The sequence below is a fragment of the Mixophyes fleayi genome, chromosome 8 (genome assembly GCF_038048845.1).
Source record: "Mixophyes fleayi isolate aMixFle1 chromosome 8, aMixFle1.hap1, whole genome shotgun sequence".
NCBI lineage: Eukaryota > Metazoa > Chordata > Amphibia > Anura > Limnodynastidae > Mixophyes > Mixophyes fleayi.
Window position 1 is genome coordinate 88,579,156 of NC_134409.1, and position 72,089 is coordinate 88,651,244.

Genomic DNA, 72,089 nt, shown 5'->3' on the forward strand with positions numbered 1-72,089 from the left:
GTAAAATTAAATATTTACTAAATATTGTACTAACCTCTGTAAATGCTAATATATTTGAAATAACTTTCTGAAAGGAAATCTATTCCTACTACATTATATTTTGATGTGACACTAATATTCACACAGTTTAGGGACTTGAGAAATAAATCATGTACATTAAGATAATCCACTATCCTCCCCACCACCACATCCCTGTTCTCAACAGACTCACACACCTCCAATTCTCTGTTCTCCACATATTCCCCTCTTCCCCACTCTTCACATTCTCCCAATTTACTTGATCTCCACCGACTCTCCAGACTCCCCACTTCCCTGCTCTTCATATACTCACCACTTCCTCGCTCTCCACATGCACCCCACATCCCCGCTCCCCACATACTCTCCGCTCCCCTGCTCTTCATATACTCCCCACTCCTCCGCTTTCTACATATTCTTCACTTTCCCACTATTCACATACTCCCAATTTACCTGATCTCTGCATATTCCCCACTCCCCCACTCTTCACATACTCCCCACTTCCCCATTCTTCACATACTCCTCACTTCTCTGTTCTTTATATACTCCCCACATCCCCGCTATTCACATACTCACTACTTACCCACTCTTCGAAGACGCTTCACTTCCCTGCCCTCCCCATATTCCCATTACCACTAGAGATGCTCATGCTCGGTTCCTCGGAAACCGAACACACCCGAACTTTTGGGATCCGAGTACCGAGCCGAGTCGGCTGCGTACTTTCACGCTTTTTCAGAATCAAAAATGAGGCAAAATGTCATCGTTACGTCGTAGGATCTCGGGAGTTTTGGAATCTATAAATACCGCCCTCCACGGTGATCTAGCACCATTTTAGAGAGGGACACAGAGGGTAGTACAGAGTGTAGAGCAATTGGGCAGGCAAAGTTATAGAATTGAAAGAGGAGGATGGTAGCAGTGTGCAACAAAGTAATCATTGACATTCAGGAGAGATCCATTGCTCCATTCAGAAAAATACAAATAATAGTGCTTACAGGGTTGATGTAATTCTGCATTCAAATTCTACTGTGTTATATAGGTAACACACAAAAAGGAGAGCTGCGTTGGTAATTCTCATTGCATAAAAATACAAATACTAGTGCTGTCAGGGTTGGTGTAATTCTGCATTCAAATTCTACTGTGTTATATAGGTAACACACAAAAAGGAGAGCTGCATTGGGAATTCTCATTGCATAAAAATATAAATACTAGTGCTGTCAGGGTTGGTGTAATTCTGCATTCAAATTCTACTGTGTTATATAGGTAACAGACAAAGAGAAGTGCTCCATTGCTAAGAGTCATTGCTGAAATACAAATAGGAGGGCTAGCAGGCTTGTCTTTTGAATTTGCAGGGAAATTCTACTGTGTTGTATAGGCAGGGCCGCCATCAGGGGGGTATGGGGGGTACTGTTGTACCGGGCTCGGGCTCACCAGGGGGCCCGGTACAACAGCACAGCACAGACTTACCTGGGGACCCGCTGGTCTCCGCTACTCTGTCTTCAGCCTGGCTGTCACCGTGACAGCCAGGCACCAGGATGCGATCGCAGGGGTGGAGGATTCATTCCCCCTGCGATCATGTGATCTGGCTGTCACAGGCAGATCACATGATAGCAGGGGGAATGATTCCACCACCCCTGCGATCGCATCCTGGTGCCTGGCTGTCACGGTGACAGCCAGGCTGATGACAGAGTAGCGGAGACCAGCGGGGCCCCAGGTAAGTATGTGTTGCTGTTGCTCATGGAGGGGAGCGCTCATCGGCGGGGCCTGGTGGACATGGGGGGCCCGTTCTGGGCCCCATGATTGCTGAAGGCGGCCCTATGTATAGGTAACAGACAAAGAGGAGTGATCCATTGCTAAGAGTCATTGCTGAAATAGAAATTATATGGCTGGTTGGCTTGGACTAAATCTTCAGTTACATTTTACTGTACCATAGCTCACTCAGAAACAGGAGAGGTGGAAGGATTCAGTGCTGAAACATAAATTGTAATAATAGGGCTGTCAATGTATTTAAAAGTCTCCAGTGACATTGTACTGTGCCATAGCTCATACAGAAACAGGAGGGGTGACATTGCTGTTGTCACTCTCCAGTCTCAGTCATGATGAAACTAATCCCTCTACCTCATGTGCTAAAGCCTATGTTCAAGTGCATAGTGGTTTAAAGTCAGGGAAACAAAAATTTAAATAAAAAGCTAGTACTTATTTAAAGTAAAAAAAACTCTCTAAAAAAGTTGAAAGTTTACTGTAGAAAAACATAAAATTGCCAAGATGACATTCTGCCCAAAATGTTACCAAGCATACCAGTGTTAGGCTGCCGGGCTGATAACTAACTTGCAGAACAGATTACAGAGGTCTTCAACTATAGCAGCCGCCATTCCCGTAGAGCTTTATGCACTCACAGATACTCGGATGCCCCCAGGACTTAACTCCTAGCGTAGTGCAAGTTCGTTAAGCAACACTGCAGTGGCAGGCCAGAGGAGGCTGAGTAGATGGTAACGGATGGTCAGACATAAGCCGAGGTCAGCCATCACAAGCAGGAAGAATGGTCAAATAACACGCCAAAAGGTCAGGGTCACAGGCAAACAGGCAGGGTCCAAGGTACAGACAGTGGTCACAACAGCAGATCAGGCAAATAGATATCCAAGAGATGGTCAGCACAGCACAGGACTGAGATGCTATAACCGGCAGGGAGACTAAGCCCTCCCTGCCTTAAATACAAAAACCAGCCAATCAGGGCTTTGTCCAGAAACCATCCTCAGGCACAGGCTAATTAATTAATTTACACTATTCATCAGCCCACAGGCTGTGAGGGTCTCCTGCGAATGCGCCTGGCTACTCTGATGCCGGGGCGCAACAGTATTCCTTTCAGCGTCCGGCCGTTGCCCTGGCAACAGTCGGGCCGAATACCCGGAAGTGACGTCCCGGTCGTCATGGAGACGGCAGGGACGCCAGAGAGAGTGGCCGCGGCGGGTCTTAGCAGTAGGATTTTCCACGCCGGTTTAGCCCAGGACTTGGGGGTAACCCCTCACAGATTCCAAAACTTGAAAACTTGGCTCCCTCTGAAACATTTGCAAACCGCTTATTTATACCGGCAGTCACGGGCACTAGGAGTCTTTACCCAGGTATCACCAAATGATAGACTTACCAGAGCAGTATAGTTGGTATTATGGTACTCTGGTAGCGGGGTGATCATGGAACAGGAGACAGCAGATGGTAAGAGAATGCTCGAGGAAAGTCTATGACTAGCAGCACTGGTAATAGGTGGATAACTGTACACGAGGAACTGGATTGACAAGGAAACGTGAGGGTAGTCAGTGGTCTGCGGATAGCAAGTTGTACCACTGCTATAGTGAAGGAATGTCCAGAAGTAACAGGAGGTGATGAGAGTCAGCGGTCTGCGTATAGCAAGTTGTACCGCTGTCTGGGTGCAGGAATGGAATCCAGGTGAAGGTATCCGGGGAGTCAGTGGTCTGCGTTAGCAAGTTGTACCACTGCTATGTGAAAGGATACTGGAAACAGGTGACTCAGGGAACAGGGAACAATGGTCTGCCTCTAGCAAGTTGTACCATTGAAATATATAAGTGAGGAGGAGCACGGGGAGATAAATGCAATGCAGAGTATACACGGGCACACTGAACTTGATCCCACGATGATAGGCACAAAATAATAATAACTGAGCAGCACTGCACAAATATACAAAGTCACAAGAACTATCCACGCTAAAAGGAAACACAGTCAAATGATGGCAATAGTCTCAGAGGATAGGAAACTCCAGAGGAGAACAACTCAGTCCCGCAAGATATGCAATACACCAACACAGTCAATGAGAAGTATGCATACCGTGGTTCAGGAGAGCAGGCTGTCAGAGAGAGGTGCAGGGATACCTGAACGGCTGGAGGCCGGCAGGAATGCGAAGTCCCAGGAGGGTGGAAGCGGTAACCAAGTAGGTGCAGCGCACAGTAGGTAGACCAGCGTGGAATGAAACAATACTCAGGAAGCAGTAGTATATAGAACTGGACACCTGGAGAACACGGGAGAGTTGAGGCGGTCTAGCTGAGATGAAAGCAGCGGGCGTTGATCCAATGCAGACAGGCGAGATGACACAAGCAGGAACACTGTAGACACGGAGACAGCGGATCGGCTGGCTGCAGACACGATGAGCGCTGGAGAGTTGCGATGAGCAGGATACTGCGGAAACCCGGAGGCAGCGGATAGGAATCAGCTGAGCAGTCCCTGGAACAATTTTTACATTTATACACTTCTGAATTTCACAACAACTGGTCAGCTCCGTTACCATGGGCATACAACAATTCTTGCCATTCATCCAGCTGTACCTCTCCGTTCTATTGCAATCTCGGTTGCCATACTAGAACTCATTGGCTTTGCTTTACCCTTCTGGGCTCCCTGTCATACACTCTACGGCTTCTGGTCTAAGGAATATCTGGAAGAAAGTACACTCTGCCTTAAAGCGAGCCTCATTTCACTCCAAAAAATTTGCAGATCAACACCGTAGGACCTGCTCTTTCAAGGTGGGCCAGAAGGTTTGGCTCTCCACCCGTAATATCAGGCTCAAACAACCCTGTAAAAAGCTTGGTCCTAGATTCATTGGCACTTTTTCCATCATCAAACAATTAAATGCTGTGGCCTTTAGGTTGAAACTTCCGCGCTCTCTGAAAATTTCTAACACATTCCATTGTTCTTTGCTTAAACCTGTAACTTTTTCTAGCAAGTTTATAAGTGTTCAGCCTCGGAAGTCACACGCAGTTAGTGTGGAAGGACACCAGGAGTTTTTGGTACTGAGAATACTTGATTCCAAGAAGGTCCAAGGGCAAATTCACTTTTTGGTTCAATTGAAGGGCGGTGGCCTGGAGGAACGTTCTTGGGTTCCGCTGAGGTACCTACATGCAGATAGACTTATTAAAGAATTCTTTAAGCAATTCCCTAAAAAACCAGGGTGTCGGGGTTCCTTAACCCCTCCTCAAGGGGGGGTACTGTTAGGAGCCACGGCGGTCGCTGGCACTGCCGCGACTCACTGCTCCTCTCTCCTGCATCCCAGCCATCTCCATGACGACTGGGCAACGGCCGGACACCGAAAGGAATACAAAGTAGCCAGGCTCATGCACAGGAGACCCTCACAGCCTGTGGGTTGTAAATTGATTAATTAGCCTGCGCCTGAGGATGGTTTCAGGGCAAAGCCCTGATTGGCTGTTTTTTGTATTTAAGGCAGGGCTGCCGGTTATAGCTTCTCAGTCCTGTGCTGTGCTGACCTGCTCTTGGATATCTATTTGCCTGATCTGCTGTTGTGACCACTGCCTGTACCTTGGACCCTGCCTGTTTGCCTGTGACCCTAACCTTTTGGACTGTTCTCTGGACTTCGCTGTTTGCCTGTGACCCTGACCCTTTGGCGTGTTATTTGACGATTCTACCTGCTTGCGATGCCTGACCTCGGCTTATGTCTGACCATCCGTTACCATCTACTCAGCCTCCTCTGGTCTGTTGCTGTAGTGTTGCTTAACAAACTTGCATTACGCTAGGAGTTAAGTCCTGGGGGCATTCGAGTACCTGTGAGTGCATAAAGCTCTACGGGAAAGGCGGCTGCTATAGGTGAAGACTCCTGTCATCTGTTCTGCAAGTTCGTTATCAGCCCGGCAGCCTAACAACCAGCATCACGTGGCTCCTTCTCTTAGCTACATTTCAGCAGCTGCAATGTACACTGTCATCATATTCACCCTCATCAGTGTGTACATCATCCAAAACAATACTTATTCATCTCCGCTGGAATCCACCATCACAGAAGTCTGTGTACTTTGATGTAATTGCCGATAATGGTCTTCCTCATGGAATTTGTAGTTCATATTATGGCAGAGCTGTCACGATTTTTTTGCAATTCTTTTAGAGCAGAGCAAATGAAAAAATGTTGTACTGACTCATTTGCATCACCACTGGGTTTCTTGGAAAAGTTAAGTTTTTTCCTAGCAGCAGTTGCCAGAGAAACTGAAAGAGGCGATGTCATTACAAGATGTTGATAGCTCTTTGATCCTGGTGAAGCGAATTAAGTATTTAATCTACAATTACAATATAGTTAGCGGATTTGTTTAGTTTAATTTCCTCCTTCAATTTCTCTAGCTGCTTCTCAAAAAGTATAATTAAGGCAATCACTTGACTGAAGCTAACCGTGTCTGCACTCTCTTCACAGGTGACTACTTCGCTGGACTAAAGTACATTCTCCCTCAAATTCTAGTCTTCTTGTAGCTGCTGCATACTCCCAAAAATTACCCTAAATTTTTCGGGACACAGACAGCATCTCCTGCATGTCATTGTAATTTTTTAAAAAGTTCTGTACCACCAAGTTGATTGTGCGAGCAAAACAGGAAATGTAATGGAATTTCCCCCGCTGTAATGCTCTAACAATATTGGTGGCGTATTCAGAAATCACATATCCTCAGGAGAGTCCAAGCAGGATAAGCCATGTTGCAATGACATCCCTTAGTTTTTAAAACAGGTTGTCAGCAGTATTACCTCTGACCTACGCCTTGTCTCATGTCTGATAACCACCTCTCACTCCCGCCTTCAAGACTTCTCCCGTGCTGCTCCCCACTTATGGAATTCCCTACCACGTTCAATCCAACTTCCCACAGCCTTCAAATCTTTAGATGCTCTTTGCAAACCCATCTCTTCTTTAGAGGTGACCTTATCCCTGATAACACTATTGACACTATTAATAACATATATAACAATAATATGCCTCTTAGTGAAGCAGATGATACACAGAGTAGCCTGCATCAGAAAAATGTGACGTACTTGGGTACATGCTGCTGATGTTCTTGCTGGTGAAGGCGAATCATTGACCCAGTGGGCTGTCACAGTCATATAATCTTTAGTTTGCCCAGTTTTGCTTGTCCCCATATCTGTGGTTAAGTGTACAGCAGCAGCGGGACTAACACTCAATAATTCTTCAGAGAAATCATGGTTAGTGGAGGAGTCATCTAGCCTTAGCAACTTGGATGCAGGACTAACTCCCATCACTTGTGGGAATATTGATGATGAAGGTGTTGCGGGTGTAGATTGTAGGTGCTGGGATCTAGATGAGAGAAAGGAGATAGCTGATTCTGGACTGCTTGTTGTTATTTTGTTAACATAAGTTTCTGATTTTCCCAACAGCTTTCCATGAACTCACTTCAAATGACTTGTCATTCATAGTGGAGAATTGATGTCTGTGCTGTATCTTCCTCAGTACTTTAGGGAAAAAACAGTTTCTGGACTGACCTATATATGGCCTAGTCCACGTGCATGTCGAAAATATGGTTTTCCAGATGGTTAAGGTCCCTACCTCTACTGAGTGTGGCTAGAGAACTGTTGTCAGGATTTCTGTAAAAATAATTGCACACATAAGAGGTGGATTTTTGGTCTTATGCCCAGGCATGACAATGGCCTTTTTCTTATCACTGGCAAGAACTGCTGCAATCTTTGTTTGAAAGTGTACAAAAATAATATTGTGACCTGTGAGGTGGTCAAAATTGACTTCAAATGACTTGAAATTAGTGTTATTGAGGTTAATAATAATGTAGGATCAAAAAAAGAACCAAATTATGTGATTTTAGCATATTTTAGCAATTTTTCCTAAAAAAAAAAAGATCCAAAACCAAAACACACGAGGGTGGTTTTGCCAAAACATGAAGCTGATCCAGATCCAAAACCAAAACCACTTCACGGGGGTCAGTGAGCATCTCTTATTACCACAGACTGCGCACCAGTGCCCTGTTTATCTCCACAATCTCCCTTCCTTTAATTTACCTTCTTCAGCTAGCTTCTGTATGCTCCTCTGCTGACAGTGTTGTGGATGTGACCTAATGATGTGATGACACTGTCGCTATTAGGGGAAAGGAGCTTTGCTTTAGCCAGGCCCCCTTGATCAGTTGGTGGTGGAACCCTCAGATGGTGGGGCCCACCAGGGGGTTCCAATGGTATCCCTGTGGGTCTGTCCAACCCAGTCTCTCAGGCCATTCCCCAAATTGTACTGCCATAATAGTGAAGTAAAAGAGCTGGTCAGAGAGGAGAGTATTAGGTAAGATGTATAGGGACATAGACCAAGTAAACTTTTAATAAATAGATATATAGTGTGACTGGATCAATTAAAAGTAACTTATGGAATAAATTTATTTAAAGGAAATAGCGCAGGGCGCTTATTTACATATTTGCAAATGCACTTATTTTTGATATTGTGTATATTTTGGTAAAGGATATCTTTATTTCTGAGACCAGGGAAGAAACTCATTTGTTTTAACCTTGCTAGAGGAAATGCATGATTTCTGAGGTATATATCTGATACAATAAGCCTTTGTGGAGGAAGTCTTTTGTGTATCTTGATGTGGGAAAATGACTTGTTTGGGGTTTTGTGACTTTCTTTGGGAATGTGTATTCTGTGACTGTCTTAAGAAAGGACCCATATTAATCTCATGTTAGTTAGACCTTTTGATGTGTGAGAGTCCAGCACCTGAAGGCACAGGAAGGTTTAATTAGATGTGCTACTAGATTTCCGTAGTCTAATAACAAGATACAGGAAATCAAATTTTAAATTTAGTAAAGCTTCTAAAAGAAAAAAGTGGAGGTGTTGCTTAAAGCAAATAATCAGATTTTACCTAGAATTTTCCATAATGTATCAGATAAATGATAGTTAGAATATGATTGGTATATGATACACTTTTTGTTTTTGGAAGCTTTAATAAATATACCCCCTACAGATAAAAAGTCAGCCCAACCATATGGAGAGCACATTGTATTAACTAGAGATTGTTGTTTACAAACACCTATTTATGAACAAAACAGGTGCTGTAATAAAGGACAGCTTTGCTATACACCGCAAGAGTCTTTAAGAACAGCTCAAAATGCAGAGCAAATGCTGTTTTGTGACATTCTGTCCGATTCAGAGTGGAACGCATAAGTGTATGTGTATGTACATTGTATTCAGAGTTGAACATGTGTCCAGGTCTGATTGAGTAGTAGATGCGCCCACTTGACAACAGACACATCCCTCAGACACGTGCGTCCAACCTGCAAACATGTATAAAAACCTTTTAATTTTATATGTTACGAACGCAATAGCAATGAAGCATTATTCAAACTTGAATAACATAGCTAACACATATGTATTATTTTTTATTTTTTTATCACAGATATGCTCTATGAACACTATTTGCGCTTGAGTGACTGGAACTTAATGTTTATACTGCCTGCAAGGCGCAGCCATAAAGAGCAGATGAACGCTGAATTCCTGTAGCTGAGATATTCAGATTCCAGAAAGCACCAGTGTGTCACTACTCTAAGGGCTAGATTTACTAAGCTGCAGGTTTGAAAAAGTGGGGATGTTGCCTATAGCAACCAATCAGATTCTAGCTGTCATTTTGTAGAATGTACTAAATAAATGAAAGCTAGAATCTGATTGGTTGCTTTAGGCAACATCCCCACTTTTTCAAACCCGCAGCTTAGTAAATCTAGCCCTAAGTGTCTTAAAATAATTTAAATCCGGGGGCGTGGCTTGGTAGCCATCAGGAGAAGTCGCACAGTCGGTGAGCTCCTCAAAAAACCGCCGGAAAAGTGCCCTTTATCCCATCCCTTTCCCAAAGATAACTCCACAGAAGCAGCCCAGCATCTCCGTGGACCCGGGGAGACCAGGTCCCAGAACTCTTGGTGGCCCTAGGGGAAACGAGCTCGAATCCCTCTGCCCGGCTGCTGACATCGTGATCCAGACCTCGCGCCTCCCTGCTCGCCACATACCCACTCCCCTCACCTTCTACCCGAGCGGATCGGGGAACGTCCGGCCCATCTGGAGACCCCCCCGCTGAACTGATCCTGAGGAGGGAAGGGGTGTTGATCCCCTCGCCGGAAGTGGCAGCCGCCATTGTCCCCTTCTCTTCCGCCCTGCTACTACTCGCAGTGCCTGCTGGGAAGTTTGGAGATCCCGGAAGTCGCAACCTCACCAGCGACGAGGTAATCCCTGGGCTCCCAAGGAGACGCTACCCTCTGCGCTCTCCACACCTCAGACGTGGAGTGATCGAACACTTCCCCCCACACACTGTAAATTGTGGTGGGAACTCCAGGACGTATCTTGGCACTGGTGAGACAACCCACCTGTCGCATATTGCACTAGCAGTCCACACCAAACAAATAAGCATCCCCTCCTTCCATCTCTGGATTCAGGTGGACAGCGCAGGTCTGGTTGGGATCCTTCAGATTTGAAGACACAACGGCCCCCCGCGAAGATTGAGGGGAACCCACTGTTGAATTCTTCAACAGCATCTCCATAAGCTGTACTAACTCCGCCCTGGGCCCACTCAAAGCTGCGCACCACTAGAGAGAAGATCCCCTTCCCAAAACAGCAGAGGCCAGTATTATGGTCCCACACTAATTACAAAAATATCGTACCTCACTTATTGTAAGGACAGCTCCCGGAGGATATCCTGGGGTAATCCTCTCTTTCCCTCCACTCTAATAGCTTAAAAGGGCTAATGTCCACCTAAACCAAATGGACTTGTCCCCCACCTGTCTGTTACACTCTCATTATTGAGACGAAAGGTCTTCCAGAGCTAAAATCTCCAATATGAACAGATCTGCAGGTAGAGGCCGCCGGGGCACGGCCGGCGAAATCACGCAGCATTTCTCCCGTCAAGACAAACCTGGCTCATCATCTTCTTCTCCCCCTTCCCCTCAAGAACCCCACAACGATGGAGAGTCATCAGGCACGTCATCCACCAAGGCCGAGTTTGCTGAACTGAGAAACTTAATTGTTGATCGTACCAACGCCTTCTCGGTAGATTTGCAAAAAGCAATAGGGGACCTCAAAACGGAAATGGTCATAATTGCTAAAAGAACTTCAACGTTAGAAAACAAGATGGAGTCCTCACTCAAATTCCAGAACGACGCTTCTCAGGACTTGGACTTCCTACTGAAAGAAAATGATTTCTTCAGAGACAAACTGGAAGATATGGAAAATAGGGACCGTCGCAACAACCTACGACTGCGCAACGTCCCTGAAAAAATCGAACCCAAGGACCTTGAAGATTTCGTATGCAAGTTCTTCTCCTCCTTAGACCCCATGTTCTCCAACCAACCAATACAGATAGAAAGGGTCCATAGAGCTCTAAGACCACGTCCAAAGGACTCTGACCCCCCCCCCGTGACGTTATCCTACGTCTCCTCTCCTTCAAGACTAAGGACATTATCACCAAGGCAGTCAGGAACTCTCCCTTCATACTCTTTGACGGTAACCGCATCCAAGTGTTTCAAGACCTCGCCCCATCAACTATTGCTAAACATCGTGATCTTAGGGATGTGACACGCACCCTCAGGGAGAATGGCTATAAGTATCGCTGGGGATTCCCTTTCCGTCTAATAGTTGAGGTGGAAGGTCATCAAGAGACAATCCGCTCACCCAACGAAGGGAAAGACTTGATCCACAAACTCAATCTCCCACGCTCTGACAGATCCTCTGGAGAAGATCCGCAAACTTCATCTAGCCAACAACCTCCTTGATTTAACTCTCTGTCTTCCTCACTAGAGAGGATGTTAATACCTAGTCACATCTCTTAACTCATGTAACGTTATGTTCTGCATTGTATTGTACACTCTGTTTTTTCCTTTTTTCCTATTGCATTGTTTGCATCCGTTCACTCAGGTTTGTTCTTGTTAAAATAACTTTTGCTGTACTACAGTATTAATCACTTCTGGTTGGCCGTTTCACCAATAATCTATTATACTTAGATAATTTGCAAGACAGACGGGGGACACTCCTTTTGCTCCCCTGGTCACGCACCCACACATATTGGGAACTATTCACTTATAGCTCTAAATTTCCATTTTGATATACGAAACATTACTGCACTCCCGCACCAAGTGCCTTCATTTGTAACGCTTTATAGGTTCATTTTACCTATCTTTAGTTTATCCAGATACTCGGGCACTTCACCTGTGGACTCTTCCTCTGCCTTTGAGGCCTGAGTCCACTTCCCCTACCCTCTCTCAACCTAAAACCTCTTCAACTTTTTCTATCTACTGTCCCTTTCTTCCTACGCCTTTCTCTCCTGGCGCATACTCTGCCCTTTCTTCTACTTGGTGTCCCTCCTTCCCTCCCAATTACTGAACACATTGTCCTCAAAACAACCTAGCCCCCCTACAAAACAGCTATGTCTTTCACTACACTTTCTCTCAATGTAAAAGGTCTGAACACTCCGCAAAAACGTTCTATGTTGCACCACACTATGCATAAACTAAAAGGTGATATTATTTTTTTTACAGGAGACCCACTTCAAGGCTGGCGGCCATCCCTCCTTGTCCTCCAGAAATCACTCCACGGCTTACTACTCATCTCATACTGCTAAGAAAAACGGAGTGGCCATCCTACTCCGCAATTCTGTTCCCTTCGTTAAGTCAGAGATCAGGGACGACCCTGAGGGACGATTCTTGATCTTAACGGGAAGGATTGGACACTTAGACATCACCCTTGCTAATATCTACGCTCCTAACACAGGTCAGGCGGCTTTTTTTACACACTTCTTCACAGAACTACATCGCTCACGCAAGGGTTTGGTCCTCTTGGGGGGAGACTTCAACACAGTTATGTCCCCCTCAATGGACAGATCAACTTCTAGGCGCACCTCTTCCCTAGCCTCACACACCAAAAACCTGCTCAAGCAAACAACTGAAGCTGGCCTTTTTGACATTTGGCGAGCACTTTATCCCTCTTCCAGGGACTACACATTCTATTCATTCCCCCACCAATCCTATTCCAGAATAGATATGTCCATGTGTTGTTCTAACCTATTCCAACACATAAAGAAAGCTGACATAATCCCTAACACCTGGTCTGACCACTCAATACTCTCCCTCTCGGTCGACCTTTTTCAGAACCCCCGGGGCAGAACTTCATGGAGACTAAATGAGACATTACTTAAGCTATCGCACTTTAAAGAGCAAATAGCAGAAGCGTTAACAGATTATTTTGACATCAACAATAACCTAGAAGTCCCGATCCCAACAATCTGGGAAGCTCATAAAGCGGTAATCCGAGGAAACATTATACAGTTCGCTTCCCGTAGGAAGAAAGAACGCAACGAGACATACAACAAGCTTTTCTCCCAGCTCAAAATCCTAGAATTACAACATAAGCAATCCAACTCCCGTTCTCTAGGACAGCAGATTCAAAACATTAGAGGGGAAATTCAGGCTATATTGGCAGAGAAGACCGAGCGTCAACTCCGCTGGCTCAACCAATCCTTTTACGAGAAAGGAGATAAGGTCGACACTCTCTTGGCCAAAAGAATTAGAGCTAAAAGGACATCCCAAACAATCTCTTCCATTAGAAACAAGAAGGGAAACATATCTTATGATCCCAGGGTCATTAATGGCACTTTCCATGAATACTATGAAAACCTCTATAACCTGCACAAAGCTCAACACACCCCAGAAGCCTCTCCCCAGGCCATCAAATCATACCTAGACACATGTGCACTGCCCACCCTATCCCCTCATCAGATCACATCTTTAAATCAGGAAATTACTGGGGAGGAAGTTTCCTTGGCCTTGAAATCACAAAAAAACTCCAAAGCCCCCGGCCCCGACGGCTTCATGATGCTCTACTATAAAACATTTTCTAAAGTACTTGTCCCCCATCTGACCTAATTATTTAACAACATACTACACGGCGGTAAATTCCATGAAGAGTCTACCCGCTCTACCATAGTGGTCATTCCCAAACCAAACAAAGACATTTCCTGTTGCTCTAGTTATCGCCCCATCTCATTAATCAACGCAGATGTAAAACTATTCGCTAAAGTCTTGGCAAACAGACTAAATAACTACATGTCGACCCTGATTTTCCCGGACCAAGTAGGTTTCATCCCCTCTAGACAAGCCCTAGACAATACTAGGCGCACCATAGATATTATGAACTATGTCAACCAGCACAAAATTCCCACAGTGGTCCTAGCCCTTGACGCCGAAAAGGCATTTGACAGGCTTTCATGGCCCTTCATGTTCAACACCCTCAAACAATTTGGCCTGAAGGGCGAATTCATGTCGGCCATCCAAGCCTTATACCACCGCCCGTCCTCGTCAGTTTTGACTAACGGACTACAATCCCCCACCTTCTCCCTGGGCAATGGCACAAGACAAGGATGCCCTTTGTCACCCTTACTGTACGCACTATGTATCGAACCCTTAGCTGCCGCCATAAGAAGAAATCCAGACATCTCTGGGATTCAAATTGGCCCCCGACACTTCAAAATCTCACTATTCGCTGACGATGTCCTCCTGACACTTTCCAACCCCCTAATTTCGCTCCCAAATATACTCAAGGAACTAAAGACATACGGTTCTTTATCAGATTACAAAATAAACAATTCTAAATCTGAAGCTCTTGCGCTCCAAACGCCTGACACGGTGAAACGCACCTTAGAGTCGTCATTTCATTTCCAATGGCGTCCTAAAGCGGTTCGCTATCTCGGGATCCAGATAACCAAGGAATATAGCCAACTGTTTAACGCTAATTATTCCCTCCTTCTAAACTCCATTAAAGGCGACCTCATAAAATGGGACCCACTATTCATCTCCTGGTTTGGCAGAATAAATGTAATAAAAATGAACGTCTTACCCCGAATTCTGTATCTGTTCCAGACATTACCTATACCAGTCCCAGGGGCTTACTTAGCGAATCTCCAACTATTGTGTAGTAGATTTATTTGGCAGGGGAAAAAATCGAGACTCAAAAGATCCTGTCTGGCCAAGCACTCATGATCAGGTGGTTGCGGATTACCGCTTTTTGACCAATATTACCACGCGGTTAACCTAAGCCATATAGTCTCTTGGCAGACACCCCCGGGGCTCAAGAGATGGGTCGACCTCGAAAACGCACTCACAGAAGAACATAATCTCAGCTCCCTTCCCTGGCTTCCCCGTAGTCAGAGACCGGCCTCGACTTATTCTCACCCCACTCTACAGTTCACACTCAATCTATGGGATAAACTACACAGGAGATGGAAACTCACCTCATTTCCCTCCCCTCTCACTCCACTCTGGCACAATCCAGATTTCCCCCCCGGGAACTCCAAATCCTATGCTGTACCCTGGCAAAAAGCGGGGATTACTCAATTTACCCACATCTTAGGGACATATGCCCCCCAGTCCTTCCCGGACCTGAGAGAAAAGTATAAACTCCCGCCGTCCCTGTTTTTTGCTTACATTCAAATAAGAAGCTTTATACAGTCAAACTGCAGATCTTCTAAACTACGTAGCCCCACGCCCTTTGAGAGATGCTGTACCAATCGAGTTGGAGCTCAGGGATTGATTTCCCTGATATATCACGTATACCTAAAACCAGAAAATAGTCCCATCGAATTGTTCGAGACCGCTTGGGAATTGGACATTGGCAAAACTCTGGATCAGGAGAGATGGTCCCGGCTCAGAACCAGGATCTCCAAGGTATCCATTAACACGTCGATTAAAGAAAACACATTTAAGGTCTACACAAGATGGTACCTGGTACCCACGAGACTTCACAAGATTTACCCAGGTACGTCAGATTTATGCTGGAGATCATGTGGTGGGGTGGGATCTTTTTATCACATTTGGTGGACTTGCCCTTTTATATCCAATCTATGGGCGCGGGTTTCCGATTTTATCTCCAAAATCCTGAAGGTCGGGGTTTCCCCGGACCCATTGGTTATGCTACTATGTTCTCAAGACAAATCACTTAATAAGTTCAGCAATAAACTGGCACAAAATATATGTGCCGCAACACGCCTCCAAATAGCTAAGAACTGGAAGTCATCTTGCCTCCCGAACCTTCATAGCATAACCTCCCAAGTTTGGTATATAGCTTCAATGGAATACATTACAAGCCTCCTCCATGATAAAATCAACAACTTCCACAAAACCTGGGATCTATGGTACTCCTTTCACCAGTCCCCTATGCCTGCCATCCAGTAACCTGTATCTTCTCCTCATTCCGCCCTTTTAACCCCCTGTATCACCGCCCCCTCTAGATTCGATCTTTCTCTATTACTAAGTCATCCCTAGTTCACCGTGAAGGTTTGACACCAACTCTTTCCTCATTTTATTCACTAGCATCTCTTCCGAGACATACGGCCCCCTGAAGGTGGGTCGCGCAGGCCGCCCCCTCCCTGGGGACTCCACTGTACCTCTTTTCTTCTTCTCTCTCCTCCCTCTTCTTCTCTCCTTCTTCCTATCTCTCTACCCCTCTCTCCCCCTCCTATAACTCATCCAAAACAAAAAAAACAAAAAAACCAACAACAAAAAGATAGTCTAGGGAACTGAGGGAAAGTAAATGTGCAATTTAGAACGCAACTAAGGATAATTTTGCCTGTACTCTCAGATTCTGTCCTATATTGTATATTCTTAAAATCTCTTCCTTCTTTCTCCCTTCCCTGTCACACAACCATTTTGCATTATTTGTATTGTTGTCAAAAATAAAGAGTTTAAAAATAAATAAATAATAATTTAAATCCATTTTAATTTCATAAAATAGTTTTATATTTGGTCTGTCAATATTTTAATTTAAATTTGGTCTGTCAATATTTTATTTTAAGTATTGTTCCAATCCAATTAGTTGCATATCATTTCTATGTTTTTTTTCTTTTATATGCATAGACAGAACCTGAACACCAATCTAAAGTCACTTATAGGGTGTTAAGTTACCACATGTCTGGAACTGTGCAGGAGGGACGTAGCACAATTATACCACAACAAAATTACTTAACTGGTGCTTGGTTGATAGTGGTGAAAAATGTTGTTTCAGGGACTTATTCCATAGTATCCTATACATGCTTAATTAAGTTCAGGGGGTAAATGTATCAACTGCCGATTTTTTCAGCTCGCCGCTATTCAGCAAGTTTGCAGTGAAAATTTAAAGCTGCAATGGCTTTAAAGGCAAATCAGTGTCTTTAAAGCCATTGCAGCTTTAAATTTTCAATGCAAACTCACCGAATGGTTGAAAAAATGGGCAGTTGATACATTTATCCCCAGATCTGGAGACTGAGAAGGCTATGACATGTAGATAACACCATGCTTATCAAACCATTTAGCTACTACACATGATCTGCGGATGGGGGCATTTTCATCACTCCTATCTGGAAGGAAAGCAACATGGGGTGAAGATGATCACTCAATACTATAAATTAATAAATTAGCATTGACCTTGCTTTCTAAGGGAATGACTGCACAAGAACCATGCAAAGAAAATGTGCCCCACAGAACAGAACAACCACCAGACCCTTCACATTGGAAATAAACCCTCAGTGATATAGAATTCTTCAGGTTGGTGCCATGCATACTCCTCCATTTGTCGAGAACATGGTGAAGGACGATTCATCTGACCACACTACCTTTCTCAGCTGTCCCTTACTTGTGCTCTTTACATCACTGAACTTGCAAATGTGTATTGACAAGTTTGATGAGCAGTTTATGCAAAGCAAGCCAACTATGATATCTTGCTCTGTAGAGCTCTCATTGGAAACTGGCTACTTGTGCCACAGATTGAAATTTGTAGTCAATTGATCTGCAGTTGCTCGCCTGTTTTGCTTTGCATGGTAACTTGAAAACAGTTAGTCGAAGCGGCAGCAATTTAGACTTTGACTCGATCAGACACACATCCCCAGAACATGAACAGAAATGTTCCAAATCATGCCCCCACATGCTCTTATGTCATAGAGGTGTCCATCTCTCTCGCTAGAACTCAAACGGGTGTTACATAATAATCATTCTTATGAAACTATTTGTGTCTTTTAGTTTATATTACTATCAAATAAATAATACATAGTTGATATTAAGTTTATAACTCAACTGCAAAGTTACCACTTTTATTAAGGCATTTATGTTTTTGTTTGAAATAATAAAAATGTTTTATATTTTAATACCATTTAAAACTTTTACAAATAAATCACATTTTTTTCTCCAAGTAAACAAACACAACTCCATCTTTATTTTCCACACTGATATTTTACAAAATAGACACAATTAAATTCACAAATGTACCAAAAGAACAAGTGAGGTGACAGGTTGGATGTGAGAAAGTATGAGGAGAAATCTGGAAATACGGGAGAGAAAGAAGCAAAGAAAAGTCAAGTGAGCGCAGAGACAGAAGGTTGTCTCACAAACTGAGTGTTAAAGAGATTTGTCTAAAGACTAAAGCTAAAATATATAGGGAGTGGAAGGAATTTTAAAATGGGGGGACATGGCAGTGATATCTGATGTCACAGTGTGTCAAACTTGTGATTGCACAATACAGAACCACAGAGATTGCATGTTTGCAGTATATAGCCCCTTGAACTTTCTTTCTGTGTTGGGGGAAGTCACAGATCTGTCTTTAATAACCATTAATGAATGTGCCTCCATATTGAGGATTACACTGTACAGCAACAATCTTAAAAATGAATAGAACTAAATGTATTCTGCACTGATCTATGATATGGCATGGCATATAAATATTTACCTATATAATATAAATATAACAACTCTTTCACAGTACATTACTAAACTAAAAGGGGAACTTTAGCTTTCATCCTCATCTAGCAGCAGACAGCAGGAGGATATATAAATCATAAAATTAAATTATACTCAGCTTTCTGTTCTAGTACACAATCCTCACTCTTCCATGAGAAGAAATGAAGAAAAACAGGTGAGGAATAGCATGTGCTATCAGAAGCATTTAATGTGCATTGCAAATCTTTCCAGCATGCCACATCGTTATCCTCACTGGTTCTTGTATGGTGAGCCATAACCACAGTGATGTAGATGCTGTTAGCGTGTACTCTGCTGAAAACAATTCCATTAAAAACCAGGTAAAAGACAGGGGATGGGGATAGTTGCAAAAAAATGTTATTTAGTGTGAAAAATATTTAAATTTAGATGCAACTTTTTTATGACATGTGTAATTAAAATAAAAAATAAATAATAAATGATTTATATGTAATTACTTCCCCTTTAATGTATTGTTATACAAATTGATCAACTGTACTTGTTAAATTGTAATACTGCAGAGTCAGTTTTCTGCTTTATTTTTCCAGAAAGTATTAGTTAACTTGCCCCAGATATAAGTGAGGACACAGAATGTGTACAGGTCTGTCTCAAAACATCCATGTATCATTGTTAAGTAACGGATAGGCCTATTTCTTTCTATACCTGTTAATTGATCCCAAACATAGACAGAGGATATATATATATATATATATATATATATATATATATATATATCTTGTGATGAATAACATAAGCTGATGCTGTTTTCACACCCATAGTTTGGGAAGCTAAGAAATCCTGCAATGGTGACACTGAGGGGAAGGTAACGGTGAGGGAGATTTGTATGCTGGTGTATGTTTTAGTGACCCAAACGTTCTTCACAGCTTTCAAATGGATTCTTTGTTGCTCCACCGAAGACATCCACCTGACGGTCATTCCACTGGATAAGGTTGCCAGACAGAGGCATTGTGCAGTTGGCAATTCCTTCTATTTCGTTAAGGGTCAAAACTCTGTCCCACATGTTAAATTGTGCCACCTCTCCGACAAATGCCTGAGTTGCATCAAAACGCCCACCTACAGCATCCTGCAGAAAGAGACACCCTCATCAAATTTGTTGCATAGTCTTCAGTTGATATAATTGGCCTGAATCATTAAGGAAAGTAATGCAAAAAAAAGGAGTAAATCTTCTCCTGGACAAAACAAGTTACAATGCAAGGGGTGCAAATTATTTTTTTCATATAGCACACAAATACTTGATAGCTTTATTTTTGCACTGAAATTTAAATTTAATCTAGGACATGCCCTACCCTAACTATGAATCTGTCCCCACATTTTACATTTAAATCCCCTCCCCCCTTCAATGCAACATGGTTTTGCCTAGGTGCAAAGTTATTCCATTTTTCTGCGTACTATTTGGGACATCAGAACAGGGACAGTGGAACTCGGTTAGTGGGGTAAGCAAGACGGGGGGGGCCCAAGACCGAGGGGCGCTCTCCACGCCTGCTGTCCCTGCTTATCCACCGACCCATAAAAAAAAAATAGAAAAAAATCTGGCGGCGCCCTCCTTCCCCTCCCCTCTGCTCCCTTCTCACTGACAGAGTCGAGCACGACGTCATCACTACCCGACACTGGCAGTGAAGAGCGGCACAGATAGGAGCAGCACACCAAGCCAGCAAGAAGAGAAGAAGAGAATCATCATCATCATCATTTATTTATATAGCGCCACCACTTCAGCAGCGCTGTACAGAGAACTCATTCACTTCAGTCCCTGCCCCATTGGAGCTTACAGTCTAAATTTCCTAATATAGCCACACACACACAGACAGACAGAGAGGGAGACATACAGACAGGGAGAGACTAGGGTAAATTTTTTGATAGCAGCCAATTAACCTACCAGTATATTTTTGGAGTGTGGGAGGAAACCGGAGCACCCGGAGGAAACCCACGCAAACACAGGGAGAACATACAAACTCCACATAGATAAGGCCATGGTTGGAAATTGAACTCATGACCCCAGTGCTGTGACGCAGAAGTGCTAAACACTAGGCCACTATACTGCCCCAAGAGAAGAGAAGGATAGAAGGTCATAGAAAGTTAAGTAAATAATGGAGGGCGACAGTAATGGGGAAAAAGGAGAGAGACAGTAATGTGGGGAAAAAGGAGGGGAACACTAATGTGGAAAAAGGAGGGGGACAGTATGTGTGGAAAAAGGAGGGGGACAGTAATATGAAAATGGAGAGTGGCAGTATGTGGAAAAAAAGGGAGCCAGTAATGTTCAAAAAGAAAGGTGACAGTAATGTTCAAGAACGAGGGGGACAGTAATATGGAAAAAGGAGGGGGACAGTAATGTGTGAAAAAAGATGGCGGATAGTATGTGGAAAAAGGAGGGGGATAGTAATGTGGAAATAGGAGGGGGACAGTATGTGGAAAAAGGAGGGAGACAGTAATGTTCAAGAAAGAGGGACACAGTAATGTTCAAGAAAGAGGGATACAGTAATGTGGAAAAAGGAGGGGGACAGTAATGTGGAAAAAGGAGGGGGACAGTAAGTGGGGAAAAAGAAGGGGAACAGTATTGTGGAAAAAGGAGGTGGGAAGTAATGTGGAAAATTTAGGGGACAGAATGTGGAAAAAGGAGGGGGACAGTAATGTGGAAAAAGGAGGGGGACAGTAAGTGGGGAAAAAGAAGGGGAACAGTATTGTGGAAAAAGGAGGTGGAAAGTAATGTGGAAAATTTAGGGGACAGAATGTGGAAAAAGGAGGGGGACAGTAATGTGGAAAAAGGAGGGGGACAGTAAGTGGGGAAAAAGAAGGGGAACAGTATTGTGGAAAAAGGAGGTGGAAAGTAATGTGGAAAATTTAGGGGACATTATGTGGAAAAAGGAGGGGGTCAGTAATGTTGAAAATAGAGGGGGACAGTAATGTTCAAGAAGGAGGGAGACAGTAATGTGGAAAAAGAATAGGGACAGAATGTGGATAAAGGAGGGGGACAGTAATGTTCAAAAAGTGGGGGGACAGTAATGTGGAAAAAGTAGCGGGACAGTATATGGAAAAAGAAGGGGGACAGTATTTGGAAAAAGAAGGGGGACAGTAATGTTCAAGAAAGAGGGGGACAGTATGTGGAAAAAGGAGGGGGGCAGTATGTGGGAAAAGGAGGGGGACAGTATTTGGAAAAAGAAGGGGGACAGGAATGTTCAAGAAGGAGGGGGACAGTATGTGGAAAAAGGAGGGGGGCAGTATGTGCTGTGAGGCAGAAGTGCTTACCACTAGGCCACTATACTGCCCCAAGAGAAGAGAAGGAATGAAGGTCATAGAAAGGTAAGAAAATAATGGAGGGCGACAGTAATGGGGAAAAAGGAGAGAGACAGTAATGTGGGGAAAAAGGAGGGGAACACTAATGTGGAAAAAAGGAGTGGGACAGTATGTGTGGAAAAAGGAGGGGGACAGTAATATGGAAAAAGGAGAGGGGCAGTATGTGGAAAAAAAGGGAGCCAGTAATGTTCAAAAAGAAAGGTGACAGTAATGTTCAAGAATGAGGGGGACAGTAATATGGAAAAAGGAGGGGGACAGTAATGTGTGAAAAAAGAAGGCGGATAGTATGTGGAAAAAGGAGGGGGATAGTAATGTGGAAAAGGAGGGGGACAGTATGTGGAAAAAAGAGGGAGACAGTAATGTGGAAAAAGGAGGGGGACAGTAAGTGGGGAAAAAGAAGGGGAACAGTATTGTGGAAAAAGGAGGTGGAAAGTAATGTGGAAAATTTAGGGGACAGAATGTGGAAAAAGGAGGGGGTCAGTAATGTTGAAAATAGAGGGGGACAGTAATGTTCAAGAAGGAGGGAGACAGTAATGTGGAAAAAGAATAGGGACAGAATGTGGATAAAGGAGGGGGACAGTAATGTTCAAAAAGTGGGGGGACAGTAATGTGGAAAAAGGAGCGGGACAGTATATGGAAAAAGAAGGGGGACAGTATTTGGAAAAAGAAGGGGGACAGTAATGTTCAAGAAAGAGGGGGACAGTATGTGGAAAAAGGAGGGGGGCAGTATGTGGGAAAAGGAGGGGGACAGTATTTGGAAAAAGAAGGGGGACAGGAATGTTCAAGAAGGAGGGGGACAGTATGTGGAAAAAGGAGGGGGGCAGTATGTGCTGTGAGGCAGAAGTGCTTACCACTAGGCCACTATACTGCCCCAAGAGAAGAGAAGGAATGAAGGTCATAGAAAGGTAAGAAAATAATGGAGGGCGACAGTAATGGGGAAAAAGGAGAGAGACAGTAATGTGGGGAAAAAGGAGGGGAACACTAATGTGGAAAAAAGGAGTGGGACAGTATGTGTGGAAAAAGGAGGGGGACAGTAATATGGAAAAAGGAGAGGGGCAGTATGTGGAAAAAAAGGGAGCCAGTAATGTTCAAAAAGAAAGGTGACAGTAATGTTCAAGAATGAGGGGGACAGTAATATGGAAAAAGGAGGGGGACAGTAATGTGTGAAAAAAGAAGGCGGATAGTATGTGGAAAAAGGAGGGGGATAGTAATGTGGAAAAGGAGGGGGACAGTATGTGGAAAAAAGAGGGAGACAGTAATGTGGAAAAAGGAGGGGGACAGTAAGTGGGGAAAAAGAAGGGGAACAGTATTGTGGAAAAAGGAGGTGGAAAGTAATGTGGAAAATTTAGGGGACAGAATGTGGAAAAAGGAGGGGGTCAGTAATGTTGAAAATGGAGGGGGACAGTAGTGTTCAAGAAGGAGGAGGACAGTAATGTGGAAAAAAGAGGGGGACAGAATGTGGAAAAAGGAGGGGGACCGTAATGTTCAAAAAGTGGGGGGACAGTAATGTGGAAAAAGGAGCGGGACAGAATATGGAAAAAGAAGGGGGACAGTATTTGGAAAAGGAAGGGGAACAGTAATGTTCAAGAAGGAGGAGGACAGTATGTGGAAAAAGGAGGGTGACAGCAATGTTCAAGAAGGAGGGGGACAGTAATGTGGGAAAAGTAGTGGGACAGTAATGTTGAAGAAGGAGGGGGACAGTATGTGGGAAAAAGGAGGGGGACAGCAATGTTCAAGTAGGAGGGGGACAGTAATGTGGAAAAAAGAGGGGGACAGCACTGTTGATGAAAGAGGGGGACAGCAATGTGGAAAAAGGAGGGGGACAGTAATTTGGAAAAAGGAGGGGGACAGTATGTTGAAAAAGGAGGGGGACAGTAATGTTGATGAAGGAGGGGACAGTATGTGGAAAAAGGAGGGGGACAGTATGTGGAAAAAGGAGGGGGACAGTAATTTGGAAAATGGAGGGGAACAGTATGTGGGAAAAGGAGGGGGGCAGTAATGTGGGAAAAGGAAGAGGACAGTAATGATAAAGAAGGAGGGGGCAGTAATATGGAAAAAGGAGGAGGCAGTAATTTTCAAGAAGGAGGGGGACAGTAATGTTCAAGAACGAGGGGGATAGTAATGTGGAAAAAGGAGGGGACAGTAATGTTGATGAAGGAGGAAGGCAGCAGTGTGGATGAGAAGGCGGCAGCAGTGGTATTTAGGAGAGGGTACAGTGTGATGATGAAGGGGCACAGTGGGTTCAAAAAGGGGCACAGTGTAATGAAGAGGGTGCACAGTGTGATGAAGGAGGGAACACAACCAAACTAATTTGCCAGAAAGTTAAAATCGTATTACAAAGAATACATATTCTTCATTTATATTATTCATAAAGCAATTCATGTATGATGTTTAATGCATTTATTTTTATTACTCTCTTTAGTAAAGTGTAATATATGAATTGTATTGAAAGAAAAAGCATTACTGAATGAACAAATAATTTATAAAAGAGGAGGGCGCAAAATTATTTTTTGCAGGGGGGAGCCAAACATGCTGGCACCGGCCCTGCATCAGAACATAAAATAGATTAGATTACAATAACATTTCAGAGAAAATAAAATCATGTCCAAAAAAACTCTACGTTACCGGACACCTACCTGTTCCTGTCCAAAGATGATAACGCCATTGGGTTTGATTGGGTGCCAGGCAGAGAGGTTCTCATTTGACCCTTTCTTTTTACCATCCTGAAATGCTGTCCACATTCCATCTCTTGTGGTCCAGGCCACACAAATATGATGCCACATTCCATCTTTAAGGCTCACTGGCAATTGAGTAACCTGCCAAGTAATGATTAAGACAGTACTTCCAAATTCTGCCACTGTTGGGCTAACCAACAGTGCATTGTAGCAAAACAAGATGTACTTCTGATTAACAAGATTGGAAAACAAGGACTTGGAAGGATGGAAGGGAGGGATGACAGACAGTTAGTAAAGCACTACTTTAAATCTGAAATAATAATAAACCAAAAATTTTCTGCAACAAAATAATTACGATTTTTGTGTAAAATTGAAACTACTTCCATACAATCCTGCTAAGTTATCTCTCTTATAAAATGCAAAAAATTAGTTAATCCTAACATCCCTCAGTTCAATAAATACTATTGCACTAAGCTCTGAGTAGGGTTGGGAAAAAACAATACTTTACTAACTACTGCATAAAGTACTACTTTAAATTTAAAACTATAAAAAACAAAAAAACAACTGAGGAAAGATGTTACCTAACTGCATTTCTCCCCTGAGACTAAAGTACAAAAAAGGTCTGTTACAATTAAAATGGAGTCATACAGTATATTCAATGAGATATTAATTGTATTTTAAAAAGAATAAATCAAGGCCGCTTTAAAAAATTAGCCCTGGGTGATACCCATTTACACACAGGGTTACTTGCAAATTTAGCCCAGTACAGTTTATCTGCACATGAAAAAAATTTGATTTTATATCTCCAGAGATTCAAACTACTCTGTTTGAGGGTTTCAACATGCTTTTAGTATTTGGAGAGGCAAAGTTAAAACATTGTTAGAACTCAGTTATTTGTAGAGCTTGTGCTAGATGTATAGTTTGACTTTGGATTAGGGCTAGGCTCAATGTTAGGTCTACAGGTAAATTTTGCAATCTATTTAGACTTAGGATATTAGCTAAAGTTGGGCCTATCTAAGAATTACAAATAAGGAAATTAGGATAACCTTGAGGTATCAGTTGTTTTTCTCCATTTTTTTATTTGAACCTACAGAATTTAGAATCACTTTACTAAAGCAATTACCATGACAGCAGAAATCGGTTTCTTGTATTCCTAAGACACTTAAGGGCTCAGATGCTATGTCTTTTAGCACTTCTTCTATCCAGGCGCCGTTAGAAGAAGGTCTAATGGTGGGCCACCTTGTTCTGGTGTGCCCAGGTCTATTGCCCCTTTATTAAAATGGCCTTGGATTTGAGGTGCCACTCTCTCCAGTCTTACCTTATCATTGATGAGAAGTTCCATTGGGTTATGACCCCACTCCAGAAGTACAATCTCATTAGGCTGACCATGGACAGAATAAGAGAAAGGAGTCCCAGATCCTGAGGTTGTTTTGGATTTCAGCCACAAGCACATAGTGAAAGCATAAAGCTCTGGTAGCGTCTTCCTCATCCGTCCATACATGTAGTTGGTTCGAACTGGAAAGCTAAGCTTGACGTTCTCTGGATGGTAACCTGGGTAAACTGGAAAACAACACAAACTTGCTTACTTTAAAAAATAAAACCCTGTTAGCAGAAAATTGTACTAAATAGTAGTTTAATATATTACTATATATTGAATGATACAATATTTTTATTGCAGCATATTTTGTAATTCATGTAGGAAACTTCCAATTATGTTTTTTGGAAATTAAAAAAAAAAATCAGATTGTGGTTATTCTGCCGTTTTAAACAATTTGTATCTCAAAAAATTGTAAAGACTTCATATACTTTTTTGCATCATTATGTTTTGAAGTGCGCATGCATGAATGTCCTTTCCCCTTGGCTCTGTTTATTTTTATAAAGATTGCATTTTTACCAACATAGATTTGGAATATAGGATAAGATGTAATGATTTTACTTCATATTTGCATCTATGCTTTGAGCATTTTTCAAACAAATGGTCCATGCATTAAAAATGCATACACATATATATTTCTTGCTTTTTTAATGCTTTGACTTGGATTCTATTTAATTTAATAATTGAAATTCTGTTAACAGATGAAAAATATATCTGGTATTGTCCCATTTGTTTTCCAACACCTTTGAGAGTGGAAAAAATGTACAACACTGTAATCAGGAAGATGTCTGCGGAGACATATAGATAAATGGTGATGTTGTAAAAAAAAAAACTAGGTGTAACCAATAGCAACCAACCAGATTCTGTCATGTTCTAGCACCATTTGGGAAATAGAAGCACATATATAGCTGCTAAAGGTAGCAGTTACCTGTGCACCAATTCTTGTCTATGTGTTGCATTTTTAAAGCATCCAAATGCATACATAAGAACATGCCAAAAAAGCTCCTGCTTGATATTCTTATATATCCCTGTTCCCTTGTATTTAAAAATGTATTTTGAAAGTATTCCATGACTAAATGCATCATCGCTACTGAAGATATACCATTTCTAAATGTGAATATCCCATTATTCAAGCTTCTTGTCACTGTCTAGATTCAGTTCACGATATAGCTTTATAATCCTACCATGCTCCAACTCTGCTATGCGGTTCTGCAAGATACTCAGCTCCTTCTCTATATCTTGCTTGTCTCTCTCCCCAGAAGTTGTTGCCTGCTCCTTCTCCAGCTCCAATAGTTTGGCAAGAAGTTGGGCTTCTAGCTCAAGTAGTTTGGACTGCAGGGAGTCCCGTCCATAGAGAGGTGAAGGTGAGGTGGAGGTTGAAGACGTCATATTGTTCAGTCGCTGCTGAATTTCCAACTACAGAAAGACAGAAGCAAAACTGACATACAGAGTAAAGCATATTACAGATTAACTCTGGGACAGATAGTGAAAGGGATGGTAGAAATCAGCGAGAAGAAGGCCAAAGTTTAATAAAACAGGGAAAACAGGGCTAGCGAAGCAGGCCAAGAACTACAGAGGGTGAATGAACAGTAGAAGGAGCACACAAGGAAAGAGGGCCCTGCTCATGAGAGCTTACATCCTAAAGGGAAGGGGGAGACACAAACAGGGTGGTACTAACTAGGGGAGAGAGCCAGGACAAGGAAGTTAGGAGGATAACTGATAGACTTGAATAAAGAAATGAGTCTTAAGGGCACGCTTAAAGCCTTTGAGAGTAGATGCTAACCTGATGGAACGTGGAAGATCGTTCCACAGCAGGGGATCAGCCCGGGCAAAGTCCTGAAGACAAGAGTGAGAGGAGGTGATCAGTGAAGTAGTGAGGCGGCGGTCACAGGCAGAGCAGAGAGAGGGCGGGTAGGAGTATAGGTAGAGATGAGATTGCAGATTTAGGGAGGGGAAGATTGACTAAGAGCTTTAAAGGTGAGGGTGAGGAGTTTAAATTGAATTCTGTAGGGTATGGGAGTCAATGTAGTGACTGTTGGAGGGAGACTGCAGATACAGAGCGGTGGGAGAGAAAAATGAGGCAAGCAGCAGCATTGAGGATAGACTAAAGAGGGTCAAGGCGAGAATCAGGTAGTCCAGAGTGAAGGAGGTTACAGTAGTCAAGGCGAGAGATAACAAGCGAGTGAACAAGGGTTTTCGTGGCTTCCGTGGTGAGAAAGGGACGTATCTTATATCTTATAGATATATTCCGAAGGTGGAAGTAGCAGAATTTTGAGAGGGACAGAATGTGAGGCTTGATGAGAGGGAGGAATAAGGGATGACTCCAACGCATTGGACTTGGGGGACAGAAACAAGGGTAGTGTTATTAACAGAAATAGAGAGGGGGAGGCGGGAGAGTCCTGGCAGGGGGAAGACTGTAAGCTCGGTCTTGGAAATATTGAGTTTAAGGAAGCATTGGGACATCCAAGATGAGATGGCCGAGAAACAGGAGTAGACACGAGACAGCAGGGAAGGGGAGAGGTCAGGGGATGAAAGAAAAATTTGGGTATCATCAGCATAGAGGTGGTACTGGAGGCCAAAGGAGTGGATGAGGACACCAAGGGAGGAGGTGTAGAGGGAGAAAAGCAGGGGCCAAGAACGGAGCCTTGAGGAACACCATCAGGTAGGGGAAGAGGGGGTGATGTAAAATCATGAGTAGAGACTGAGAAGGAGCGGTTGGTAAGGTAAGAGGAAAACCAGGAGAGGACAGTTTTACATAGGCCTATAGATTTGAGAGTTTGCAAAAGGATTGCGTGGTCAACGGTATCAAAGGCAGCAGAGAGGTCAAGAAGGATAAGAAGGGAGTAGTGTCTATTGGATTTAGCAAGGAGAAGGTCATTAGTGACCTTAGTAAGGGCAGTTTCAGTGGACTGGAGGGGGCAAAAACCAGATTGGAGAGGGTCAAGGAGTGAGTGAGAGGAGAGAAAGGAGGTGAGACGGTTGTAGACAACCCGTTCAAGGAGTTTGGAGGCAAAAGGAAGAAGCGAAATAGGGCGATAATTAGAGAGAGAGACGGGATCAAGGCACTGTTTCTTGAGTATGGGGGAGACAAGAGCATGTTTAAAATAGGAGGGGAAGATTCCAGAGGAGAGGGAGAGGTTGAGGAGGTGTGCAAGGTGGGAGCAGGCTTCAAGATTAAGAACATGCATTCACTGTTTATGGTATATCTGACTTGGTGGCAGTCAAATTTCCGACAGAAGAAAATACTGACACTTACCCTGCCTACATGAAATTGCTGGCTTGGTAAATGTCGACATTTTCATTTGACCTACGCTGAGAAAATGCGAACAGTGTGATAGCGGACAATGACAATGTCGGCAATCACAATGCCAACATTATATGATCAATGCTTTCGTGTGCAGCGGCTGTACAGTGTTAAACCAAATAAAACAGTAATAAAACCAAAAAACACCTAAAAACTTGTGCTGGCAGCTGACACCCCGCAAGTCACCGGCACACGAAGGGTTAACAGTGTGGGACGGCCCCTGGTTTTAAATTGAACTTGCGTCTTTTATTTTTTTCATTATGCGGCCGTTTGCTTGTGCATACAGAAGAAAGTTTGCATCGTCTCTATGGTTTGTTTTTTGCCAAGCATGTTTCATAGGAGTATTTGGTTTTTTGGGGGGTTTTTTATGGTTTGGACAGCTACAGGACCTTTGGAATTTGTTTTAAGGTTTAAATACAAAAATTGGATTCATCGTTTACAGATGAAGAGTACAGATGTTGATAAGTATTACTGGGTTTTTTTTAGTTGTAAATAAATGTTATGGTTAAAAAGAGGAGTGTGGTCTATTTAAATTTGGGTTGGTGTACTACAGGTAGCAGCACCCCCTGGGTGTCAGAGGATGCTTATGTTTGCAGTACTACAAGCACCAGCATGCCCAAACTGTTAATGGCAGCCTGGGCTTGCTGGGACTTGTAATTCACCAAGTCAAAATAGTGTCTTTCTCACTTTTAACACTTTTATTACCCAACACCTACCACCCAGGGGTGTGAGAAGAGCCCTAGTTCTTTAAGCACAGGACTGGGTACCCTTAGGGAGGGGGCACATATTTTTTTGCAAACCCCAGTCTAGGGCTGAGTGTTCTCCTGCTATAGTGCCACAAGCCCCGGCTGGCACAGCCTAGTGAAATCAGGGGGACCCCATGCTTTTTGACTTCATGATATTGCTAGTAGCAACACTATCATCATCATCATCATTTATTTATATAGCGCCACTTATTCCGCAGCGCTGTACAGAGAACTCATTTACATCAGTCCCTGCCCCATTGGAGCTTACAGTCTAAATTCCCTAATATAGACACACACACAGACAGACAAAGAGGGAGATAGACAGACAGGGAGACAGACAGACAGAGACTAGGGTCAATTTTTGATAGCAGCCAATTAACCTAGCAGTATGTTTTTGGATTGTGGGAGGAAACCAGAGCACCCGGAGGAAACCCACGCAAACACAGGGATAACATACAAACTCCACGGTCGGGAATTGAACTCATGACCCCCGTGCTGTGAGGCAGAAGTGCTTACTACTAGGCCACTGTGCTGCCACTAGGCTGGAAGCAGGGTTAATCCGATTGGGGAGAAGGGGCATATTTTAACCCTTTGTGTCCTGGCGGCTTACAGATTCAGCAAATGTATTGCCACTGGGTTTGCCAGCACAAGCATTTAGGTCTTTTGGGAGGGAACTGGGTGGTGGTGGTGGTTGGAGGGGGGGGGGTAGTTTTAACTTTTATTACTGTTTTAATTTTTTTTTATTACTGTTTTGTACCAATGAGTGAGGAATTGTTAATTGAATGTCAGCATTGGGATTGTCTGCATTGTCACTGTCACACTATCACACTATCTGCATTTTCTCATGGTAGGTCAAATGGAAATGTCAGCATTTACTCTGCCAGCATTTTCATATTGGCAGGGTAAGTGTTATTTCTTCCATCAGGATTTCGTACCCAACCCATCTGACTAAAATATTACTATATTACATTGAGGATCTTTCTTACAGTATGTATGTTAGCTATGATTAAAATGGCATTTTAACTAGAAAAAATATTAGAGTGTTAGTTATCCCCGGGTTTGGCACATTGTAGATGTTTGCGGTGCTGAATCAATTACTAGAAACTACTATATTAAAGAATTTCATTGTATTGGCAACAATACTGACAGTCTCTTGTTCTCTGTGGCATTTATATACTATACAAACTAAGCACCTTGCATATTTACTATGAAGAGTTTAAAAATCCAAATAATGGGCATGATCTTTGCATCAATCTTATGAATATTTATGAATGTCCATATGTCAAGGATACCAGCATTTTGATCCTTGGGAAGCTTAAATACAATACAATCATTAGGATTTTTCTAAAGTATCTTTGTAAATTTACTGCTTAAAAATAAAATAAAATAAGCATACAACACGCAGAATCATAGCTATTTACTAATAGCAGCTCCTTGCAGAGTGTCTACTTGTGCTCTCCAGATGTACTATGCCTGCCTGAAGCACGTTAAGGCCATATAGGTTAACTTATTAACTGCAGTCAATTGTAGAATAGACGTTCTCCTGATGCACTTATGTGTGTTTTCACAGTCTGTACCTACACATAAGTTATTTTGATCAAAGATGCTGGTCTGATATTTTATAGTACTGCAAGTAACATTCAATGAACGTGATGCATATTACGTACATAGTAAACGAAAAAAAACCACTTCAAACCAGACCAAGAATATAAGTCTTAGTGGCAGAGAAACAATTAAAGTTCTGAACACAGTAATGAGCTGTATTTTTGTCTTTAGGGGTTAAAACAGTAAGTGAGCAAAGGTAAGTCAATATGACAAACTGTTAAGGGGTTTGGGAAGGGCATAAAGGAGGCATGAGCCTACAGGATAGATTTCAAGAGGGGGAATTATCTCTCAAGTGTTACTTGACAGATTGTACGATTGTACTACTACATCTGAATTCATAATTCCTCCAGTCAGTGAGGATGCAAAGGATCTCAAATGAACACTTGCCACCTACTGAAACAAACTTGATGATGGAACTCTAGACGGAATAATATTGTGGTAGATCAGATGAGGGCACAAAGAACTCACACTTGGAGACATCTGTGATTTTGACTGTAGAGAATTTTTTCCCTCTGCTAGTTTGAGAGCATGCCTTTAAAATATCTATTATGCCACCAAGCTCCCTGCCACGTCCCATAAATGCAAATTTCCCAAACTTTAGGGAATGTGATGTTGTTCCGTTACATTAGCTCAAACATAACCACATGATTTCTATATATGAAGGCTGAAAATCAGAGAGCGTCTTTTACACCTAATACATCTACACCTAATAAAACACCTGTTGAAGTAGAACAACGTAGTATTTAGTATAACATATAGCTGTGACTGATGGATGCAAGATTTTTTTCTTACACCTATTGAAGTTTAAAACTAGTTGCATAGACAGGGCAATGAAGGCAGGAGACCTTCCATGATAAGTGAATTAGAGGTGATATTGATTTGTTATGTTACTATAAATATGTAGACCTAAATTTGAGAGGATATAGACTCTTTAAGTGAGAACTCTACTTGATAGATCTCCTTTGCTAGTTTCTGAATTCTGTCAGGAAGCCTTCCTTCTATGTTTACTCCCACTCTTATTCTTCTTATTAAAGTGCATTTCTTAACCCTGAAATGGTCGAATGTGGATTTCTGTACTGACAGTGCAAACTCTTGATGCGCAGATACTGGTACCATCAGCATCAGGGTGAATATGGCACTTAACACTCAGATATAACAAGAAGGTTTGCCATACAAACTGTAACATATCTGAGAAATCCTTGGCTGCGGGCACTGGGTTGCACTGTTAAATTCTCATCTTTCCGGACACGACAATGGAACACCACTATTTATTCAATTAAGTGTGTTTATTTTCCTCTGAAAGACACTCCATTGTTTCCTATTGTTCTATTTCATGGGTTGGAAGCTCATCTGTCTTGGGTAGGTGGGTAGGGTGGGAAAGAAATTTAAGATTCTTGTCTCTAAAAAGGTTGTTGTATTTGTTTAGGTTTGCCTTGTGAGTGAGTGGTGTCAGTTCTATGTAGACTAAAATTGATATTGTATGTAATTGTATATATCTGTTACTGCCTTTTATGTTTTATTGTTCTGCTCTTGTGTAAAGGTTGAGGGGTTCACTCTGTCCCTTGTCCTTGTCACATTACTCACATGACGGGATTCAAATCAAGAAATGTAAGGTAATGTTAAACACTAAAATTAAGCAACTTGTGTTTGTTTTTCTAAAATAATACTCTCCACACATCGGGCCTGATCCTAAGTAAAATGTACAACCGTTTTTGTGAAGTGTAAAAATCCACAAATTTGTACTGTGCATGCCCACAAATCTAGTTACAGACATATGCGCGCATGCAGATTTGCATGCATCTACACTTGCACCTGCTTCTAACTGGTAAGTCAGGATGTGGTAGGGAAGGGGCCAGAGGTGGAACTAGCGAGCTGTGGGCCCCGGTGCAGGGAGGAGGAAACTGGGCCACCCGACCCTCTGCAACTGCCATACAGTGGGTCCCATTATCTCCATGGGCCTCAGTGCACGACACCTGCTGCATCAATAATATGCCCTCTACCACTGGAGAGGGCATAATGTAAGCAAAGAACATTAGGGGAGTGTTTGTGTAACTGCAAAACTGATGCAGACCTACACAGACATACAGATACACCTGTCAAAGCCATATCCATTGAAGGTGCCTGGGGGCTGGTGCAAATACTTGCTGATCATGAGGATGATTGCCTGCTCTAGCTAGCCTCTTCTGATTGGCTGATTGTGAATTCACTTTTGAAGCTGATTGGTGCTTTCCTCATTGTTAAAATGCTTATGAACTGGCAGTGTATATACTGTCGATTGTGTGTATGTATGCCTGATGTCAACTGGCGCATATGCCACAGGTGCAGACCTCAGCATATAGAAGGAAATGTGCTATTTTTACAAGCAGCTTTTTGAATGTAAATTACATCAAATATGCGTCTAACTCAGCATCAGCCCAATAGTTTTTTTACAGGACATACAGTTAGTGGGGTCTAGGATCTTGGACGTTAAGTGGCCATGGATAGCTTATCTATTCCTATTATTTCAATTCTAACACATAAGGCACTACATAAGAGTGAGGTCAGGGTGGACCCTGGTGGCCACTATAATCATCTTCATCATTTACTTATATAGCCCCAGCAAATTCCATAGAAGTTTAAGTCACAAAAGTCACTTAGGCATGATACAGAAGACATGTTCGAGATAGAACAGCTCAGTTTGATGGGCACAGACTATTGTACCAGGTTGGTTCAATGGTCTGAAAAAGGAGAGAGCTGGGGTGAGGTATATGCCATGCATCTAACCTAGTGCTACTCTGCCATGGGGCTAAGGTACGGGGTGGGGGGTAGAAGAAGATGAAGGAGGGGGGGGTTGCCAGACGGGGTGGGTATGGGGCAGTGAATGAGAATAAAGGAGTTTAAAACATGCCAGGCAGACTTTGTGAAAGGAAGCCACTTTGTTGTTCTGGAGACTAGTTATATATTCCATTCGAGATACAAACCATATATGGTTGACCACCTTTTGGTGCGAAGCGGAGTCGTTGTTTTTCCAGTTGCAATCTGAAACGTTGCCGCTCAGGAGATGTGCAGGATAAGTTTATCAGTGACTTTATCAATATGGGGAATACGGGCACACAAAAGTAGATTGTCAGGGGTCAAAGTGAGGGAGAGCTTGGTAACGTCCACCATATGTGCATGAAATCACCCTGCTGGCCACAACACCACCAGCAAAAATGGTGTTAGGGAACATGGTGTGGAGGCGAGCGGGGACCTAGTACCATCTGGTGAGGATTTTGTAGGAACTTTCTTTAATGGCTATGCTGATGGAGCATTTGGAAATTCGGGTGTAGATTGTCTGCCACTGTTCATCACTACAGGGGCTGCCCGGGTCCGCTTCCCAGGCCGCTAAGTTGGGGGTTGATGGAAGGCCCTATGGGGCTAGGACAGAGTAGTAGTGGAGAGAGATGGTCCCCTTATAGTTTGAATTGTAGATGCAGAGGCAATCCAACTGGGAAAGGCATAGGGAGGGAGTGGATGGTTGAGAGGACTGTATAAAGTGTCAGATTTGGAGGTAGCAGTAGAACTGTGAGTTGGGTATGTGTTGTCACTCGTGTATGTCTGAGAATGGGTGTGGGCTAAAATCGCCAACTATCTGGTATAAGTACGTGATCTCTGCAGGCTTTCACTTCGAAGCTACTCAGCCAGTCGGTGCCTTTTGGGAAGCCAGGGCAGAAACTCCTTGGTGGTGAGCATGCCATTTTCAAGGCCAATCCACCACTTAGAGTGCAGGGCAATGTGCACATTAGTTGGCTAAGGTGGGTGGCATGATAGTATCTACAGAACAGAGACAGTTCAAGGCCACCTGACACTGAGGGTCTAGCTACTAGATCATTCCAAATAAAATTGTTACAGCAGGTCTGAAGAGCTGAGAGAGTCTAGGGCACCACCAGGAAAGCCAAGGTCTGGAAGAAGTAAAACAAATTTAGGTAGTACAGCCATTTAATTGTCTAGAGCCTGACTGGACGGGATGAAGCCCACCTGATTGAGATGGATGAAACTAGGGAGGAGTGGATTCAGCCTATTTGCAAGCAATTTAGCAAATATTTTGAGACCCGTATTCAATAGAAATATGGGGTGGTAGTTAGAGCAGATTGTGGGGTCCTTACAAAATATGCCCGTACATAAAGATATAAACAAATGAGCTTATCTGTCCTCCTCCATACAGCAGTGTAGATTTTTCAAATTGTAAACTGAACTCCTGCCAGACAGAGAACCTTCCACTGCTTGTTCCGATACTGAGGCAGTCCAGTTGCACAATCCTCTTGTGTTTTTTCTACAGAAGACTTTTTCAAGGGGTCATACCCATCAGGCTACTCAGGTATTTAAGTGCTTTCTGCAAACAGACACATTCCTACATTTTATGTGGGTGTGTGCAGTGATTAGATCAATCAGAGGTTATAGCGATTATATTTAGCGGCTCTGGTCTGTCCAAGGTTTGCACACCACAGGTATGTCTCTTAGGATAGTAGGCCTCTAAAACTCTCCCTATTAGACTCTCTACCTCTCTCCAAGGATTCAAATGAGCTCTTAAAACCCATTTCTTTGCCAAAGCCTATCAACTCTCCTCCTCACTCATCCCTGCTTCTCCTTTCTCACCCTCTCTGTATCACCCATGGCTGTCTGCTCCTCCCTTTATATTATAAGCTCTAATAAGTAGTGTCCAAACTTGTGTTCTCCTTTCTCCATTATCCTACCACCAGCATGCCAGTGCCTTTCCTCCTTTCCTCAATCAGGGACACTGAACCTATTTACTAAACCAACTTACTGGATACAGGCTCAGCTTGTGCTGTTTACCCTTACTTTTATTCCCCCCTCTCCCTATGCCTATCCCTTTCCTAGCTAGAATATTGTAAATATTGTTCTGCCTATATTGTTATGCAATGCCTATATTGTTACAGTCTTATTAGTGCCTATACTACATTTTCTATATTTACTTTTTGGTGCTTCGGAGACAAAGATAATAACTTTATGGAATTGGCGACAAAGGTAATTTTTGTCTCTTTTGTTTTTTTGAGAAGTGTATAGAAGTGAAATATACAATGAGAATGCTTGGTTATTGGGTAATCTGATATAGCTATGTATGCTTTTTATTTTTTTTAAAAAAAAAGCAGCTTTACACAGATCCAAGCATCACTATTGTTAAAACTCTCAACTTATATAATGTTTTAACCCATCTTCAAAAATTATTTGAATTTCATGTGGAATGTGATACTACAAGACCATTTGCATGTTAATGTGGCACTATCAATCAAAAGTATGTATAATCTGTATCTATTTTAACTGTAGCTAATGAGTGTAGTATCAGCAGTGCCACTAATTCCGCACCACTGTACAGAGAACTCATTCACATCAGTTGCTGCCCCATTGGAGCTTACAGTCTAAATTCCCTAAAACAAACACACACACACACACACATACTTGTTTTTATTGCATCGTGAGGACCCATGTCTGGAACATGCCATTTAGGGACGCCCCTTTCCTAATGCCCTGTTGACAGAACAATTATAGGGGTATGTATAGGAGCGGTTTGCCACCAGAGTTACCACATGAGATTTACACTTTGACTTTGCACAAAGTACTGGCACAGACTGCAAGATGGGGAAAGTGTCATGTATTTTGACTGTCTGAGGACATTAACATTCCCGCATGCATAAATGAACAAATGATAGCAATGGTAGGGAAAGTCTTGTGTATTCTGGCTGTGTGAGGACATCCGCATGCCCGCTTACAACGACACCTAGCCATGGAGGCTACAGTCCTGTTCAACCACTTTGCATAATTTCCACAAGTTTGATCCCTCTTTAAAGCTGTTATGCGGTTCTTTATGTAGAATTTCACTCCCGACCAGTGCCGATCTTTGAGTATGGATGGATCAGCCATGAGGCACGCAACACAGTCTCGCTTTCCGGGCACCCGGCATGTCTGTATAAACCTCATCAGGTGATTCTCCACAGCCTGGACCTCCTCTCTGTCCCAGGATTTCCTCCGTACTTCTTTGCAATCTGAAAGAGTAGCGTGGTCCATTATAGCTCCGCAAAATACAGAGAAGGCAAAGTTCTTCTGCCTAGCAAAACTGTGTGCTACACCTACTTGTGGAAGCCATAGCTGAGCATTGATTCCATGTTGCCAGGTCCATACACCCCCTCTCTTCTCACGTGGAATTGTTGACTAAATGCTTGGCCACTTGCCCCTCTGTCACGGGGGATTGCTCATCATCCGACATGTCACTCTGTAGCTGAACCGGTTCTGAAAAGAAACAAATATGTAAATGACTGAGGTAAAAGTCAAAAGCATACATCAGACACCAGATTTTCCACTTACCGTCCGGATCAATGTGCATCTCGCCCAAATTCTTGCCTTTGAATTCAGCCAGTCTGCCACTCTCAAGAGCCATTAACAGTTTGCTGATCTTGATGAGTTGGAGGCTACCTTTTGGGAAGCAGTAATATTGCCGGTGCACCCTAATATCGTGCCCAAGGAAGTCCGCCAACTGATCCAGTTCTGTGTCGTTTAGGTGGAGGACCTTCGAGAGAGCAGCAATGTGCTTTCGAAGCTTCGTGGAAGACAATGTGTGGGGATGCTTGGACCCACACTGTCGGGCAAACAGTCATATGCAATTGGAGCCTCTGAAGTGTGACATGGCAGCTGGTCTGGTGAACATGTAAACATTTTGGTTATCCACTCCACATTTGTCACGCTTTTCTGCAAGAAGTTCCATTGCAGCTTGCATGGCTGGTGTCAGCAGGATGGAGACTTTTCTCCCTCGTTTTCCTCGGATTTAAATGCGATTGAAGTGCTGGCAGAGCTTCCTCTCAACCTCAGAAAGCACTAGGGACACATCTTTGTGGAGATCCAAGGTATCTCTTGAGGAGAAGGTAGTCAGCAACATTTTTGAAACTTCCAGTTCCCTTCTTCGATTGAACAAGATCTCCTGTGCCAGGGTGACTTTTGCAAGTCACCCTGGCAAGTAGTGCCCAGTGGTTAACCGTAGGCTCGGTGGATAGCCCATTTCGGTAGGCTTGCTGCTTCTCATCGAGGTACAAGTGCATATTTTTCACATCTTCCGTGAAAAGTAAGAGCTGAGGCATTTTCCACTTGGGCTCCTTAAGAGTTTTCAAGGCAGCCCATGAGATCAACTCGTCCCATCTCGCCTCATATAGCTTCCTGAAATTTTGTGTGTTTTCAACCACAGCAGTGCAGCCCTCCATCATGGTTTGGCACTTCACAATGCTTGCTATCTTTTGCAGGCCATGCCCGATCTTGAGTGCCAGCAAGGGCATCTTAAGTGTATCTGTCTCCTCGTCATAGCCAGGTACCAGCTTCACAGCGTCTACTATGAGCAGAAAGTTCGATGGGTCGGTAAAGTCTTTCATCCACTCCAAAGTAGTAGCTCTTCTGGCCTGTAGCAGTAGCCTGCCCATTTCTCTAAGCTTCTGATGGATGTACTCGTGCATGTCAACATCTGATCCGACCCGATTGAATAGATGCTCTCCCATCTGCATAACGCATCGATCATTTTTGACTGAGAGTAAGACTTCATCCTTCATCATGTCAACTTCCAAAAGCCAACACTGATGTCAGGTTTCTTTCTTTAGAGTGCTTGGGGAATTTTAGGACCCAGGCTACTTCAGTCTCATTGTGGTGAACATGCTCCATGTGCCAGGCAATTTTTAAGAGGGGCTGCTCACAGTACAGGCAGAACTGTTTTTTGTTATACACCCTGGAGCCGTCACTGTTTCTGGATAGCGTTTGGACAGACACCACATCGTCTCTCCGACCCTGTGTGCTTAAACCACGGCTAGCAGAAGGTCGACAATGGTTGTACATAGAACTCATCTCTGGGTACCTGCACTCTGTTGCACTGGTGGGCAAAGGAGAATCACTGCTGGTGTCTGAACTACTCTCCTCCGAAGTGTCAGGGGCATACTTGTCTCCACTGCTCTCTGGGCTATAGTCGGAGTTACTGGTGGGCTCTGTCATGTTTCACTGTCCCCGCTTTACCTTCAGCAGCAGACGTATTCGACAGTGTCTTTAACCGCTTGGTATACAAAGCGCCACAGGATGCAGTCACTTCCTTTTCCTGCTCCTGCTATATATTCGGGTGGAATACTGTCCTATAGCGGTGGGAGGCACACACACTTTCTCCCCTCCCCATTGAATACTCGCAGACTTTTGTTCCAACAAATGTGACTCATGGGGACATACCAGATTTTTATGCTGAGCATATCAGCAAGGTTCCCTGAATTGATTAGCCTTGAGAAGCTTTGTGGGGACCTCAAATTTTGTTCCCACTATGACTCAGGTCCCCACAGTGTTGGTGTGTAAACAGGTCAATGTCCTCACAAGCATATGAATGCAAGTACACACACACTAATAGCAACCAATTAATCTACTAGTATGTTTTTGGAGTGTGGGAGGAAACCGGAGCACTCGGAGGAAACCCATGCAAACACAGGGAGAAAATAAAATCTCCACACAGATAAGGCCATGGCTGTATGTATACTTGTATTCTATTTTATGTTCTATTTTGTATGAACAACATTTTTGTAAAAGTCAATGATTTTACTGTTTCAGTCTTGAAATAACTATGACAACATAATAGAACTTTCATTGTAATCCCTGTAGCTTTTTAATTCATGCTCCTCGCTTTTCATTGTGCTGCAAAACAAGGGATACTGTAGCTGTGTTATTGCTGATAATATTATCTACAGTATTTCTTAGAGATTCCGAGGCAGACCCATTAAATTATTAAAACAATATAAATCACTAGGCTAGAATGAGTGCTGTGCAAGACTCATACAGAGAGACATGGCGTTCATTTAAAATGATCAATAACTCAAAGTTTCAATAGACAAATGCTCATTTCTTTTTGCTCTCTTACACCTGCTTATGTGCTGTTTGCATAAATATGTGCATGCATTCAAAGAGCAAAAATATGACTAATCTTATATCCTGTCTGAGATATCATTGCAGTTCCTTCGCTTAAATTGCCTGGGAGTCACATATATGCACTGCTTTCCTGTGGCCCAACTATATTATTAAAGCATTTTGTTTAAAAATTATTGTCCTTTAACAACTTTTTTTTATTAACAAGTAGTACCTCCAGAGGCAGAGTCACACCCCTTGTGAAATGTAGACATAGCTGAGGTGGTGTGTTTACAGAACAGTAAACATTTTAAGTATCCAACCTGGGCTTCCTGGGGTCACCATGGTCACAATCAAGTGTGTAAATTCAGTTTAAGCTAATTGCTGGAACAGAGAGCTGGAGGCTAGTGATATCCTTGAATGAGACAGAGGCCTAGAGGTGACAAGCTGCGTTGCGAGGTCAGAAATGTAGGCAGATACCTCGATTTGCATGTTGGGCAAGTTTGAGAGCATGGGTGCTTTATCAGAAAGGCACCCAGTGAGTTACCTCTGCGCTGCATTTACCAGTCACCTAAATACAGATGTGTGGGGTCATAGACTGGAGAGTCACAGTCTGTGAGCAAATAAGTCCTTGGAGCTGAAGCTGTAGTGGAGCAGAGAGTGAGAGAAAGAGACCACTCCTGAGTCATTTCCTGAGCCAAGAGGTGCACTTCAAACTTTGAAATGAAGAGTCAATTAGTACAATGTGTATTGTAAAGTAGCAGACAGTACTAAAGTGTTACATGGTTCTACTGCATACTACAAACCTACTGCTGACACAAATTATTATGTGGTGGAAAGGAAAAAGGCAAACAGTTGAATATGAATAAAGGTGCCTTGTTGCTGAGTCAATTACAAGATAGCTTCAAATCTGTTTATTTCATCACTTCAATTATACTTCTATACGTGCTGTATGTGCTCTACATCCATGCCACCGTTGTTAAACTACTTGTGCAGGGACACATTTTTTGCTGACTTAACCCTGAGGTTGGAGAAAGATTGTGTTATTGCCAGGTTGCTTATCCAAGAGTACTGCAAGGTAGAAGATGTAACAATTGCTACCACAACCCCCACACAAGCATAACACACATACTGTAGTTAAAAAACAAAAATATAATGAGGCAAAACCAAGTAATATTTTTTCACAAAAACAAAAAAGCTTAATTAAATTAATGGAGTGGAACTAAAGTGGTAGAAGGTTAGACTCTTGATGTGACGTTTAGACTTGCACTACGTACGTACTTCTTCAGATTTTAGTACCTGCCCGCAAACCTAAAGGCACATGTAGATTGACCGTGTAGGCATGCATCTTGAAGTATGCTTAGTGGAACAACTATGACCAGCAGTGTAAAACCAGACCAATATGCAGTGCACATCCAGTCTTGAGGCATAATTACATTACAAAATCACAAAAGTGGCTTCTGTACTGTGCATATTACTTTTTTTTTATATAATGATATGATATATCACATAATGATATATAGTGAATTATTCATGTGGCTCCCCTGTTATTCTGCACACTAAAGCTTATAATTTTGTTTTCTTGTATCTGTGACAGAGGAAGACAAGATTATAATGTTACAAGGAGCAGACAATTCTTCCTTTCTAGGTTGGTCTCTAGTATGTCCCTGAGTGTCATTGTTACCCCTACCAGTGAATTAATCCCTCTCCCTGTTGTAAATGTTTCGCCCCAGTGAGACAAATAATAAATCTACATTCACCTGATACTTTAAAGCTTGGAACACACACAAATATTAAACTTTTTTTATGAAGCTGTCTTTTTACATAGCCTTTTATTTTTTTTTCAGATTGTTACGGACAGTGCCTCCCCACTGAACAATTTAAACAGTCCCTTTATTTACAGCCAGAAGTCTTCCTTTCTGTTACATCTTTTTATGATTCAATCCATGGCGCCTCCAATCTGCCTCCCGGCCTTCCCTACTCATTGGCATTCTGTGTTCCTGAGCCATCACATATACTTATATGGTCGATTTATAAATTCACCAGCTGGTGCTAATAAGTTAGAAGCCTCCACAAAGCTGGCAGCTCAGCTGAGCATTACACTCCCGTAATAAGCCACACACAGGAAAGAGGTAACTTGTGACTCTAGTGGTGCTTAATTATTAAAGACAGAACAGGGCAGAGAGCGAAAAAACGGAAGTAGTGCAGGATGAAAAGGTTATAAAACAGAACATGGGTAAAAAAATACATCTTAGCAAAATATGGTTTTATGTGATTAATATTTTCTAGTTATATATTGCCACATACCTAAAAAGAAGAAAAGCAATTGTTGTCAAGACTTGTCCTTGCCAGTATAAATGTGAATATTTTAAGGACAATAAAAATATGAAATATGAGTTCATATTTTGATCAAAACATTTAAATCAACATCAAGGGTCCTCAGTTTTAGCAAGTCCCTTCACTCATATCTATGTTTAGGGCATCAGTGAAATGCATTTAAAATCATGTCCTCTACCCTCATTACTTAGGAAGCTAAAACATGACAAAAAGGTTGGTTTTTAAACTACATTCAAATAACTCTTTATAGGCTGTTTGAACAACAGACAAGATAACATTATACATTATTAATAATCAAAATAGAAATATATATATAAATAAGAATGTGGAAAATACATTTCAAATAAGTACAGCTGGTTACAATAGTGTTGGACATTCATAAGATAACAAGAAATATGTCCCTTCTCCAAAGAGCTTTTAAGCTATTCTTTAGGAGATAGTGACACATAACATTACAGTATATGATTAGTTGGATGGAAGAGCGGGGTGCAGGCAATAAGAGAATTGGAAATAATGGAAATTCTTCCATTGCAAAGTGGATTTAATGAGCTTGGTGGGTATTGATAGATTAGCTATTCCCTGTCATGTTATACAAAATAAGATATTTAGTCGAGAATTATCTGTTCGAATAAAAGACATGCGCAAGGTTCTCAATTTAAGTCAAGGGTTATATTAAAGAAGAAATATCTTTCAGTGATGGCAAATATTTAAAGCTTTCCTGCTTAAAATTAAGACACATATAGAAAGAGGAATTATAATGTGATAAAGATATTTTCTTGCTTTTTTCATGGAAATATCAAGTTCTAAATTATTTCCTAAATTCTGAAGGTGCGACTCTGTGTGTTTATGTCTATAGAGATTTTGCCACGGGCAAAATGCTCTTCACATACAACTGCAACATCTGCCAAAAAGGTACTATACTCCATTAAAAAGCAAACTGACGTGGAGGGACCTCATGTCAGAAAACATTGTATTAAATCTATACACTGTTCTATTGGAAGTGAAATTAAACTGTTAGGGCAATGATAAAGCAGAGACAAACAGCATACACCCATCCTCTTGAGGTTTAAATGGATCAGTGAAAACCCATTTATAAATTGGAAGGGAAGAGGTGCTGTTAGACACATTATTCCATAGTGTAACCAACCAATGATTAATGCCAGGTAATTTAATTTTCCAGTAGATGTAGCCTTTAATTTTAATTTCCATGTATGGCACCAAAATACTTTTGCAGGTGATTATGCAAAACACATATTTTCTATTGACTTCAATAGTTCTTGACTAGTAGCTGAAAATAAATAAAAAAAACAAAAAGTGGTCAAATGTAGCTTTATATATGCAGCTGTTCACAAAAGCACATCAATGTGGCTTTTTAGTCAAAGTCGGCATATAATCCAATCTAATCATAAGAAATATTTCAAAATCACATTTTGATTTACCTTCTCTTTTCATATACCAATGTCTGCTTGACTAGCAATTTAATTTGGTGATTCACTCAAAATGTTAAACCCCCCCCACCCCCCACCACCACTATACCTTGTAAAAATATATCAACAAATATTTAATATTTGCTTATCTTTAAAATGGCCTCTGATAGCTAAATGGCCAGATTTACCAATTTGACCACACATGTTGCTTCACATATCACTCAAATCCAGTCATTTAAAGATTAAATTGTATCACGGTTAACCAATGATCATACACATCTGCATATCATCGGTTGATCACATTTTTCAACCAGACAGGTAAAAATCTGGTTGATTGTATTGAGATGTTAATTCAAAATTGATTGATCTTAGAGTGATTGTTATTTTTCACCAATGTACAGCACAATCTTGGAGCAATGTGTTGGAAAACATTAGTAGAAAATGTACTGCATACAATCTATCATTTCACACTCTAGAATCTCTTCTTTTTTCTATGTGTGTTCACATTATACACAATGCCTTCCCTGCAACCCTGTCAGTTTCTTTGTTGGGGGAGGGGGGGCATGACTCAATCAATTTTCCTGATTGTAATGGAAAGAAAATGAGGTTCCTGTGAAAGAGGAAGTCTCTCCTTAGGAGAATAAAGATTGAGGAGAGGTGCTAATGAGACGGCATAGAGAGCATGTTGGAGGGAGGCCGGAAATGGGATGTAGAATTCATTATATTGATTCATGCATAATGTACAGATGTACACTAGATAAAAACACTAGCTTGGAACTAACATAACACCAGGAACCCCCCAGATACTAATAAAAAAAATAAAAAGAAAATCTATTTAAGAAGTCTCATTGCATGAAAACCAAAACCATATCTATATCTATTAGCTGTAGATATTAAAATAGAAAGATTAAAAAGAAAATATATGATTTGTAATATCACCCTTGAATCATTTACAGCATGTACTGTACATAAAACACATGAATTATAAACAACAGATGTTACTGAAACTCTACTTAGAAATGCTGACAGTTCTGATAATGTGATCAATCTAGCAAGTCTATAATAATTGTCCTGTGCATGTCACAATATATATATGCATCTCGATATTATTTGAAAGTTCCCATAAAATGAAGTATATGGATGATACTGTATATCACCTTCAATGTCTACCTCTTGCATCTATCTATAGTAAAATAGCTATTATCGGCTATGTTCTGCATTTGTTATTTGTGTCTGTTTACTGTGGTTTGTTGCATGTTATATGTTACAGTGTCTGTGTTAATAGTCTTTTTTTCATTCTCTCTCTATATATATATATGTGTGTGTGTGTATGCATCTTCTGCAATCGAGAAAGCACTTGTATTTACAGCACTGTGTTGAACTATACTAAATATAATTTATGTCTGCCATATAATTTAGGTCTATCAGACTCATGTGTAGACACAACTGGCTGGTAATGCAAGAAAGACAGATAGAAAGAAAAATAGAAATGTTTTGATTTAGACTGTTAGTGACACTTGAAGGCATCATAAAGATACCTGGATTTGCTGTCACTATCATCTATATTGGCTCATTTAAAAACTGTTATTACTGCAGAAGAACTCATTACATCTATTTGATTGTGTCCTGTTGTTCAGTGTAAATAGTATAACTTTATGCCTTATTTACTTTATCTTTCATTACCAAACCGTGCAATTATATTTCACAACTTTAATAAATAAATAACCATATGTCTCAACTAAACAAGTTACACCTTAAGTCTGGCAACTCAGAATATTGTCAAGTGAGCATTGTGAACACAAGATAAAATGGTGTAGATCTTTTGTCCTATTCGAACTGTCATACATGTCTAATGACCATCATATACTGTAATATATATATATATATATATATATATATATATATATATATATATATATATATATACTGTATATATCATAGACAGTTATCTGTCTAATTTTTTTTTTGTAATCCACCGAGTATCATAGTGTATTTGAGCAAGCCCGCTCCATCAAGCATAATCTTTGTAATGGAATTAAATCTCGACCCAAGTTTCCCTTGTCACTGTATAGCTCATGTCTGTATACACTCTAAATGGGACCCATGTGATTTCCTGCTCACCTCAATCTTTTCAATGCGATCTTTCAGTGTCCTGACTGCTTCCTCCAGTTCCTGCACCGCTTGGGGGGAGTCAAGAGGCAGATCTCCCATGGCCCCTTCTTTGGGTCCCCATCCTTCAGCTCCTTCCTGGTAGCCCTTATCAAGCCCATTCTCGCAACGACTGAGCTTTCCGGTAAGCTCCCTGATGGCCTCTTGATCAGTGAGGATCTGTTTCTTCTGCTGCAGCACCGTCTGTCTCAGCTGTTCTGCTGTGTTCTGCAAAGAGAGCATCTCTTCTCCTGAAGCCTGTGGAGAATCTCGTTGCACATCAGAGGGGCACTCCATGGCCAGAGGTGTGCACAAGAGCCTGCTGAAGCTTGGAGGAGTCTGGCTCTTCGATCCAGAGAGTTCTAGAAATGCATCCTTTGATCCATACAGCGTCTTAACACCGTGGAGAGCTCCTAAGCTCTTTTCCATTGGAGCAGCTGGAGCCGACTCATTTTCAGCACCAAGGACAGGTCCCTTGGCTGCTGGGTGGACGCTGGCTATAATGCATATGATGGCACCAAGGAATGCAAGCATTCCTGCCACCAGTAAAACAGCCAGAAACTTCAGGGTGACAGCTACAGTGGGACAATTTAGCAAAGAAAAGAGATGCAGACCCTTTGAGTTAAAATAGATGTCTTCGTAAAGAAAAAGCCGCTATGTCTCTGAGTACGTTTTAGCAGATTGATAGGTACCTTGTGCAGCTCCTAGATCGAACTCTAGTCTCTCCAGTGCACATCCGTTGCTTGGTCTCTGACTTAGGAAGGGAGGAGAGGACTAGACGTCATAACTCCCTCCCCCTCTACATTTTTTTATTCCACTAGTGATTTAGCACGGCTTATTTTAACCCCTTACTCTTCTGCTTGGAAAGTAAATATGGCTCAGTAAAAAGACTAAATACAACATCTGAGATATCCTTGATAATTGGAAAAAATATGTGGGCGTATGTATTCTATATGTGTATTCTATATGATGATAAACATATATATTTATATGAAAAGCACGTATAGTACTTCATATATAAAACAACATAATGATGTAATAACATATTATGTAAATATATACATGCAAGTCAATATATAACCACTATTTTACAAAACGCTAACCCTTTTAACTAGCGCAACAGTTTATTATAGTATACAGTGATGCTCTCCATTAAAATACAACAGTATAAGTGGTTATGATTTCTAGATAGAGAGGTCTGCTCAGTTATACTACACAAGACGTCCAATACCTATGTGAATTATAAATTTGCAAAACAACTACAGAAAAAAAATATTTTTAATTAATGTCACTTGCTACCAATATAAGTATTAAAGATTAAACTGTTTCTTTTTAAAAAGGTTTTGTTATATTATTTTTTTCTCATGAAATACATTTATTAGGATGATCTTAATGTCTACTGAACATAAAATACATTTTTAAAGTTGCTCCTAATTGCAAACACATGTTAAAGTATGCATACAAGCCTGTCATCAGTAGTACTCATGACTTAGACAAGTCCTTTAGCTGGAGCAAGAAATACGGCAGAAAACCACGTAACTTTGCAATGGCCAGAGCCGGATTCGGATGTGGATGCATGCGCTTGAGTTTGACATGTCATTATTGTAGATTTACTACGGCCAAACACCCCTTCCCTGCCTTGTTCACTCTCTGAAATCGTAGACTGTAGTAAGTGTCCTTTGCATATAAAGATGGAGTGAACATGGTTGCATTTACTGCGCATAGTGATTTTGCATCTGATAGCCTCAAAATTGTCCGATATGTGCCTTGATGAATAAAGCCCTTAGAGAGGAAATATAAACATCATGGAAGTATTCATCTGCATGTCTCTGCAAACTTACAATGAACTTGTGAATTTGGCAGCTTCTATTTTGAACTAGGTGTACTGGCCTATTTGAGATTGACATAAAACAAATGATTAGGCTTTAACAATTTAATGTGTCTTCTGAAGAATAATCTGTAATCTATTGTCTGTGAAGGTTAATATCTAAGTAATCAAAATAAATAAACCTGTTTTTGAAAATGCATCCAGAACACAAGCAGCACAGAGTTTTTCCTATTAATTTTAATGGGTTTTCCAGCATGTTTTCGCTTTATTTAGAAACCCTATTGAATTTCTTAGGGTATTGAAATCAGTGATAGAAGCTCTAAACATTAAATATATAAAAATGGACACCCTTGTCATAGTTATTAAAATAGTCAGAGGTTCTGATATTTTTAAACAGTGTCAAGTTTATTAAGTTGTGTGAACATGGACCATATGACTAAGCAGATGAGAATGGTAAAATAATACATTTGTCCATATGTTTTAAGCAATAATCTTGGAACCCTTACGTAGAGGGGTGTTTAGCTTGGCAGTTACACAGATTGGATAACTGTTAATTACGTGCACCTCTACTCAAAGAAAGTGCCTCTTTAACCACAAAGTGTTAAAATATGAGGCCTTGGCTAAGAGGTTTAGAGACACTAATTCTCTTATCACTGTTTTTCTAAATAAGCACAAAGACAAAACCTTATGGCCTTGCAAACTGTACATTCCATGAAGAATAAAAGTCATAAACATTTCCTGTAAAACATAGTTTCATCAAAGCTGTAGCATATAAATAAAATCATGGCTGTTAGATTCCATTGTGTAATTAAAACAGAATATTCAAACAATTCTACATCGCCCTCAACCACAATTCTTAAACCAGACTCAGTGCCAAACAGCCTGGGCAAGTTTGAACCGAAGAGGGGAGAAGGAGCATGGTGTCTTCCTGCTGGAGTGGAAACCATCCCAAGTTAGACAATCTAGGATGGTTCCAACTATTAGGGTAACTCATAGCCTGTGGTGCCCGAACCACAGTATAGTGTATAGCAGGCCTGTCCAACCTGCGGCCCTCCAGATGTTGTGAAACTACAAGTCCCAGCATGCCCTCCCAGCTATCAACTGGTTGTCTACCAGCAAAGCATGCTGGGGCTTGTAGTTTTACAACACCTGGAGGGCCGCAGGTTGGACAGGCCTGGTGTATAGTATACACAGTATAGTATAATATTCACAGTATAGTGAGAACCAGCCCAGGCTTGTCTGCAAAGGGCTAGAGATTCTAGATAAGCTGTCCGCTCCTCCTCCCAAAGTCTACCAGCTCTGATCTGAAAAGCACTAGAACTCTTCACCACTGGGCTAATAAGGACTATTGAGACACACCAACATTGCCACCTCAGTGATCCCAGTATAATGGTAAGGAGTCCCTGTTCCATTATACTAATATAGCAGTAAAATCTAAATTAAACACCAGTACAATTGTCAAATAAACTTTCAAAAAGTTCTTAATTTTTATTCTTCTTCATTTGTAATCCGCAGGAAATGTTTTTATTTTAAGAGAATTCTTCTTGTATAACATGTATTTTTTTTTATAAATTCCTGATTTGTAATCCAGTTGGAAATTTTATTTAGCAATCCATTAGAAAAAAAATTGTAACCCAAGGGAAATGTTCTTAATCTGTAATCCAATGGGAAATGTCATTTATCTGTCATCCACAGAATCTTCATTTTGTAATCTCTTGTAATCCACTGCAAATTTTCTAATTTGTAATATATGGATAATTAAAAAAACAATAATGAACAACATAAACACAAAGAGGCCCCATGTCCCACAGCAGCTGTGAACTGAATTGCCTGGGACTCCACTTAGTTGTTCAGCCAACCACAAGTAGTTCCCCTACTAGCCTTGATGTGACTGGTTGACAGTGTGGGGGTCTTAGAGACTCCTTGCTTTTACCACACAAAAAAAAAACTTCTATTGATGTGGGGGAAAACAAATTAGCAATGCCAACTCAGACTGGCCATTAAAGTTAAGTTAAGGTTCTTCCAGTGGACCCAAGCCTAAATCAACTTATTTCTCTGTCTGGTATCACAAACTCATTAATTAAATATGCCAACTCCATTGATCAAAATATAGTCATTGTTAAATATATTATTTTTAATTCACTTAGTCAATACAATCTAATGAAGTGGTTTTCAGGACATACACACAATTTGGTATCAAGGTATATGTACTGCTCTTTAATTTATGTCTGCACTATATTAGTGTTATCAGTTTATAGTTTATCACAATGATAGGCAACCTTGTACACCTCTAGGACTGCATATGTGGCCCTCTAACCTACAAAAGGGCCACACATTACACACTAATCTTCATTTGATTGTGTTTGACATATTTAATGAATAATAATAAAGTATGCGATTTTTGGTTTTGTGATTGGTGTTGATTTAGAGCCTGAGTGCCTCCAATAGGAATACAGCTTTTTTTTTCTTCTTTTGTGACTAGATTAGTTAGGTGTAAGACTGGGACCGCCACAATGTAATTCTTAGAGGTTTCCATTAGTAAGTGATATTATTAGAGTGGAAGTGGAAGCATTTAGAGACAACAACCACTCAGCCACGAAGCGGAAAACCAGGCAAAATCATTGAGCAGGGTCAATGACTGCTAACATGCATGGTGCGAAAAAGTCACCAACACTCTGCTGATTCCATAGATGAAGAGTTCCAAACTTCCACTGGCATTAATGTAAGCACAAAAACTGTGCAGCAGAAGCTTAATGGAATGGGTTTCCACAGCCGAGCAGCTGCATGCCAGCCTTACATCACCGAGACCAATGCCAAGCAGATGAAGTGGTGTAAAGCACGCTGACACTGGACTGTGGAGCAGTGGAAACGTGTTCTGTGGAGTGACGAATCATGCTTCTCTGTTTGGCAGTCAGATGGGCTAATCTGGGTTTGGCTGATGCCGGGAGAATGTTACCTGACTGCATTATGCCAACTGTGAAGTTTGGTGGAGGGGGGATAATGGTATGTGGCTGTTTTACAGGCTTTGGGTGAGGTCCCTTATCTTCAGTGAAGGGCAATCTTAATACTTCAGCATAGCAAGTAATTTTGGACAATGTTATGCTTCCAACCATGCAACAAAACTTTGGGGAAGGCCCTTTTCTATTCCAATATGACTGTGCCCAAGTGCACACAGCAAGGACTACAAAGACATAGTTTGATAAGTTCGGTGTGGAAGAACCTAATTGACCCGCACAGAGCCCTGACTTCAACCCCATCGAACACCTTTGGGATGAACTGGAACGGAGATTGGGAGCCAGACCTTATCATATAACTTCAGTGTCTGACCTCATAAATGCTATACAGAATGAATGGACACATAGTCCCACAGAAACACTCCAACATCTTGTGGAAAGCCTTCTAAGAAGAGTGGAAGCTGTTATCGCTGCAAAAGGGGGACCGACTCTCTGTTGGTGTAATGGTCAAGCGTCCGAGAACCTTTGTCTATATATTGTATATACAAAGCAGAGCCTTTTTGACGTCTAGAAAAAAACCAGAGCATATTCTAGTGCTATCAGACCTTCTGTTATATTATTACAGTTTAATAAAGCTCAATTCACTGGAATTCACTGCAGAAGATAGGACAGAGCTCTATAAATCAGTGAAGACTGGTATGAGGTTTTTATTGGTTACATTCCAGTCTTGGAGCACCCTGAGGAAACCCACACAAACACCCATACTAACTCCAAAACAGATAGGGCCCTGGTTGGAATTGAAACCATCACTGTGAGCCTACTACTCAACACACCTTTCAGAGTCTTAATGGCATTCTGGGCTATTATTCTGACAGTGTTTTTGAGCTTCTATTAATGTGTTTCACTCATTACTCTATTAGGGTCCAGGTCCCTGACATTACTCCGCTAGCTTTATTAAGCACGCAACAATGGCTTCATAAAGCTTTTGATGATTATTCTGCAGACACCTCATAGCTTCTCCAAAGATCCCCTACTCATGGTAATATCTGCCTTATCATATACAATGTTAAATTGCTTTATTCATCCATTGTCCAAAAGAATGGGACACATGCTGTTCTATACTTTAGTATCAGTCTCTGGGACAGATGAACTTCTCATTTGTCTTTCAATTTCACAACAATTAATGATCACTGCTTCAATTAGACACAGGGAACCACCAAGGGCTTATGCCAATTTGTACCTCATTTGATGAGAGTAAGTGCAGTAGAATTTCTTCATTTTAGATGCAATTGCTTAGTTTAACCATATTTAAGGAACAATATATTGAAAAAGAGACACTTTTTAGTGATGGGATGTCATTTAAAAAAGCATTAGACAGGGACCAAATGACTAATCTTGGCTCCTTCAGTAGATATTAATGAAAATCCAGTCAGATTCATCAGCACATTTCATAATTAATGCCTAGAAATTTCTACTATTCAACATATATTTCCATACGTTATATCTAGGCATATTTTAAGGGATGTGATTTTAACTTGCTGATGAACAGAGGGATACATTGGTCCATGGTTGCTACCAAAATGAAAATGAAAATTAATTACTGATATCTACTGTACAAATGTGTTGACTGTGAGGTTTGCCCTTATATGATCAATTTGGGAAAAGACTCACAATTTTGTTATTTGTGATGTAAAGTGTAGTATGACTACTTACTTGCCCTTGTTCCTTGAAATAAAATACCTGTTTAGTAAATGTGTCTTCCATTACCAATCTCAAGCTTGATGATATTCAGGAGGGTCTAAGGCCACCTAGAATTAAAGAAAGAAATCAACCCTAGACCCCCAACTCCAATCAGCAAGCATTGTTTATAATAATTTTCTTCACCAGTAAGTTTCTAATATATACTATTTCCTGTGAAAGTTAAATAATTGGATGAAGTTGTTTCAAAATTAATAAATCTCGATTTAATTGGGTTTATGAGAAAATAAGCGAATGGTACGCTATGGGGTGGAAGGGCTAATTGCGCAATCATCCTTGTGAACACTTATCAATACATTTACACTCACTTCTACATTTGTAAATAGTTCACCTTAATAAAGTTCCAGCACATAGTCTTTATATTCAAATGTAAAAGATTTAACAGTTTGATATGTTTTTACATCTAAGGAAATTTATCATGTTTAGTGTCACACTAATCCACATTTTACCATCAGAAATCCGCTACTATTGGCTAAGCGATCGCACCCTGCGTATGCTAGTTATAGATGATAAAGGATTAATGCTCAAAATTAAATTGTGTTTGGAATGCTAATAGGCTGGTTTGAACCAGTATTACGGCAGGCTCCTGAGGGAAGACACGTAGGCAACAGTTGGAGTGAGTTGCCCTCCACCTTTGGAGAGCATCGCTTCAACCGACCTATGACCTGTAATCGCATGGTACGCAGATAGCTTAGTATTTGTAGGCTGTGCAGTCAGACCGCACGTGTTGCATACGTAACAAGTGATTGAGTGATTGTGGAGGGTTGGAGGAAATTCGCTGGAAAGGCTTAGTATTCATCAATATTCAGTTCTCCCAGTTGTAAAGTACTCAAAAGGCACTAGTTGGAGGGGCGGGATATAGTTTTATGCTGTGAAGTGTTGATATGTCTGTTTTTACCAGTTAAGTGACTGTGTTAGGGGTCCTCGCTGTGTACGCTTATTATCGCATGAATTGTTAAGTTGTACCTAGTTGAGAAGAAGTGATTGGATGCAGTTACGAAATCTGTCCACGGTCACCACAAATATCAAACAGGAGTTTTGCACCACAAAGCGTTGAAGATTCCGTTTCCACATGGGTGCTAAACAAACGTGTCAGATGGCCGATATGACTGGCGCACAGGTCAAAGCAGGGCCGATAGGGTCTGCAAGGTATATTATGTGTATGGTGCGTACGTAATGGCGGACTGTAATAAGTGGGTCAAGATGACCAATGAGTGTGTGAAAACATTTCCTACAGCTGGAAGTTTCGATCCAGAGGTATTAAGTACTGTTAGAGATAAAATCTGTTTAAAGTTATTAAAACTGAGCATTAAACATACTGATTGTTTAAAACTGTGGAAACAGGAAGGGAATGTGTGATACGATAGCGCATATATAGCGTAAAGTAGCGTTGTGAAGCCACCATATGCGGACAGGGAAAAAGTACAGCCGATACCAAAAATGAAAAAAAAAGTAATCAATATCCCATATTAAGTGGTTTGCAAGGTAATGTTTCTGAAGAAGATGACAAACCCACTGTTATTTCAGCCATTGCCCATGCAATTCATATGCAAGAAGTGCCATGTAGACAAGGAAATGGAGTGGTCCCACCAGCAGAGGCAGCGGCTGAAATTGGTGAGACTAGTGTAGAAACTAATAGGTGGCAGAACCATTCATTGTACTGAAACAGTGATTCCAGCAATTCCAGTCCAGAATGCAGTGATTTAGTAGGCACACATCCTGTCCGCACAATGGCAGCTCTCAATGGTGAAGCGGACAAAGATGGTGTAGTTCCCATAAAGCATGTAGCAATGCATTGTCCATGGACTAGATATGACCTGCATTCAATTATGTCTGATTTCCCAGACCCAAGGAAAAATTGGGCCCAGTGTCAGAAATTTGTTAAAGATTTAGGTAATGCACATGAGCCAACTAATAAAGATTGGAGAGTGGTACTGAGGGCCTGTCTTCCTCCCAATACTGACATGCAAAAGTTTATTAAGGATTGTGTTTTGGAGGAAGATAAGTCCTAAATAATAAAGGTTAAAAGGACTACACACATGACCACAATATAACAACACTTATTATGGGAAGCGAAAAAAGCCAATTAGGTGTTTTAAGTGTTTAAAATGAGACATGTAGCAAGAAATTGACACGAGAGAACAGATAGACGTGAACAAGGGGACAATCAAAGATTTGGGCCACCTAGGAGAGAATCACATAGATACCCACAAGAATCAGAGGTTTCCCATCAGTTGCCCGCGCACATTTGCGGGAGAACAATAGCCAACACTAGGGGTTAAGTCATACCTGTATCCTACAACCAGTTATATTGACTAAGAATCTTATGGAAGAGCCTACAGTGACAGTTGATGTATCTGGTGTAACACAAATTTTTATTGTAGATACAGGGGCGGCCAGGTGAGTAATAACTTCTCTTTTAAGTCTACAGGTTACTAAAAAAAAACTGTTCCAGCTATGGAAGTAACGGGGAGACTGCTACATTACCCTGTGATTAAACCTGCAGATGTTAGTATGGGGCCTTTGCATACCAAGAACTCATTTCTCCTGGCTGCAGTGGCTCCTACTAACTTACTGGGCAGGGAATTATTGTGCAAAATGGGATGTGTTATTTACTGCACCCCTGATGGTGTATTTCTGGATATTCTAGGTGTCAAGATCTGCCTCCTGCAGCTCCTGTTATCCTTCTGGATATATATATATATATATATATATATATATATATATAAATATATATATATATATATATATATATATATATATATATATATATAAATATATATATATATATATATATATATATATATATATATAGCCTACAGTACCACCATGCCACCAAAGGGGCCACTGTGGCGCTTGAACTGTTTCCCATCCTGCTGAACTAAGCTTGTTTTCTCAGGATGATTTACATCTGCTGCTACTCCTTAAAAGACAGCCTCGTCCAGCAGTCTGGGCCAGATCATCAGTTTACTCAACCTGATAGGAAGCAGTCTCCTTTGACTCCTTTTCCTGGTTATACTTTCCTGTGTTCCTGTCTTGGTGTTTTTGCTGTTCATTCCAGTGCTGCAAACACAGCTTCATCTACCCTGTTCCTGAGTTATACACCTATGTGGATCTCAGTGCTTTTGCCCTCTGCAGCTCATTGCTTCTCAGGGTAACCTGTTCAGCTTACTTCCACCTTTACCTGCTGTCTGCTCTCAAGTATTTCAGCATTACCAGGCTACTCATATCTCCACCTTTCCAGAGGTATCCATACCTGCAATCCACAGGCTACTCATCTCACCACCTTTCCAGAGGTATCCAACCCTGCAATCCACAGACTACTGCTTCTCACCATTGGTTTATAGTATTGCCTATTCCGCTGTTAAGATATGTGGTTATATTACTGCTTTGGAACAAACACACAAAGAGATCTCCCAGCACACTAATATGTGCAACTAAGACTTTTCCCTATTCAACATTTTTAAGACCATGGCTACTATTTCTTCCGAAAATCCCCTGTTCCAGATGCTTCTCCAGCTACGCACTCAAATCTCTCAAGTATCTTCATTGCTAAATTAGGTGTTTAAACAATTTCCATTTTCCATCCCTAATACCTCATGTTCGAGTACCTGCTTTGGCCTAAAAAATTATTTTCCCAGGGACAAACTCATTACTGCTGTACACCGTTCTGAATCCCTATCTTGCTATAAGGAGTCTAATTGTGCTGCTAATTTATCCCAAACAACTTTGTCTGCCTCTGACTCGTTGCAAGCAGCACCTTCTAATAATCCTACCACAAAATCGCAGTTAATCGAGACCTCTGTAGAAAATTCTTGGTTCGCAGGTGGTCCACGCCCCCATCTGTCCGAAGTGGAGCGATGGCGCAGAAAGGCCAAACAACTATGTATTTACTTTGTCAGTGATCTACATTTTTTACACTCCATGTAAAATATGATGTCTACTCTGCAGACCTAAACAATCTACAGAACCATCTTCTGCTTACTCCACTCCTCATTTTGGGTTTGTTTATGCTCCACTTTCCACTTCTTCATTACTATCAGTCTGGCTCCCTGTGATGAGGTCTTATCCACCAGTTCTGCTTAAGGTGCCAGCTTCAGTCTCCAGTACCCAGCAGCCAGCTTCAGTCTCTAGTACCCTTGAAAGCATTGTCCGCCCCCACAGAAGCAGTGTCTGCTTCTGAGAGGGCCCTGTATCTCCAGTGCACTCCAGAGAGGGCCCTGGTCCTCCAGTGCACTCCAGAGAGGGCCCTATCCCTCCAGAGCACTCCAGGGAGTGCCCTGTCCCTCCAGTGCGCTCCAGAGAGTGCCCTGTCCCTCCAGTGTGCTCCAGAAATGCCCTGTCCCTCCAGTGCGCTCCACAGAAGGCCCTGTCCCTCCAGTGTGCTCCACAGAAGGCCCTGCCCCTCCAGTGCACTCCAGGGAGAGCCCTGTCCCTCCAGTGCGCTCCAGAGACATTATTGACAGTCCAGCCCGAGTTACCGGTCAGTGCAGTCTAGCCCGAGTTGCCGGTCAGTGCGGTCCAATCCGAGGTGCCATTTAAGGCGGTGCAGCCTGAGTTTTTACTCAGTGCTGCCGTGTCTAGGGCTCCTCACAGTGCTACCAAATCGTTTGCCCAGTCCGGGCCTTCGGATATATATGCTGAACCCGAGTTCTCATAGAATTTTGCCCACCCCGAGCTTTCCTCCAAGTCATGTGCTCTTTCTGAGTCCTCTCTTGCAGTCCCAGTTGGGGATCTTTGTTCTCGATCCAACCCCCCCAAGGTTCCGGTTACCCCACCACCTACCTTTGACAGGGACATCCTTCAATTTAATACCCTTGTAAGATTTTGTATATCTTACTTTCCATCAGTACCTGACCTCCTAGATACCCCAAGAAAATGTGTGTTTTTCATGCTATCCTACTTTACAGGGAAAGCCCAGGAATGGGCAAAGCCACTTATTGAGACCAAAGATCCTATCCTTTCAGATTTTCAGCTTTTAACTGAAGCAGTGTTCAAAGAATTTGACAACCCTACTCCTAGTGCTTCTTCTTTGCCACTTTCTTTATCTCTAGCTACTCCAACTGTGAGATTGTCTTTTGCCTTGCACCATTTCCAGCAACCCTCTAAAAGCCGTAAAAAGAAGAGAAGTGGGGCTTCAGGATTTCTGCATTCCTTAGACTTCTCCAACAGGACTCCCTGCCCTTTAAAAGGGGGGATACTGTCAAGTTCTGCCTCCTGCAGCTCCTGTTTGCCAGGAACAATGTTGGACCTTCTGGATATATATAGCCTGCAGTACCACCATGCCACCAAAGGGGCCACTGTGGCACTTGAACTGTTTCCCATTCTGCTGAACTAAGCTCGTTTTCTCAGGATGATTTACACCTGCTGCTACAGCCTCGCCCAGCAGTCTGGTCCCAGATCATTGGATCACTCATCTTGATAGGAAGCAGTCTCCTTTGACTCCTGTTCCTGGTTATACTTTCCTGTGTACCTGTCTTGGTGTTTTTGTTGTTCATTCCAGTGCCACAGACACAGCTTCATCTACCCTGTTCCTGAGTTATACACCTATGTGGATCTCAGTGCTTTTGCTCTCTGCAGCTCATTGCTTCTCAGTGTAACCTGTTCAGCTTACTTCTACCTTTACCTGCTGTCTGCTCTCAAGTATTTCAGCAGGCTACTCATCTCACCACCTTTCCAGAGGTATTCAACCCTGCAACCCGCAGGCTACTCATCTCACCACCTTTCCAGAAGTATCCAACCCTGCAACCCGCAGGCTACTCGTCTCTCCACCTTTCCAGAGGTATTTGACCCTGCAACCCACAGGCTACTCATTTCACCACCTTTCCAGAGGTATCCAACTGTCACGGTTGGCAATAAAGGAAATAGATCCCTAGGTTCTGCTGAACATAGCTAGGCCCACTCATGGGTGCAGAGTCTAGCAGGACAGTGGTTTTCACCAGGAACCCCTGCAAGGAAGTATGGTCGCGGTCCCGTGGTTGAGTGCACAGCAGAACGATGTGGAGGAGCCAGGAGATGCAATAAGTAACACTGGTACCAGCAAGCAGGTAAGTGGTAGATACACAGGGACAGTGGTAATATATACTGATGGTCACTGAGGAGAATGCAGCGATGGATAATGGTGGACCACAGCTGATGAGTCACAGGCGTAGTAGCTGCTCTGCGAGGTAGCGGTGAGAGAACCGGAGCTGTCACAATGATGTACTCTGGAGATGGTAATAGAGATACTAGAGCAGCGATAGTTCAACACAGGCCACAAGCTGAGAGCAGACTAAAGTAGCAGAGGTAACTCGGGGTAACAGCTGATGAGTCACAGAGGTAGTAGCGGCTCTGAGAGGTAGCGATGAGAGAACCGAGGCTGTCACGATGAAGTACTCTGGAGATGGTAATAGAGATACTGGAGCAACGATAGTTCAACACAGGCCACAAGCTGAGAGCAGACTGAAGTACAGGCAATCCACGAGGAAAACAGGAACCAGAACCACAGGCTGCAGGAAGTGAGCTTGAAGATTAGGCGTCAGACAGGTGAATTCAGGAGGTTTAAATAGTTCTCCAATAACACTTAGCCAGTAAGAAATAGGAAGGAGGTCCTGAAGGGAAACAGAGCTTGCACCTGCGCAGATTTGACTGTAGATAAATGAATGGTGTGAGCCTGATGCCTGAACATGCCATTTTGAAGATTAGTGAGGGGCAGGTAACTAGACAGGTGCCCGTATGCGGGACCGGAGCGTGACACCAACCCTGCAACCCGCAGGCTACTCATCTCACCACCTTTTCAGAGGTATCCAACATGCAATAACAGGGTAATTGTGCAAATTGTATTAGAGTGCTTATCATTTATATATATAGTCATTGTTTCCCAGGATTATAGCAGCTCATCTAATATGTATGTTTGAGTGTTTGTTTTTGTTCGATTTTTGGTTCGATTTGTTTTTAATTTCTATAGTTCTTATATAATTTTTTATATTGTTTTTCATTATTTTTTTTTTATATTTTGCCTATAGCAACCAATCATATTCTAGTTATCATTTATATAGTGCATTCTACAGAATGACAGCTAGAATCTAATTGGTTGCTATAGGCAACATCTCCACTTTTTCAAACCCGCAGTTTAGTAAATCTAGCCCTTAGAAGCTACAGTAGATTATCCACATACCCATACCCAAAAATCAAAAATTAAACAATCTAGTAAATTGAAAGGCGCAAATAATATACACCACAAACAATATTGTACATTATTATCTAGACATCCTGAGAATAGTATTCAATATCATCGTGAAACTATCCCTCAGAAGGTTTCACAATATATTGAATTAGGGTTTACATATCAGGAATATATGAAATTATTATATGCCAATAGTGGTAAACTCCAACAGGAGAATGAAAGGGTGCTAGAACATGGTTTAAATTCGACATCAACAATGTTATATATGTCCCTTTTTTCTGTGTACAATAGTTACACAGATAATGAGGACTATGAACAATTGGGTCTTGAGTGCTTTCAATTAGGATGGCAGGAATCCTACCATAACTCATTAATCGAAAAAAATACATCAGACGTCCCATTGAACCACTCCTTGCATAAAGAGAGGATTCCCTTATCATTAGTTACTATTACAGACGGAGAGTGGAGATGGGGATAACCATCATAAGGTGGAAATCAATGAGGAAATTACAAATGTAGAGAACTTGCCAGTCACACCTCTGATTAGTAGTAAGCTGAACCAAGTGGCATCTGTAGGGAAAACATTAGTGTATAATGCTACTGTCAGGAACCCCTCCAGCCAGTACAACAAAACCCGGAATCTGCTCCGAAAGTCTGGTGTTCACTGGAGCCCCTAGTGGTGGGGATAGACTTGGCTGCAGACAGACAGAGGGTCGTGAGATGTGTACTGACTGGGGAGAACCCAGGGATATTGTGAAATAGCATACAGCGGTGGTGAAGTCCAGGCAAAAAGGTCAGGGCTGGCGGCAAACAACAAATCCAGGAAACAGGCAGAGATCGAGGTCACAGGCAATACAGCAGAGTCCAGTACACGGTCCAAGGTCATACACAGCAAGATCAATCCAAAGGCAGAGAAGGGGAACTGAGCAGGGAGCAGGTAAGTATGCACAGAGCAGGAACTATAACCAGCAGTGAGGCCCAGTCCTCACTGCCTTAAATACTATGATGGACAAATCAGAAAGGAGAAGGACAGGGCTGACAATGAGCCTCAGGAGGCTGCTAATTAATTTCTAGCTAGGAACTAGCATAGGTAATAAGATAACCAGGAAGCATGTATAAAAATAAAAGTGAACCAGTTTAAATCATATAGGAGCTCCCCCTGGTGTTGGAGGAAGTCACTACACCCTCCTGCATCTATGCAACAAGGATAATCCCAAAGAATAAAACCAGAGCATAGGAATAGAGCACGTGCCCGGCTGCTAGATCACGCCAGGATGGGGCGTACCACCGCGGCTCGTGACAGTACCCCCCCTTGAGGAGGGGTTAAGGAACCCCTTAATCTAGGCTTATCTGGAAACTTCTGATGAAAAGCTCTTCTTAACTCATTGGCATGCACGTTCCTGGCAGGTATCCATGATCTTTCCTCAGGGTCATAGCCCTTCCAGTGAACCAGATAGTGGAGTTGGCGTTGTACCCATTTGGAATCAAGAATCTTTTCGATCACAAATTCCGTGTGACCATCCACTATCACTGGGGCAGGTTTGCTTGGCTGTTTCCTGGGAAACCTCCGGGAAGTAAGAGCTGGCTTCAATAAGGATGCATGGAACGTACGGGGTATCCTTAAAGAGTTGGGCAGTTCCAACTGAAAAGCCACAGGGTTAATCTTCCTGATTATCTTAAATGGACCAATGTATCTTGGTCCGAACTTAAAGGAAGGCTGGCGGAGCTTGATGTTCTTAGTGGAGAGCCATACTCTATCCCCCTCCTTGAACTTACAAGGACGTCTGAAGCGATCCTTAAATAACTTGGCTCGAGATGCAGCTTGCTTCAAAGATAAGTTTATCTTTTTCCAAATTCTTTTCAGAGAATGAGCAATGTGTCCGATCTCAGGGTGGGTGGGTGGAATGATGTCAGAAAATGAAACAGACTTGGGATGTCTCCCATAAATGCAGAAAAATGGGGCATAACCAGAGGAAGAGTGTGGTGAATTATTGTAAGCAAATTCCGCCCATAGCAGGTATTCTACCCAGTTATCATGTAATTCAGAAATGTAGCATCTTAAATACTGTTCCAAAGACTGGTTTACCCTTTCCGTCTGTCCATTAGTTTGTGGGTGATAGGCTGATGAAAAACTTAGTTGAATGTCAAGCAAGGCACAAAATGATTTCCAGAACTGGGCCACAAATTGAGTACCTCTATCTGAAACAATATTAGTGGGTATTCCATGTAGTCTGAAAACATTTTGAATAAACAGAGGAGCCAAAGACTTAGCAGATGGTAGCTTAGGTAAAGGAACAAAATGAGCCATCTTACAAAAACGATCGACTATCACCCAAATGAAATTACACCCTTTAGACAAAGGCAAATCCATAATAAAATCCATGGAGATGTGGGTCCATGGAACACTGGGCACGGGTAAAGGCATCATCTGTCCCATGGGCAAATCTCTGGGTGTTTTCACCCTGGAACAAATCTCGCAGGACTGTACAAAGTCTCTAACGTCTTTCTTCATAGAAGGCCACCAAACAGAACGAGAGAGTAATTTGATAGTCTTGGTGATACCTGGATGTCCAGATATTTTGCTGTCATGGACCTCAGACAAGACAGACTGTCTCAGATCAGCTGGCACAAACAACAAATTGGGAGACATGGAAGCTGGTGCCTGATCCTGAACTGCCTGTAACTGGGTTGCCAAACCCTGAGTTAGCCCTAAAACAATGGTTTGAGAAGGGATGATAGGAGTGTTATAAAGGGGATCCTCATGTTTCTGTAAAAAACTTCTGGATAAGGCATCCGCCTTCAAATTCTTAGAACCAGGGCGATATGTGATCACAAAATTAAATCGAGAGAAGAAAAGAGCCCAGAGTGCCTGTCTGGGATTCAACCTCTTAGCAGTCTCAATGTATTGGAGATTCTTGTGATCCGTGTACACCGTGATGTTATGCATAGCGCCCTCCAGCCAATGTCACCATTCTTCGAATGCCAATTTAATGGCTAGTAACTCCCGATTTCCCACATCATAATTTATCTCTGCTGCTGAGAATTTCTTAGAAAAGAATGCGCATGGGTCTAACTTTTCATCAGAACTGGACACTTGTGACAGAACTGCCCCCACCCCAGCCTCAGAAGCATCCACTTAAACAATGAAAGGTAGCTCTGTATCAGGATGTTTGAGGATAGGAGCAGAAACAAAGGCCTTTTTTAGGGTATCAAATGCTTTGACAGCTTCTGGCAGCCATACCGCTGGATCAGCTCCTTTCTTAGTTAATTGAGTGATAGGTGCCACAATTAAAGAGAAATTACGAATGAATCTTCTGTAGTAATTAGCAAACCCAAGAAACCTTTGGATGACTTTTAGGTTACTGGGAAGGCTCCAATCAGTGATGGCTCGGACTCTGGCTGGATCCATCGTAAATCCGTTGGCAGAAATGAAATACCCCAAGAATGCCACAGTGGAGACTTCAAACTCGCATTTCCCTAATTTGGCAAATAGATGATTGTCTCTAAGTTTCTGCAGTACCAAACGGACTTGTTCCCGGTGTTGGGGCAAGGACGAGGAATAGATCAAGATGTCATCCAGATACACAATGACAAATTTACCCAGATAATCCCGTAGTAGATCATTGATCAAATCCTGGAACACGGCTGGCGCATTAGAAAGACCAAACGGCATAACACAATACTCGTAATGTCCAGAATGAGTGTTAAAAGCGGTCTTCCATTCATCGCCCTTCCGTATGCATATCAAATTGTACGCTCCACGTAAATCAATTTTAGAAAATACCGAAGCACCTCTTAACTGGTCGAACAACTGAGAAATCAGTGGCAGAGGATATTTATTTTTAATGGTGATCTGATTCAGACCTCTGTAACCAATGCATGGTCGTAAATCTCCGTCTTTCTTTTTTACAAAGAAAAATCCGGCACCCAGGGGTGAACGAGAAGGTCTAATGAACCCTTTTTTCAGGTCCTCAGAAATATAGTTCTCCATGGCTTTGGTCTCTTCCACGGAAAGAGAATATAAACGAGTCTTAGGAAATTTACTCCCAGGCTGAATATCAATAGTGCAATCGTACGGGCGATGTGGTGGTAATGTATCTGCAGCTTGCTTGGAGAAAACATCAGCAAAATCTTGATATTTCAGCGGGATTGTGAGACCTGGTTCGACTGAAGCAGTAGCAACCTTAACAGGTGTTGCTAGGCATGTCCCTTGGCAGTTTTTCCCCCATGCCACCAGTTCTCCTGTGGACTAATCAAGGACTGGGTTGTGCTTGCTAAGCCAAGGGTGCCCCAGAACCACAGGGTATGTGGGCGAATGGATAAGGTAGAATGACAGCATTTCCTTATGGAGTGCTCCCACTGTCAGGGTAAAAGAGCTGGTACTCTCTAGCATGCTTCCGCCCTTAATTAGGTGCCCATCAAAACCACAAATAGATACTGGGACTTTTAATGGTTGGGTAGGAACTGCAAACCACCGAGCCTGAGAAATATCCAGAAAATTTCCAGCTGCTCCGCTGTCCACGAAAGCTAGGACATCAACACTCCCAGAAACCAGGGAAATCTGGGCAGGTAACTCAAGGGAATTTTTATTCTGTACAAGGTAAACGCCTAAATGAACTTTTCTAGTATCCCCGGTATTAACTGAGTTGGAGATAGGGAAAAAGTTCTGCGGATGAAATTCCTTTTCCAGTCTTCTTTCATTTATTCACCGATCAATGCGAATTGCCAAACACATAAAGGACTCCAGAGAATCAGGAGCTGGATATTGCACCAATATGTCCTTTATTAGTTCTGTAAGGCCCAACCGAAACTGACTGCAGAGAGCTGGGTTATTCCATTCGCAATCTGAGGCCCACCTGCGAAATTCAGTACAACATTCTTCAGCAGAACGACGCCCCTGTTTCAAAGATCTAAGTTTGGACTCAGCAGTAGCGACTTTGTCAGGATCGTCATACAGGAGACCCAAGGCTTGGAAAAAGGAATCTACAGATAACAATTCCGGACTGTCAGGGCACAATCCAAATGCCCAGGTTTGTGGATCTCCTTGCAACAGTGATATAACAATACCCACTCGCTGCTGTTCCGAACCAGAAGACAGTGGACGTAGCTTGAAATATAATTTGCAACTTTCCCTGAAGTTGTGGAAATCCCTTCGGTTGCCAGAAAATCTGTCTGGCAGATGAAGCTTGGGTTCTTGAACCTTAACCTCCTGAGAAGAGATAATCCTGGAGGCTTGTTCCTGTACGGACAATCTGGTAGAAATATCTTGAACAATCTGAAATTGAGCCTGCAGTTGATTAGTCAGCACTTGAGCAAGGGAAGGAGGAGTAGGATCCATGGGAGTAAATCCCAAGTATGTCGGCTGGTTATAATGTCAGGAACCCCTCCAGCCAGTACAACAAAACCCGGAATCTGCTCCGAAAGTCTGGTGTTCACTGGAGCCCCTAGTGGTGGGGACAGACTTGGCTGCAGACAGACAGAGGGTCGTGAGATGTGTACTGACTGGGGAGAACCCAGGGATATTGTGAAATAGCATACATCGGTGGTGAAGTCCAGGCAAAAAGGTCAGGGCTGGCGGCAAACAACAAATCCAGGAAACAGGCAGAGATCGAGGTCACAGGCAATACAGCAGAGTCCAGTACACGGTCCAAGGTCATACACAGCAAGATCAATCCAAAGGCAGAGAAGGGGAACTGAGCAGGGAGCAGGCAAGTATGCACAGAGCAGGAACTATAACCAGCAGTGAGGCCCAGTCCTCACTGCCTTAAATACTATGATGGACAAATCAGAAAGGAGAAGGACAGGGCTGACAATGAGCCTCAGGAGGCTGCTAATTAATTTCTAGCTGGGAACTAGCATAGGTATTAAGATAACCAGGAAGCATGTATAAAAATAAAAGTGAACCAGTTTAAATCATATAGGAGCTCCCCCTGGTGTTGGAGGATGTCACTGCACCCTCCTGCATCTACGCAACAAGGATAATCCCAAAGAATAAAACCAAAGCATAGAAATAGAGCATGCGCCCGGATGCTAGATCACGCCAGGATGTGGCATACCACCGCAGCTCGTGACAGCTACATAGATTGATGGGGGACTTATCACCTTTAGTCCTATGGGAGTGAATATTTTGCAACAAATCCCTACCCAGATGTTGGATCCCCCACTATTGAAACGCAAACTAAACCAACTAGACGGGGAAGAAGAGGGGGACAGAGATGTAGATACCCCAAAGAAAGTAAAAGTACAATAATGTCATCTAGCCAGCCTATTGGGATATTTAATCTCAGTACACATATTTTTATCCCAACCTGAAATTTTGCTTCTAAACAAAGGGATTAAATTTGCTCCAACTAGTAAAATGAATAAATTTGAAGTTTAGATTTACATAGATTTACACGCAAATTATCTCCGAAGAAAATTTTTGCTAATACTAGAGCACCCCAATTAAATACTATGGATCAGTTTACACATACATCGTTGAAATTACCATCCACTTTAATCCTAGCCATATGAAAGGGAATTTTATTGGGACTTTTGAGAGATTAGTTGTAGATGATTTAGAACAGATTGATAATAAACCTTATAGACATCAGGACAATTTAACCAAACCAGAGAGGCAAGCATTATTTAGTTTACAGAACAACGATGGTATTATCATTAAGCCAGCCGATAAGGGTGGAGGTCTGGTAATATTGGATTTAAAAGACTATAAGGCAGAAATGTTAAGGATACTTGGTGACACGGTAACATATTGCCGTCTACCGATGGATCCAACACAGGAATATCATGATCTATTAGTAGAACATCTCAATTCAGGATTAGGGAATGGCATATTGACCCAGAAGGAATTCAAATATTTAGAAACATTACATCCAAAAAAATCGGTTAAATACTACTTGCCAAAGATCCATAAGAGTGTTGACAAATCCCCGGGGAGACCAATCATCTCAGGGATTGGCTCTCTGACATCCAATTTATCACATTATGTAGATTATTTCCTTCAAGACCATGTTAAAGTTCAAAAATCATATATCCAAGACACTACTCAAGTGATTAATATGTTGGATAGTTTAAAATGGAAAGAAGAATATTGGTTGGTGACATGTGATGTCACTAATTTATATACTGTGATTGACCATCAGCAGGGACTAACTAGTTCAAGATACTTTCTTGAATCAGCGGGTACCCTACCACAGACTCAAGTTTACTTTATCATAGATAGTATGGCATTTATATTATACCACAATTATTTGTGGTATGACGGTGTATACTTTCTACAAACACGAGGTACAGCAATGGGCACCAAGCTTGCCCTGAGCTATGCCAATTTATTTATGAGCAAGTGGGAGGATGAATACATTTGGTCCTCCCACAAGTTCGGGGCAAGCCTGGTGCTCTGGAGGAGTTATATAGACGCCTCATCTTAGTCTGGAGAGGCACACGTGCATTATTGGATGAATTCCTATAATACATTAATCACAAACAGAACAATTTAAAATTCACTTATGTTTGTAGTCAAGACAAGGTCCACTATTTAGATCTGGAGATATATATAGAGGGGAATACCATAAAAACTAAAACAATCAATAAACCAGTCGATGTTAATGGGTATATTTTAGCCACAAGCCATCACCATTATAATTGGCTAAGTAATAGGTTAACAATTGTGAGAAAAATTCCTTGAGAAACAATATGACCCTGATTTAGTAACCAAGGCATATGAGACCAATAGAGATGTAGATCGATCGAGTTTGCTCCAATATAAATCTAGGCCTAGTGTAAGTCAGGAGGCACAATGGAATCAAGAGCCTTTATTTATAACACAATATTCAAGGTCAGCCTCCCAGTTAAGGAAAATTCTTAATCGCCACTGGCATGTGTTACTGAAAGATGAACAACTGTAAACCATTTTATTTCCCAAACCAAAACTTGTATATTGAAAGGTGCCAAATTTGGCAATGAAGATTACTCATAGATATATTCCAGGGAATTGAAGTCCCAAAATTGGCTTTCTGAAATTTCACAAGTAGGGGGGTTTTATGTGTGGTATGTGTGTAAATTGTAAAAGTTTGAGATTTAGATCTAACAAACCTGTATGCACCTTTAAATCAAATCAAACATTAGAACAGTTTAGAGTAAAACAACATCTCACTTGTAACAGTAAAAATGTAATTTATTTATTAGAATGCCCATGTCACATTCAGTATGTGGGCCGGACCATAAGAAAATTGAAAGTTCATATCAGTGAACATATTAGGAATATTAAAAAAGAAAAATGCTTTACACAGTGTGTCGCAGCATTTTGCATTACATCATGGAGGCAATCCAATTGGTCTCAAATTTATGGCTCTCACTCAAATTAAGCCAGATTGGAGGAGAGGAGATTATATTAAAAAACTTAATAAAGAAGAAATGAAATGGATTTTTAAGTTGAGAACTTTAGCCCCTAAGGGGGTGAACATTGATTTCGAGATCAATACTCTTTTATGAATGGAGATTAGAAGCCATTATATTACAGTCTGGGAAGATCAGATTTCTCTATTTTTGTGTAGGAGCAGTTGTGTACCCCTAAAATGATATTACATATAAGAGTTAGAAATTTATATTGTGGGTTATCAAATTAAATCCCCCTTTTTTTATATATATATTTTTATATATTTTTTTAATTATTTTCTTTATATTTATGGTGACTCCAGAGCATTTGCAAGCTAAATTGGATTTGCATCATGACTACATATATTATATATTTGTATTTAATATCGGCTGATATGTAATAAATATGTATTGTATTTGTGGAGTTGATCAAAATATCAGATTTTGGATCACTGGATATGCATGTTTTTTTATGTATATATGCATGGGTGTGTGTGTGTATATACATATATGTGCATACATATGTATGTGTGTAGCTATGTGCGTATATATATATATATATATATATGTGCATTTTTTATATTTATTTTATTTTCATATTTATTTTTATTTTTATATTTATTTTTATATTTATTTTTATTTGTAATATCAATTGATTATGCTTTTAGATCATGATATACATATAGATGTCAGATTATATGAAAGTCAATTTGTGATTGATCATGTTACTAATTGAGACGTTAGAAGGGTTTATTTGCATTTACTGAAGCCAGTTGTATTCGACTAATAGAAATAGTTTGAGGTGTATTTAAAGATGTTTATACCTGCAATCACTCACTCTTGATAAAGTTCCGCACTGGAACAAAATGTGTTGAGGAGTATGCAGGCTTATCGCTAATAACTTTAATGTGAGTACTGTTGTGCTTTGTATTTGTACAATAAAGCTTTGTGATAATAATCACATCCTTTGGCCTCATTTTGGGTTTGCCTTACGGACCGGAGGAACTTCACTGGGGAACGATATCCTGATTGGCGCCATATATCGGGTGGTATATACTCTCGATTTAGGGAATTAATCCACTACTACACAGCGTCATCTTGGATATACAATATTTCAACAACTCCAGAGAACGGATCTTGAATTGGAGATTGATATCGGTCAGTATATGGCATTACCCTGAACACCAGCTTTGAGATATAACGGTACATTTGAGTGACTTACATTAGAAAGGACAACTGCAAACAACATTTCTCCTTATTTTGATGAGTATATATATATTTTTTTTTTAAGTCCTTTCAGTATTATCTATTTGATATATGGGAATAACGATATATTTATTATGTCGCTTTTACATCACATCCTATAACCATTGGTATATGTGTTGATGTACTTAGAGTTTATTAATACCCACACCTTTTTAGATTGTGAGCACATCTATTTTTATTATTTATTAATATATATATTATTATTTTTTTTATTTTTTTTTATTTTTTATTATATGGTTGTCTGTGTGTTGTTGTTCATGTAATCAGAATCCCAATGGTTAACTGAGCGCTGCAGGATTGGACTATAGAACCATGCAACCCGCAGGCTACTCATCTCACCACCTTTCCAGAGGTATCCAATCCTGCAATCCACAGACTACTGATTCTCATTATTGCTTTACAGTATTGCCTATTCTGCTGTTAAGATCTGTGGTTATTTTACTGCCTTACCAGATATTGCATCCTGAACCTGTATTACCTGTGTATTACCTGTGACTCTAATAAAAAAAACCTTAGTTCACCTACTTTATCTCCGTGGTCTTACCTTGGGAACCCTGACACCAGGGAAGTTTGCACATGAAGTACAGGACATACTAGACACCTCACAAAAGTTAATGCTGCACTCTAACTTTCTATAACAAAGTCCATCTCAGGTAGAGGAAATGTTATCACAAATACTGGGTTCCCTTGTTAGGAACCCCTCCAACCAGTACAGCAAAACCTGGAGTCTGCTCTGAAAGTCTGGTGTTTACTGTTGCCCCTAGTGGTGGGGACAGATTTGGCCGCAGACTAACAGAGTGTCGTGAGATGTGTACCGGCTGGGGTGAACCCAGGAAAACAGAGTTAAGTCCAGACAAGGGTCGAGGGCCGCCAGCAGACAGTGTATCCAACAAACAAGCCAAGGTCAGAGGTCACAGGCAAAACAGCAGCGTAAGAGTCCAGGCAAAAGATCAAGGGGCACAGGCAATCTATCGTAGTCAGATATCCAGGCAAGGGTCGGCAACAATAATCAGAATCCCAATGGTTAACAGAGAGCAAGGGATACAGCAGGCTAGTATGCAGCAAAGCAGGAACTATAACTGGCAGGAAGGCTTTGCCCCTTCCTGCCTAAAATACCAGCATGGCCCAATGGGAGTAAAGCAGCCACAAAAAAGAATAAATTAACCAGCTGGCCCGTTCTCTATTTGTGCGCGCCCGGCAGTCCTGAACAACCCAGAAATGATGTCCCGGTCGTCATGATGACGGCTTGGATGCGAGGGCAGAGAGTCGCGGCGGCGCCCGGAGCGCCGCGGCTCATGACAGTACCCTCCCTTTGAGGAGGGGTCAAGGGACCCCGACAACCTGGTTTTCCGGGAAATCTTCTAAAGAACTCAGTGAGCAACCTATCCGAGTGTAGATTTCTATGCGGTACAAAAGACCGTTCATCGGGGCCATAACCCTTCCAATGGACAAGAAAATGAATTTGGCCCTGAACTTTCTTTGAGTCCAGGATTCTCTCAACCTCAAATTCTTGATGTCCGTCAATAGATACAGGTTGAGGTTTAGAAGGCCGTCGGTGTCCGAACTTTTTGGAGGAAAGAACGGGTTTGAAAAGGGAAGAGTGGAATGTGTTGGTCATTCTTAAGGATTCCGGAAGTTTCAGTCTGAACAACACTGGGTTGACTTGTTTCAGGATGGGAAAAGGTCCGATAAACTTGGGTCCTTGTTTTTTGCACGGTTGGCGAAGTCTGATATTCCGAGTAGATAACCACATGAGATCTCCAACCTTGAAAGTACAGGCAGAACGGTGCAGGTCAGCATAAACTTTGGACCTAAAGGAGGCACCGAGTAAGGACTGATGTACCAATTTCCAGATCCTCCTAAGTCGGGTGGACGTCGATCTCTATTCTGATGGTTTATCAGCAGACAAAAGCCTGTGTTATACCCAAATCAATTCCAGTCTTCAAGTTCGCCGGTACGGAACACGAACAAATACATCATTCATAAGATCCTCGATTCTAAGAGAGTGCAGGGGCAGGTGCACTTCCTATTTCAATGTAGGAATCGTGGTTTAGAAGAGCGGTCTAGACGGCTTCATGCTTCCAAGCATTTGAAGGAATTCTTCAAATAATTTCCTAGGAAACCTGGGTGTCGGGGTTCCTTAACCCCTCCTCAAGGGGGGGTACTGTCACGAGCCGCGGCGGTACTCACAGCCGCCTCGGCTCGCTTCCAGCGCCCTCTGGCGTCCCGGCCGTCACCTTGACGACCGGGACATCACGTCCGACTAAGACCCGGCAACCCAGGGCAACGGTCGGACGCCTCTTGCTCAGCGCTGCGTCCCGGCAATGTGGAAGGCCAGGCGCGTGCGCACAGTGCCCTCCAGTTTACTAGACAGCCTGTGGCTAATTAAGTTATAGTATACT

The 72,089-nt window shown here is 41.9% G+C and overlaps 1 protein-coding gene across 1 annotated transcript; it reads right to left on the minus strand.

Annotated features, from left to right (window-relative positions):
• Positions 1–17,975: 17,975 nt before the first annotated feature.
• On the minus strand, positions 17,976–47,107 carry NPTXR (neuronal pentraxin receptor). Its single transcript, XM_075182835.1, has 5 exons — positions 46,317–47,107; positions 27,078–27,309; positions 25,837–26,078; positions 24,480–24,659; positions 17,976–19,618 (listed from the first exon to the last, which is right to left on the minus strand). The coding sequence occupies exons 1-5, from the start codon at positions 46,875–46,877 to the stop codon at positions 19,394–19,396; spliced, it is 1,440 nt and encodes a 479-aa protein (XP_075038936.1). The 5' UTR covers positions 46,878–47,107; the 3' UTR covers positions 17,976–19,393.
• Positions 47,108–72,089: the final 24,982 nt, after the last annotated feature.

Excerpts from the sequence above, each read along its gene's own strand:
- NPTXR (XM_075182835.1), bottom strand. The coding sequence starts at position 46,877 with ATGCTTGCATTCCTTGGTGCCATCATATGCATTATAGCCAGCGTCCAC. Across the intron at positions 27,310-46,316 it reads ATCGCATTGAAAAGATTGAG|TTGGAAATTCAGCAGCGACT; the intron begins GTGAGCAGGAAA and ends GTCTTTCTGTAG. Across the intron at positions 24,660-25,836 it reads AACTTCTCATCAATGATAAG|GTTACTCAATTGCCAGTGAG; the intron begins GTAAGACTGGAG and ends ATTACTTGGCAG.